The sequence below is a fragment of the Electrophorus electricus genome, chromosome 11, assembly GCF_013358815.1.
Source record: "Electrophorus electricus isolate fEleEle1 chromosome 11, fEleEle1.pri, whole genome shotgun sequence".
NCBI lineage: Eukaryota > Metazoa > Chordata > Actinopteri > Gymnotiformes > Gymnotidae > Electrophorus > Electrophorus electricus.
The window spans coordinates 124,895-196,983 of record NC_049545.1 but is presented as its reverse complement, the minus strand read 5'-3'; the positions used below and the strand labels follow the sequence as shown (position 1 = coordinate 196,983).

General features: G+C 39.9%; 1 protein-coding gene across 1 annotated transcript; it reads right to left on the bottom strand.

Annotated features, from left to right (window-relative positions):
• Positions 1-27,766: 27,766 nt before the first annotated feature.
• Positions 27,767-46,433, bottom strand: LOC113585941 (rab11 family-interacting protein 2). The gene is made up of 6 exons (XM_027023752.2): positions 46,263-46,433; positions 45,243-45,938; positions 42,169-42,575; positions 41,347-41,698; positions 37,646-37,742; positions 27,767-32,953 (listed from the first exon to the last, which is right to left on the bottom strand). The coding sequence occupies exons 2-6, from the start codon at positions 45,593-45,595 to the stop codon at positions 32,726-32,728; spliced, it is 1,437 nt and encodes a 478-aa protein (XP_026879553.2). The 5' UTR covers positions 45,596-45,938; positions 46,263-46,433; the 3' UTR covers positions 27,767-32,725.
• Between the last annotated feature and the right edge of the window lie 25,656 nt (positions 46,434-72,089).

Sequence of the window (72,089 nt, the reverse complement as noted above, 5' to 3'; positions counted from 1 at the left end):
TTTCAGGAATCTCATTCCAGAGCCCATCTAACCTGCTTTAATTAAGAAGAGACCTTTAAATTAATTCCCTTTAATTGCCAGGCATATTGCCTGTGTCTGTGAGACGTAAAGTTGGGCTATTACAATGTTCCATTAAAATAATGTTGGGCTGCAGCAGTGTTGGGTTATTACAGTGATGGGCTATTACACTGTTGGGTTATTAAATTGTTGGGCTATTACAATGTTGGGTTAATAAAGTGTTGGGCTATTGCAATATTGGTCTATTACAGTGTTGGGTTATTACAATGATGGGTTATTAAACTGTTGAGCTTCAGTGTTAGATTATTAAAGTGTTATGCTTTTACAGTATTGGGTTATTGGAGTGTTTGGTTATTACAGTGTTGGGCTTTTAGAGTTTGGGTTACTACAATGTTGGGTTGTTAAAATGTTGGACTATTACAGTATTGGGTTATTAGAGTGGCTGTTGCGGTGTTGAGTTACTACAGTGTTGGATTATTAAAATGTCGGGCAATTACAGTGTTCGACTAATAGTGTTGGGTTAGTACAATGTTGGTTTATTACAGTTTTGGGCTATTATAGTGTTGGGTTATTACAATGTTGGGTTATTAAGTCTTGGGCTTTTACAGTGTTGGGTTATTATTGTGTTGGTTTATTACAATGTTGAGTTATTACAGTGTTTGACTATTGCAGTGTTGGGTGATTATAGTGTTGGGCTATTAGTGTTGGGTTATTACAATGTTGGGTTGTTAAAATGTTGGGCTATTACAGTATTGGTTTATTAGAGGCTTTGGCTATTGCAGTGTTGGGCTATTACAATGTTGGATTATTAAAGTGCTGGGCTATTACAATATTGGGTTATTACAGTGTTGGTCTATTAGAGTGTTGGGTTATTACAATGTTGGGTTATTTCAGTGTTGGGCTTCTACAATGTTGGGTTATTAAAGTGTTGGCTTATTACAATGTTGGGTTATTACAGTGTTGGGTTATTATAGTGATGGGTTATTACAGTGTTGGGTTATTAAAGTGTTGGGCTTTTACAGTGTTGGGTTATCACAGTTTTGGGATTTCTAGCAGATGATGTGGTGACCATCAGCTGTTGATGGTCACTATATACTTATGGTAAAGTGTTCTGAGCCATAGTTTAATAGATGTCTGGTTATCTGTTCCCCATGGAGACAGAAGCTCTTGTGGGATGCCAGGCTTCAGCTGTAGGGTAGAGGGAGTCAAGAGGTGGAGAAAGGTGGAGTGAAGGGAGGGTTTGGAGTGGAATGGAGGATGGAGTGGAGAGTGGAGTTGGGTAGTGGAATGGAGAGTGCTGTCTCATTTTTTAACTACACTGCTTCATATTTTAGTTCCATGCCACCTCATGTTTTAGCTACACATGGACACAGGATTTATGACAAGGTTACTTAATGCTATCGGCTTTAAAAAAAAAAAAAAAAAAAAAAAAAACTCAGGCAAGCACCACATTGTAAAAGTTCCAGAAGTCATCAAAGTGTTACTGGTACTCCAGGGCAATAATCTTAAGTGCTGCGTGATTTGCACTAATCTCCGTGAAATCGGCCATGTCGCTAAAGTGGAACTTCCGCCGCTGCCCCTGCTCAGCATCACGCTCCATTCGTTCTGACAGCTCCAACGCACAAACACCAAGCCAGTCTGCCACTGCAACATGAGCTCTACAACTTGTCTCTCAGGTGAAAGCCAGTTACGTGCTCTTCTACCTCTGGCACGCACTGAGACAGTGGCAATAGTTTTTAACAAGACAGATAAATCACAAAAGCCTGGAAGATTATCTAACAGAAGTGGACGATTTTCTGCATGGATGAAAGTAGAGTGTCTCTGGGATTTTATATCATTGATGTGGAGCAAAAACACCACATCAATGACATAAAAGGGATTTTACAAGGGTTCACTTATTCTTTATGCCTTTTAAGTCATATTGGGGTTTGTTTTTTTTTTGCTTAAGTGCAAATAAGGATCTGGTACATAGTCTACTTAAGATCTACTGAAGATCTGGTAAAAATGGTCTTCTACTTTAACTCAAAGACATTATGTATTTATTATAATTTTAGTAGAAAACAGAATTTAATTTCATGTTCTTCATACACTGGAGCACTATGTTATACAAGGCCATATAATATAGGAAAATGACAAGTATCTCAGATAAAAAGAAAAAAACATACAGTCAATTTAACAATGTACAGCCATTAGTGGAAAATGAGTAATTTATTTAAAATGAAACTGTCTTAACCTTTTGGTGTTACAAGGTTCATTATTTTTACATAATCGTTTTTTTCCATCTGAAATGAACAGTCCAAAAGCTCATTTTTCTGACAGCCCTAAACCAAGATATCTTGCAGCTTTAAATAAACAGTTTTAGACTTGTACTATTTTGTCATGTGAACAAGTAACAGTTCCACTGGTGACTCTAATTAAGGAGCCTGTAATGTGAATGTGGGTACAAGCCTCTGTTGAAGTGGCCAGTAATCAGAGCCTCGTCCAGTCTTCATAGACTAATTCAGTTATTCAATTGCATAATGGCTCACCGATTAGAAGTACCATCCACTTGCCTATATTTTAGGGGTCATAGGGTAACTAACAGCCACTCCAGCAGACATTTGTTTGCACAGTGGTGCACAGTGGTGTCTGAGGGAGGATGACACCACAGGGAACACGATGCTGTCCAGCTCCCTGTCTCACCCAAATGTATGCAAATTTTTCGCCACGTGTGAGTGTATGAGTCCTAAATAAACATCAGATGCATGGCTGCTATCTAAGCACTGTGTGAGGATCACCTCCTCTGTCATTCATCTCAAGTGCTAGTTGGCTTATATCAGTGGACCAACACAAGTTCGCACTAGTGCATGCATGACACTAAGTGGAAACCTAATACAGACCAGAATGATAAAATAACATATTACACTGGGGTGTGTCTGGACCAGTTATCTTTCACTGTCAATTTGAATGTCTGAATTCCTTTTCCCTTAGCATATTACTGTCTTGGACATAATATTCAACCTAATAACAACACTACAGTGCCTCTTACATGGAAGTGCCCATTACGTATCAGTTCCTTTGAGAGATTTGTGTCCTGCTAAAAATATTTTATCAGTATGTAATAAAAAATATCAGTATGTATTACTGAAAGAAAAATATTTCTAAATGCTTCTGTTTGCCTCATATTTAATGAGCAAACTCACCCTTGAAATCAATTTAAAACTTTGGTGTCAGCTTGAATGCACAAGGCTGGATACATTAATTAAAAGTGGAGCACATTTTTTTTTCCTCTGAGATAAGCAAAATTGTGACAAAATCATGAGGCTTTGTTGAGGAAAACCCAGAAGCAAGGTTTTCATTAGCCTACCTGCACACCTCCACACACCTCCACACACGTTCACGCACCTCCACACACCTCAACACATGTTCATACACTTCCACACACATTCATGCACGTCTACACACGTTAATGCACCTCTACAGACATCCATGCACCTCCACGCACCTCCACACACATTCATACACCTCCACACATGTTCATGCACCTCCACACACTTCCACACACATTCACACACCTCCACACATGTTCATGCACCTCCACACACTTCCACACACATTCACACACCTCCACCCACATTCATGCACCACTACACACCTCCACAGACATCCATGCACCTCCAGACACCTCCACATACCTTCACACACCTCCATGCACTTTCCTGCACCTCCATGCATGTCCACACACCTCCTCACACCTCCACGCTTGTCCACACACATCCATGCACCTCCACGCACCTCCTCACACTTCCACACACCTTCACGCATGTCCACACCTCCTCACCCCTCCACACACCTCCATGCTTGTCCACACATCTCCATGCTCTGCCACACACCTCCATGCACCTTCACACACATTCACAAACCTCCACACACATCCATGCACCTACACACACCTAAACACATGTCCATGCACTTCCACACACATCCATGCACCTCTTCACACCTCCTTGCACCTCCATACTTGTCCACCTTCACGCATGTCCACACACCTCCTCACCCCTCCACGCACCTCCACGCTTGTCCACACATGTCCATGCTCCTCCACACACATCCACACACTTCCACACATGTCCATACTCCTCCATGCACCTATATGCATGGCAAAAGGAATTCAACATTTTCTCCCAAAGGTGAAAAGAAGAAGAAGATCAATCTCACTATTATGTTTATGGAGATTTTCAGAAGTGAATTAAAACATTTTCAAAAATGATCTTTGCCAATATTTGGTTAAGATGGAAAAAACATCAAGAAAATGTGTAAGAATTGAGAAGGATCTATGGAAAGGTGTCCTGTGACAGGGGGCTGGACGACCAGGGCAAACAGCTGCACAGGTGAACAGGGCAAACAAGGTGAACAGGGTGAACAGGGCAAACAAAGAGAATATGCGAACAGGTGAACAGGATGGACAAGGTGCCCAGGGTGAACAAGGTGAACATATGAACAGGGCAAAAAGTGCGAACAGGGTGAAAAGGCAAACAGACAGTACAGGTGAACAGGATGAACAGGGCAAGCAGGGCGGCTTTGTCCTGCAGAGTCTCCACACACATGAGCTGTTGTCTGGATTAGTGCTGTGCAGATTTATTTAATGCACCCTCGCAGAGCATTGTTGGAAATCTATTTTGGGAGGCGCAGGGCTTGCCAGGCTCTAAGCCTGGTAATATATGCCTGCTACAGTTTAAGAGAGCAGGTTCAGGAACCCTCTTTATGTTGGGATCAAATGGATCATACAGAGACATTCAATATGAAAATATCATTGGGGACTGATAGGACACTTGGTGCTTTTACAATGACAATGACTCCCCCTTTCCCCAAATCTCTCTCCCCCTCTTTTTTTCCTCTCTCTCTCTCTCCCCCTCTCTGTCTCCCTCTCTCTCTTTCTCTCCCTCCGCTTCTCTCCCTTAATATGTCCTTTTTTGTCTGGGCTGTTTAAATATTTGATGTCCTGAAAATGTTTGCGATATTCACCCGATAAGATACAGAGCATACATATGCCATGAGCGTTCTGTTTAAGAAGCTTGGCTTAAGGGCCTGCTTGGATAACAAAGGCAGAGAGGTGCAGAATACATCTTCTTTAAAAGCTGCAGATTCCAAATGACCACAAAGACTGAGAAATAATGTGCCACTTTCATAAATACAAAAAAATATTTGGAACTATATATCTAAGTATTTGGTACTCAGTATCTAAGTATTCTTATCTCTTGAGTCATTCAAATCAGGAAATATTTGCATGTAATAAAAAAAAGAACGTTTTTTTTATTTATGATGATATTTAAACCCGTTTTCAGTCTAACATATTTTCTTTATGATGATATTCCAACCCATTTACAGTCTGGGATATGTTTTTTAATTTATGATGATATTCAAACCCATTTACAGTCTGAGATATTTTCTTTTTCATTTATAAGGACAATGTCACTGAGAAATGTTTTCATGAAAGAAAAACAAACAAACAAAAACAACATTGAACAACAGATGTGATGCCGTAAACCCAGAGAGAGAGTGAAAGGCATCCGCACAACCATTTCCCAAAACTACAACTCCCATGATGCCTCAGGCTACGGCTTTGGGCTTATTCTTCACACAGTGTAATGTGGGCACGGTGACAGGCAGGCAGACAATAGAGCAGCAGCAGTGGGTGGAATGTGGGGAGAGGGAGAGACCCGGGCAAAGGCACCAGACACGGGGCTTTGCATGGAAGGCACACTAAAGCCAATGGCTTTATCACAAGTGTGAAAGACAGGGGCTGGACATCAAACATGATTTCCCCTGGCATGACAGGAGTTCAAACACTGGGTGAATGTGGAAGCCTCCCTCACTGCCCATGAAACCGGCAGAGAGAGCTGCTGCACACCATTCAGGAAGAGACACTTCTACACGAAGAGCCTCACTATACAATGAGCTTCATGAAAAGCCTTACTATACTCTTTACACAAGGAGGCTGCTATGCTAGTAATGTACACAATATGTCACTTCATGTTAAAAATGCTCCAGTGACTGATAAATGATAAAGTGCTTTAAACACAAAATATGTGTAGTGAACCTTTAATTTGCGTGGTTGATTTACATGGAATTAAATTAAACGTAACATAGAAAAGACCAAAAACGACAGCTATCACAACTTTAGAATATTAACAAAACTTTATAACATTATCACTTTTACCTTCCATTGTCCTTTTTTGTTTGGTTAGAGCTGGTCTTTGGTTGCCTTAAAAAGCACCTTAAATACATCTACAATGCTGTTATTCTAAAATATAATTTCCACCATCATCAATACCTCATTCTTAAAAAATAAGTGCGGTGAGAATTACTTGACTTTGTTTAGACTTCAAGGAGTGTATAGCACTTGTAAAAATATCTCCACTGAGGCTGGGAAGCACACACAAGTTCAATTATTCAGTGATTATTATTACTACTGTTTGTGATACTAGTCTCTCTGGCCAAGCAGTTATGCTAACCCCAGCCACTGCCCATAAGGCTAACCCCAGCTAAGGCTAATCCTCACCCTCTCCTTAACCCTAACCCCTGCAAACTTTGAATCAAAATCATATTGTGTGGAAAAACGGACAAAATATTGACGTGTTATTCCTTGCTTAATTTGGCAGGATGAAGCATAGACTTAACTCTTCCAGTGTGTTACAGTGTGCTTTCTGTCCAGTAGTGTATCTTCCCCTCCACTTTATCACTTTACTGTTTTTTCCATGTCCTGTGCACATTCTTTTGTCTGTGAGGAGACATTAGGGCTGGTGCAAGTTAGTAGTAAAAATGTTTGTTTGTCCATGAGTTGTATATGTGTGTGCAGCTGTGTCTGCAATGAAAATCTGCTATACGAATAATCCTCCAAGTGTCCCTGGTTAACTCCATTCACTGCCTGCCTCTTAAAAAGCTATGGTGCAAAACCCATTTATTAATAAACAAAGACAGACATGACAGAGTTAGCCATCACTGCTTTATCCTGGAATGCTGATTTTTCAGTCAATTTAATATCCTACCATCTGTCTGTTAGTGCACAGTGACATTCGAGAAGTTTGAACAAACAATACATGCAAACTGGACGAGCCAATAAAGACAACGTGCAAAGGCACAGTTGTAGCAAACACTGTAGAGAAAGGACAAAGATATTTCCTATGCAAAGCCCAGGCACAATGTCGTGTGTGATAGTGGTGGATGTTGTCCAAGTCACACGCAGAGGGGGTTCTGGGTGGGGGAGGGGTTCTAGGAAGGGGAGATGGGGGGGGTTTGTAGCTGAGGTCTGCTTAGCTGTATCTCACACCGAATGGAGCTCCTCGCTTTGATTCAGTCGACCCAGGATCTTGCTGTATCCCGGGCAACACAAAGCAGATCTGGGCTTTGGGGGTAATCTCATTACGAAACTCGAACCGGCAGATGAAAAAGCACGGGGGGTTGGAGGGCGGGGCACACACGGGCCGAGCTGAGCCAGAGGGGGGGCTCAGAGAGGCAGGTGTAATGTTACCAAATTAGCCTCTAAACGGTAAAAAGGAGATTATTGCAAATGGTCCGGCTAGCCGGCACATGCAGCCCCCACCAGCACAGCCCAATTTAGAGGCTGTGAGGCTCCCAGAGGACCCTGGGCCACGGAGATGAACACTACCAACTGCATGGTGAGCATGAACCTCCACTGACTGGGTGGAGCTCAGTGAGAGGGTGAAGTAGACTGCTCCATCACCACTATTGCACAATAACCTTTGTGGATACACTCTGAAGTTCCCTCCACATTAGTCATGATTTTAGCCAACAAAACCTAGCCATTTCCACTGGGAGTGATTGTAGTCAAACTGCAATCACATTTAATGTGATGGTACATTTGCTCATCCACACATAAAGAAAATAAACAGTGTCTTATTTCTTATTCACTTACAAAAAGTTCCAGTTGGTCATAGTTGACTGGTATTCAGTGACTTATTAATCATGTGCATAAAATGTGTCTTGTAATCATAACTGATCAGGTAGATAAAGATTCATGAGTCTGTTAGCTAGTTGTGATTCAGCTATGTATTAAAAGACCCCGCTTTCACCCAAGCCAAGCCAGACTCTCCAAAAGCGGCAACAATAACTATTAGTTATTTCATAACCACACAAAAATGACAGTGACAGAGACAGGTGGAACATAAACACCCATAAACGACAGTGATGGCAATAGGTATTGCAGCTCCTGCTAAGACTCGTGCCCCTGTTCCCCTGCTGAAGGATGGTGTGTGGAGACCTTGATGGAGCCCAAACCCTCCAATCTCAGGCTGGATTAGAGAGGCAGATTGTTGCCATATGGGACGTGGAGCTCCACTCCCCACATCGCCGGCTCGGCTCCCTGCACTTGGCCGGCCCCTCAGCCTCAGAGAGCAGCTTTAAACCTTCCTAAATCCTAAACCTTAAACCCTAAACCCTAAATCAAATTTGTGTCTATGAGAAAGAAGGAGAAGGCACTGCATTATGTCATATGACTCCAGTATGTCACATGACTCCAGCAGATGAGGTAGAAAAGCAATGTGGCAAGTCAGTGGGCAAGTCCTAATTTAACCAAAAACTGCAGACAAAGAGGAAGAGGAAACAACAGAAGTAGAAGAAACTACAAACATAAACTACAGACAGAGAGGTAGAAGGAGACTCTCAGACATGAGGAGGTATCAGCATGCAGGTACATAAGCTACAGACAGAGAGGTAGCAGGAGGCTCTCAGACATGAGGAGGTATCAGCATGCTGGTACATAACGTTATATAACAAATGAGGCAGGCAGCTTTGAACTAGCTGACCACTGCAGCCTGCAGGAGTCACTAAGAGAGAGTGAGTTTCACATGTGGCAGCAATAAGACACCCCCTCCCCCACCTCTGAGACATGTGGGAGACAGAGCATTCCTGCTGCGCTCATTAAAGTCAAAAACGCCCATCCGCAAACAGTCCAGCGCCGCCCCATGGAACACATGTCTTTATTTTCAGAGAGAAAAATCTGCCTTTGCATTTGGAGGTCATGTGAGGAATCGTTTGCTTTATCGGAATAGAGACTTCTTGTCTGTTTAATGCAGTGCCTTCTATAGACTGTTTGTTTTGTTTTGTTTATTTGTTTGTTTGTTTGTGGTTTCATTGCCAGTCTTTCCACTTAGGCCTTTTTTTCAGTGTTGACTTGTATAACACATACATGTTTAGAACTACATTACACTGGTAGCTTCGGTCCCAGATGATCACACTTTATGTGCACGCTTTATAATGTGATAGGAACTATACCCTTCATGTGCAACCCTAACCCTAAACCCTAACCCTAACCCTAACTCTAACCATATTCCCTAACCCTAAACCTAACCCCTAACCCTCAATCCTAACCCTAACCTCTAACCACAACCCGTAACTTCTAACCCTATCTCTAACCATAACCCCTAATCTTAACTTTAACCCTAACCCTAACTCTAAACATAATCCTAACCCTAACCCCTAACCCTAACCCTAACCCCTAACCATAACCTTAACCCTATCCCTAACTCAAAGATTTCACTCTACACTCTTGTCGCATTTCTAAACATCTCAGGACATTAATCTGTTAAGCAACACCTTTAACAACAAATATAAACACAGCTGCAGTGATAGTTTAAAAATCAACAGACACAAGAGGAATTTAATTTCTTACGTGACATTTAATTTAATTTCTTACGTGACATTACTACAGGAAGCCAAGTATTCCAAGGGCCCTGAAGTGTTTTCACTTAAGAGTAAAAATATAAATAAATAAAAATACAATAAAAGCCAAATGCCCATGGGCCAGACCCTTTTTCTGAGTGTAAGGAGACATCTGGCATGATTATTTTCAAGCTCTTCTGCTAATCCTCTGGAAATGTAAACTGGGGAGAGAATGTGCCAAATGGCTTTGGCGCAAGACTGTCTTTTGGACTTGCAGAAGATTTAAATGAGTTTTCATACGGGCGTTTGTGGCATTATTGGAAAATGCAGTGAGACAATTGTAATTAGTTTCCAGGCTGTCACATTTATCATCATTATCCTACTTTTTAGGCATGCCAAATTTACTTCACTGCTTTAATGCTGCAGCCATATGTGTTAGAGCTGCAGAAATCCACTGCTGCCACTCCTGTACATCACTGCTGTCTCTCCTGTACACCTCTACTGCTGCCACTCCTGTACATCACTGCTGTCTCTCCTGTACACCTCTACTGCTGCCACTCCTGCACATCACTGCTGTCTCTCCTGTACACCTCTACTGCTGCCACTCCTGTACATCACTGCTGTCTCTCCTGTACACCTCTACTGCTGCCACTCCTGTACATCACTGCTGTCTCTCCTGTACACCTCTACTGCTGCCACTCCTGTACATCACTGCTGTCTCTCCTGTACACCTCTACTGCTGCCTCTCCTGTACACCACTGCTGCCTCTTCTGTACACCTCTACTGCTGCCTCTCCTGTACACCACTGCTGTCTCTCCTGTACATCACTGCTGCCTCTCCTGTACACCACTGCTGCCTCTCCTGTACACCTCTACTGCTGCCTCTCCTGTACACCACTGCTGTCTCTCCTGTACATCACTGCTGTCTCTCCTGTATACCACTGCTGTCTCTCCTGTACACCACAGCTGTCTCTCCTGTACACCTCTACTGCTGCCACTCCTGTACATCACTGCTGTCTCTCCTGTACACCTCTAATGCTGCCTCTCCTGTACACCATTGCTGTTATGCTCTCCCATGCATTGCCCCTGCTTCATGTGTCCGGCCAGCACTTGGCTGCGAGATGCAGTGGTAGTGATGTGGCGTGATGCTTGTTGCCATGTTGTGTTGGTATGACTGAGCTGTGGCCTTGTCTCCACTAATCCTCTCATTGGTGTCATCAATCAAAATATCCCACACGCTCAACAACATGATCTTATTCAGCAGTGTGGCGCAGAATAGAAGACTGCCCCCTACAGGTCCAGGAGAGCCCTAGTAAATGCTCACCAGACTAAATCCAGCAAACCAGCTAATTTCAGAAAGGATAAGTGTATCTGAATCCTGGCATTTGTGGTCCTGGACCACCAGAATCATCTAATGTGTAAATCAGTCTCATCAAATATAGCCCACTCTCATTCAGAACTGCCGTCCATCTACCAAGCACAATGCCAAAGACATTGTAACTCATATACAGATGTACATTTATGTACTATGTAATCTGCAATCTGTATTACATCTTATTCTACAAACATGTAGTGACGCCTAAAGAGATCATGATGGACTACAACCAAACTAAGAAATTCACTTGCATTGACATATTAAGGATTATGTAATGCATTAAAATGGAGAAGTTAAAATATTTGAGGCACACTGACTGGACTCACTGAAGTGCAATCTGTAATGATCACTGATTCCACTTCTGACTTTAAACCATTTTCCTCACTGACTGAGAGTGATGCATTTGATGGAGGTTATAACGGCAGAGTCACAGTAATAATAAAGCCTGACAGATTGGATTGCTGTTCTCCCTCTCAGTGGTTGTTTCATAAATCTTAAAGAGGCCAATGACCTTAGTCTGGTCACTTCATATATCAACATCAACCAAATCGTAACCATGGCAAAGAGGGTAAGAGAGGCCCTGAGCAGTAGAGAGTAGGGTTAATCTAAGTTTGTAGCTATTTAAAGCTTGCATTAGGTCCACAGACACACAGACAGGCACCTGTTGAACAATTGGTTAGGAAGTCATAAATTGCATATCTCGATAGCACAGAAGAGATACAAACATCTGGAGCTATTCAGATCCACAGCAATTTGCTATGAGGAAGATACTTTTGATGTCAAAGCTCAAATACATGGAACACATTGGTTGCTTGGCTCCTTCTGCTTGTGTTTGAGGTTTGCAGCTCAATTTGGGTTTAAGGAGTCCCACATTGCTCAGATACTTTGGTTTGTGTGCATCATATCACACCCTATACACCACACACTAAGCATCACACTCTACACAACACACACTATACACCACACACTATGCAACACACTCTACACAGCATATCACACACTATTCACCACACCCTACACATCACACGCCATACACTATACACCACACACAACACATCACATACTGCACAACACACATCACACACCACATATAATATTAAATACACTATACACCACACCGGACTGCAAATATAAATAGAACCGGTACATGACCATATCCACTAAGAATCGTTGGCCAGTGTAAATGGAAAATAAATTAGATCGCACTATTTCCTGTTCCTTAATGAAGCAATGCAAATACTGGCTTAAGTGCAGTTGTCTTTCCAAACAGCACAGGCAATATGCTCAGGGCCTAATCTAACTTGGAGCTGACGCATCCATTTACAGATCAATTCTAAGCTTTCAGCACTGTGGCATCTTCACTTGGAAATATCTAACAGTTTAATTATTTAAAATATTACTTTCAAAGCATGACTTCTGACTGGATAATTTTTGCATATTATAATTTTTATTGTTTTGTCTGAAAGTGAAGATTTTCATTAGCTATTTCAGACAGAGAGGATCACTGTGAGTTCTTGGTGTATGTGTGTGTGTTATTCAACCCAGCTGTGCTAAAGCTACTGTTAGTGACAACATACCCATGCCCAGCCTAGTGTGGGCCCTCCTCTCTCACCTTAGTCCTGACATCTAAGGTCTCTCACATATATGGGTGTATATGTTCCTACAGCTATATTAGTAATACAGAGAGAGTGGAGAGGCACAGGGAGAGCTTGTCATATCCCCAGTGCAATCTTAATCATTGCATTTGTGCTATTCTGCACTGAACACAGGCTTCCCATGGAGAGCTTTAGCTGGATTCTACATGTCACATAGACTATTAATATGAAATACAAACCAGTTGAAGTGAACAGTATTCAAACCTGCTGTGCTCTGCTCTGTAGCTGCTCTTTCCTGCTTTTTGCTCCACACAGGATCACAGCAGTGGATGAAACCTAACCCTGCTGTTCTAACAGCAGACCACAATGACTGCCATGACTCTAACCATACACAGGGCTTTAAATGTATGGAAAAATTTGAACGTGTGTAGCTTGTCATGTCATTTAGTAGTGCAGAGGGTTATACCACCCCAGTTCTCCATTCCATCCAGTTGCCCACACACCTCAACCTGGTTTTCTACATTCTGGGAACTGGGAAACAATAAACATATAATTTCAGTTAATATAGTTAAGTTGAGTACATGTTAAGATGAATTAAGTTACTCTTTCAGATTATTCACCATGTATCATCTCATCAGGAGTTGACAGGCAGTGGTAGTTCAGTGGTTAAGGTACTTAACTTGTAATCAGAAGGTTGCTGGTTCAAGCCCCACCACTGCTGAGTTGCTACTATAGGGCCCCTGAGCAAGGCCCTTAACCCTCAAGTTGTACTCACTCATAATTGTAAGTTGCTTTGGATAAAAGCATCAGGAGGAAGAGATGATAATAACACATTATATGCCTTTGGAACTCATGTGTTATTCTTATTTTTGAATTTTTCCCTGGAAATTACAACTGAATTTCTCACTGTAACTACATTCCAGCAGTAGCTGAAAACAGACTTGATTTCCAAGTTTTTGTCCTTGTTGATATAACTGATACTGAACTACAGGGCAGTGAACCCCTCTAAAACCCTCCCCCGGTATAAAGCTCTGAACCCCTCCCCCAGTATAAAACTCTGAACCTCTACCCCAGTATAAAACTCTGAACCCCTCCCCCAGTATAAAGCTCTGAACCCCTCCCCCAGTATAAAACTCTGAATCTCTCCCACAGTATAAAACTCTGAACCCCTCCCCCAGTATAAAGCTCTGAACCCCTCCCCCAGTATAAAACTATGAACCCCTCCCCCAGTATAAAGCAAGCGTTGATATCGCTAGTCTATGAAGAAGATTTGAAGGACACGTTCTGTCAAAGCTGGGCTGCTTGGAGTCGAAGGCCATTGAGCACATTAATGAGAACACACACTGTTCTACGAAGGCACTTTAAATATAATCCTGTTAATTCTTAATACTGCCATTAAAACTGGTGGCAGGGTTTAAATATTTCATGTTAACTATTGCTTGAATACACTGGAGGCCTGGCTATCTTCTCTTTAAATTCATCAGATTAGACTGTATGTGTATATGTCTGTGTGTGTATATGTGTGTGTGTGTCTGTGTGCATGCATGTGTGTGGCTGTGCATGTGAGTGTGCACGTGTGTATGTGTGAGACTAATGTTTAGCTCAAAGAACACGATAAACACATGAAGAACATGACAAACATATGAAAAACATGACAAACATAAAGAACATGACAAACATATGAAGGACATGATAAACATATAAAGTTCAGTCTGTAATTGGATCCTGTTGTTTGGAGTCTGTACTTCAGCACACTGAGTTTGCTGTTCATTTGAGGGTCATTTTGCTTAAACTGTCTTACGTGTATTTCGAGTTTACATTTTTATTTGCAGCTTATTTCCATCCACAGTGATCAGAATTTTGTCACAAGTGTGACAAAGATTGTAAAAACCTGTATTTACAGTGATTCTTTGAACACAAATTTTAATCTAAATTTATATACATGTATTTTTTTTCTGTGTTTGAATTAATTTCTGTGTAATGTGGGAATGTAGTGTAAGAAAGTTTGTCTGTGATTAATGTATTTTTTAAGTTCATGTATATACATATTTTTTCATGCATATGTATACATGTGTGTATTCCATCCATACATATATACATATATATGTATCACCATTCATCCCTGTATTCTACCGTATTCTAGTTCATTAGTATGTTTGATTCTAACCTACTGTACTGTACTAGGATGTATTCTATGAGTAAATGACAAAGCACTTTTGTAAGTTGCTCTGGATAAGAGCATTTGCTAAATGCCGTAAATGTAAAATGTAAATGTAAATGTAAATGTATGGCAGTGAAGGTATTTCCAACTGTGTTTACTCTTCTTATATGTAAACACAAAGAAAACATATGATGTAGGCTTTAATCTCGCCATGTGTATGCTTGGGTGATTGTATTGGGGCTTCAAATAAATAAATGCATGCAGGCAGCAGCAAAGAACATTAACTTCCTCCTGCTATACTTATTCTGTGACCCAGTTTAAATTCATAGCTGAAGAGTGAACAGGTCATGAGCTGAGTGGACAGTAATAGAGGTATGTGTATGTGTGTGTGTGTGTAGTGTATGTTTGTGTTTGTATGTGTGTAGGTGTGTGCGCGCGCGCGCGTGTGTGTGTGTGTGTGTGTGTGTGTGTGTGTGTGTGTGTGTGTGTGTGTGTGTGTGTGTGTGTGGAGACAGAATGGAATTTAATAGCATGCGTTGTATCACATCTGTGAACCAAACTGAAGGCGACACCACACTGGTGTTCAGTACAAAACCACAGTAATATTCAGTACAAAACCACACTGATGTTCAGTACAAAGCCACACTGGTGATAAAATAATAACTGATTACTATATAATTTAGATTTCAGTGTGTGTATTGTTTAACTTTGCTATAGCTAGGACTATAACTTCAGTACAATCAACAACTTTGTTACTTATTTATTATGTTAACTGGAAATCCAATGACTGCATTTGGAGGATCATACATATTTGTTTACTAAATGCAATAAATAACAATTCCATAAATATTCAGTATTTTTAATCTGGTTTAATATATCCTCCAGTTTTATGCAAATTATGAGTCATTAGCATAATCACATTTGACTACATCCTTATGAACCAAGTAAAAGATTACTGAGCAATTTTAAATATATGTGTATTAAAAAAATATATTCAGATGTTAATATCAGTAAATGTGGTGTGCACTGTGAAGGAATTAGTACACATCCTGTGCATTTTGGCTCCAATAGTGAAGAATTAAGAGATAAATGAGAGAAATCCTGTGGCAGAACCTTCATAAGGAAAGTGTCTACCCATTTGGCTAAGTGTGTCATAACTTACACATCCAGTTGTTAAGTGGATGAAACAGCTGTGTCTGTGGGTTAGGGCTTGTTTACCTTTTTTGCCTTTTTGACTATGTTTTGATGAATAGAAAGAAGGAAACAGATAAAGACATAACTCCTCTTAAGAGGACAGAGGATCTGTACAAGCTTCAAGCATGTTTCAAGATGGACAAACTGCTAAAGAAAGGACTATTATGGACTATTATATGCCCTCAAGAGACAGTATCTGTCCATCTTCCTACCTGCCTAAAACTGGTCAGGGGTTCAGTGTGTGCATGTCTGAGGTCCCTGGTGCACAAACACATAGCAACATTCTCTGGTCTACATAGTCCACCATTTCATATGACTGGATAATTTACCTCTCTCTCTCTCTCTCTCTCTCTCTCTCTCTCTCTCTCTCTCTCTCTCTCTCTCTCTCTTGCTCTCTCTTCTAGCTCTCTCTCTTTTAGCCTAGTTTCATTATGACTGGATAACTTACCTCTTTCTCTCTCTCTCTCTCTCTCTCTCTCTCTCACTCTCTCTCTATGTATCTCTATCTCTCTTGCTCTCTCTTTTAGCTCTCGTTCTTCTAGCCTAGTTTCATTTTGACTGGATAACTTCTCTCTCTCTCTCTCTCTCTCTCTCTCTCTCGCTCTCTCTCTCTCTCATTCACTCTCATAACAAACCCTGGAGTTTTATCTCTGGACGTAACACAACATTAACTACCAAAGAGCTGGAAACAGACAGGCCGCCCCCAAAAGCCTGGATGCCTTCCCTCGCAAATAAGATCATTAACCCAGTGGTAATCCCATTAAACAGATCATTTTGCAAATATCTAAATCCAATTAATAATATGTTTTCAGAGGGGGAGAGGAGAAGCCAGAGCTCCACAGAGGGGTGACACGCATTGAGTCACAGGGCTTTGTAGCCTGCCTGTGCCTCAACGCCCTGCGCTGCATTAAGAGGAGGGAGACGCGCAAGCCTGCGGCGTCACGGCGGGAAAACAGGATGATGAAAGCTACACTCATTATAAGAAAATAAGACATTCAGAGACTTTGCACAAGCTTTATAATTAATGCGTCAGACTCTGAAAAAAAGCCTTTTCCTCAACATTCACGGTGTGGGAGAGAAAAGAGACGCTTCTGAAATCTATCAACCCTTGAATGTGGGACTCAAGAAAGACTTTTGTTAAGTGAATTAACTTGTAATGAAATAAATGGTGGTGGGTAAGTGATACAGCAAAATTCTTATTGTGTTTAATCACAATTAAGAGATGATTTTGCAGCATATGTTACACATGTTAGTTTCAAATATTATCTTAAAATAATTTGAATACAAAGAGCACTAAAGTGCCAGAGTTAAACCACCTTCAGCCATGTAGTCTTATAGTAGTGTTACAGTAGTGTTACAGTGTTACAGTAGTGCTATAGCAGTGTTACAGTAGTGTTACAGTAGTGCTATAGTAATGCTATAGTAGTGCTATAGTAGTGTTCATCCTGATCTGTTGGCCATAAAGCTGTTTAGATTTATATTACCCATAAGAAGCTGACTCCAAATATACCTGCAGAAATGTGTGTGCGTGTGTGCATGTTTGTATGAGTATGCATGCATTTTTGTGTGTTTGTGTTCGCGTGTGTTTGGAAGAGACTCTGGATTGGTAAATGCAGTCTATGCAGGGTTAGGGTTAGCCCTAACACTACTCCATGCAGAGTTAGAGTTATCCCAAACACTAGTCCATGCAAAGTTAGGGTTAGCCCTAACACTAGTCCAAGCAGAGTTGGGGTTAGCCCAAACACTAGTCCATGCAGAGTTAGGGTTAGCCCAAACACTAGTCCATGCAGAGTTAGGGTTAGCCCAAACACTAGTCCATGCAGAGTTAGGGTTAGCCCTAACACTAGTCCATGCAGAGTTAGGGTTAGCCCAAACACTAGTGCATGCAGAGTTAGGGTTAGCCCAAACACTAGTGCATGCAGAGTTAGGGTTAGCCCAAACACTAGTCCATGCAGAGTTAGGGTTAGCCCTAACACTAGTCCATGCAGAGTTAGGGTTAGCCCAAACACTAGTCCATGCAGAGTTAGGGTTAGCCTTAACACTAGTCCATGCAGAGTTAGGGTTAGCCCTAACACTAGTCCATGCAGAGTTAGGGTTAGCCCTAACACTAGTCCATGCAGAGTTAGGGTTAGCCCAAACACTAGTCCATGCAGAGTTAGGGTTAGCCCTAACACTAGTCCATGCAGAGTTAGGGTTAGCTCTAATCCCATGTGGTTCTTGCCTGGTGACCCTTTACTGTGCTAACGAGAACATAATTAGAGGCAGCACAAGGTCATTATCCTTCTCTTTAAAAAGGAAGTGTATCGAGGGGATGGAAAGATTGGGAGATGAGTGATTCTGCTCTCAAAACACAAGAAAATAATGGATGAATGCTTGATGGATATGTGGAAGAAGACAGAGAGAAGGAGAGACAGAGACAGACAGAGAGATACAGACAATGTGTGTTTATGTGAGAGAGAGAGAGAGAGACAAAGAAAGGACAGTAAGAGATTAGAGAGAGAAAGAGAGAGATAGAGAGAGAGAGAGATAGAGAGAGAGAGAGAGATCTATGCTGAGGTCAAACCCTGGAGGTGAGCATGTGCTGTTGGACATGGCAATGAGGCTGCACTGAGATCATTGTGCTAATGAAACAGAAAGACATCCTCTCCTGCAGCCAGTCACCAATCACTGCCAGCTAAAACAGCAGCCTATTCATACCTCCTGGCAGCCAGTGTATATGTGTGTGTGTGTGTGTGTGTGTGTATGTCTGCAGAATAGTGTTTATTTGGGGAGAGTGTGTGTCTGAGCTTTCCATGTGTTAGTGTGTGTGTTATCGAAGTTTGTATGTGCGATCTGTTTCTATTGGGAGTTTATATGTGCGTGCGCGCGCGCGCGTGTGTGTGTGTGTGTGTGTGTTTGTGTGTGTGTGTGTGTGCGTGCTTGTGTGGGTGTGTGTGTGTGCCATGCCTTAGTTTGATTAATGAAGAGAACAATGGTGCTCTTGTGATCCTCTCACTCTGTTCTGCTCTTTGTTCCTGACACACTCTCCTGAACCCTTCTATCTCTCTCTGTCTCCTGATCCCATCTCTCCCTTGGCCTCTGTCACTTCCTATCTGCATTCGCCCGGGTCTCCCTCCACCCCTGAGGAGCATCTGCATGACCACGGTCACTATGGTCGCAGGTCCCGATAAGCACAGGATAGTCATGCAGACTTACTTCCCTAATGGAGAATCCTCTAATCACTGCACAACAGCACTTACACCATCTTGAATTGTGCACTGTGGTCTTGTGTGGGGAAAACATATATGCTACTTACATAATCTGTATGCAAAACTAATATGGCTTTGATAAGTAGAATAACAGGCTGTTTATGGAAGTTGCATGAAGCCAGTTAACATCATAATATCTGAAAATCATGTGATCTTCCTGTGAAAATGTCTGGGAGGATTGCATTACTGCATAATACAATTTTTGTAATTTTCTAATATTTGTTGGTATGGTCTTTCTCTTCATTTTCCATGCAGGTGTATCCCTCTTTTCATACTGTTCGCTGTGCATGAGTGACAGGAAACAATTACCTTTGCGAGATGAAGACATCAGTGTCTCCATTCTCACGCACTGACAACACAATAATACTAGGCGCGTCAGAACTGACGCGTGATTATTAGTTACTCCTGATTTCCCACAGCTCTAACAGAGTCGTTCTTTGAATCTCTCTCGCCTCGCGCTGCTGTCCTGTATAAAAAATGCGAGGTTCAAATCGAACCACCTGTGCATAGTTGGCAGGGCTGACCCTGGGCCTCATTACACTTGCAAATCGAGGACATTTTGGAAAATATCCTGAGAAAAAAGAAAAGGAGTGTGTGTGAAGGTCAGTGAGATTTCAGCCCAACCTCACCCAGCCTGAGCGTGTCTGATGGCTCATCATCCAGCTGTGTGACACACGTAAAAACACTGGAGATTTCAAAAGCAGCGCGAGAGATCGTAGTGAGAACACACAAAAAAGGAAGGGTGGGTGGGGGGTGTTTGAACGACGTTACCGAGCTGTTTTGAGAAGTGTTCCGCGATTATCTGCCGTGTTCTTGTGTTTATATAATAAACCTTGGCATGTTTGCAGGCAGGGCGCTGAGGAGGGGCTCGTGAAAGCTCGAGCTGTCGGCCGTGTCTGGGAACTGAACTGCCATCCTTTAAGCCGCGAGCCATGGATCATTTACAGAGTTTGGTATAAAAGTAAAAACAGGGAAAGAAACAAGCTACTGTGAAGCTGAGTTAGCGCGTGTTAAAATTACCTGACCAAATGGAAGAAGGTAAATCAGGTGTTCCCTTATCGGTTTAGGTCACTAAAAGCTCGTGCACGCTGCAGTAATCCTCGGGCGCCAAGATTAATTCCAAACGAATAAAATCTGAGTTTACCATTATGCTTTAGTTGGCCTTATGATCTGTGGAAGTACTAATAGATGGGAAGGTTTTGAGCAGTTTGTGTTACAGAGGTAAATCCTTTAGGACTGAAATACATAGTACCAAGAGAGAGAGAAAGAGAGAAAGAGAGAGAGAGAGAGAGAGAGAGAGAGAGGGAGAGAGAGAGAGAGATTTAAGGGAAGGGGGCTGCATATGAATAAAAAAAGGCATCCACTAATTATTCATTTTTGTTTTTTAATGCCATTGTAATCCTCACTGGAAGCCATTTTATAGTGGGTTAAATGATTGTTTATCTCAGATTAATTTGATTAAAGAGCCTTTAAATCCTGTCTTGTGTGGCGTTCCCATGGAGTTTCTCTTTGTGCACCAGAGAAAGCAGCAGCACTCCCTTCCAGCTGCTCATATTCTCCAGATTACCAAACTGTAATTAACTGGTCATTTGGTTAATTGTTCTACTCTTTAATGACAGGCTGCTAAGAACTGTGTGTCTCCCTTCTGTGACCTCCCTTTTCATGAGAGGCATGCAAAGGTGCTTTTTAAAATTTCTTCAATTAAAGGACATACTTATTAAATTAATATATTTAGCAGTAGCTAATACAGTACATACCAAAGGAATGGTGAAATTAAATCATGTCATAAAATCATAACACCCAAGGCAGACAGAAAAGAAATATACACCGGTGAGCAAGACCAAATTACTTGCTAGCAGCTAGGAGGATTAGGGCTAGGGGTTAGGGGCTATGGTTAAGGGGCTAGGGTTAGGGGCTACCTTTGGATTTAAATTGTTGAAGTTTCTTAATACTATTTGCAGGCAAAGAAATTAGGGTTTTATAAAGGTGCAATATATGTTGAGGGGTGATGGATGCCATTTTTGGGATATGATCAAACACAATAAAGACAGGTACTACATGGTAAGTAAATGGTAATTTAACTATTTTAATTTCTGCAAACAGAAAGCTTTTGAATGTTTATTAAGAGTATTTTAACATAATTAAAATCCTAAAATTGTGTATGTAATTTAATGAAGAGCATTAGGGTTGAAATTTGATTGGAATAATCATTATGTCCACAAGAACGGCTCTGGAAACTCAGTAGGCCAGTCCTGCACAACTCAGCTGTTCACTCACATCCTAGGAAATCTTTCCTATATATTTTTAAATAATCATAAAATAGATAAAGTTTTTAATGTTTCAAAGTGCACTGAGAAGCATTTTCCATTTGTAAAGATCCTTTATAAATATTTATAAATCCAGGATAATGCAAATCATACAAATGTAAAAAAAAGAAAAAAAAGCTGCGTATATTGCCATTTAGATTTACAAGTAAAGCATATATATGTCTATACAGGGTTACAGTGCTGATATTATCATTTCTGACTCAATCAGTGGACTTTGAATTCACATCCATCTACTTTTTATTGAAACAGGCAGTGCCTTCCTTCAGGCTTCTAAATACTGAGATAGCTTCCCCACTGGCTGACAGTACAGACCCAACCATCCTCTAACCCTCTCTGAGCTCATCTCATCTGGTCTGAGTTGCCTGAATATGTACACAATGAGGACTGAAGTGTGAAGAAAGCAGTGGGGCAGAAGCCAGCCAAACACACGAAAACACACATGCACACACACATACTTCTCAAGCTCTTTCTAAGGCAAAAAAAATCTAACAAACAAACAACCCACCCCACCCAGTGTCATTGTGTGGAGTGTGTGGAGTCTTCATATTTCTGCACAGTTCATCAGCACTCAGCGCTCTAACTCTGCAGCCAAGCACTAGTAAAACCCAGCAACCCTTGGCAAAACCCTGCACCTCCTGGTATAACCCTGTATCTCCTGGTATAACCCTGCACCTCCTGGTACACTACCTGGCCAAAAAAAGGTCACACACTCTAATATTTAATTGGACCACCTTTAGCTTTGATTACAGCACACATTCACTGTGGCATCATTTCCACAAGCTTCTGCAATGTCACAACATTTATTTCTGTCCAGAATTGCATTATTTTTTCCCCAAGATCTTGTATTGATAATGGGAGATTTAGACCACTGCGCAAAGTCTTCTCTAGCACATCCCAAAGATTCTCAATGGGGTTCAGATCTGGACTCTGTGGTGGCCAATCCATGTGTGAAAATGATGTCTCATGCTCCCTGAACCACTCATTCACAGTTTGAGCCTGATGAATCCTGGCATTGTCATCTTGGAATATGCCTGTGCCATCAGGGAAGAAAAAATCCATTGATGGAATAACCTGGTCATTCAGTATATTCAGGTAGTCAGCTGACCTCATTCTTTGGGCACATAACATTGCTGAACCTGACCAACTACAGCAACCCCAGATCATAGCACTGCCTCCACAGGCTTGTACGGTAGGCACTAGGCATGATGGGTGCATCACTTCAGCCGCCTCTCTTCTTACCCTGATGCGCCCATCACTCTGGAACAGGGTAAATCTGGACTCATCAGAGCACATGACCTTCTTCCATTGCTCCAAAGTCCAATCTTTATGCTCTCTAGCAAACTGAAGCCGTTTTTACTGGTTAGCCTCACTGACAAGTGGTTTTCTTAAGGCTACACAGCTATTTAGTCCCAATCCCTTGAGTTCCCTTCGCATTGTGCGTGTGGAAATGCTCTTACTTTCACTATTAAACATATCCCTGAGTTCTACTGTTGTTTTTCTATGATTTGACTTCACCACACGTTTAAGTGATCGCCGATCATGATCATTCAAGATTTTTTTCCGACCACATTCCTTCCTCGAAGATGATTGTTTCCCCACTGTCCTTCCATTTTTTAATAATTCGTTGGGACAGTTCTTAACCCGATTTTAGTAGTTTCAGCAGTCTCCTTAGATGTTTTCTCTGCTTGATTCATGCCAATAATTTGACCCTTCTGAAACAGATTAACATCTTTTCCATGACCACAGGATGTGTCTTTTGACATGGTTGTTTAACAAATGAGAAGCTACTCATTGCATCAGTTAGGGTTAAATAACTTGTTGCCAGCTGAAACATAACCACCCATGCAGTAATTATCCAATGGGAGGCTCTTACCTATTTGCTTAGATAAATCCAGGTGGTGACCTTTTTTTTGGCCAGCAGTGTATAACCCTGTACCTCCTGGCATAACCCTGTACCTTCTCTTGGCCTGGTGGTGCTAATTGCCCTCCACCTCTCCCTTTTTCCAGTAAACACACCACTAACAATCACCACAGACCTGCAACAATGTTCTAAAAGTCTTGAATTATGCATGGACATCATTCATAATACAATACTGATCTCCTGCAGTGAAATTAGCATGGCATTATCATGCCTTAATCTGAGGGACATCAATTATTTACAGATATACTGTGCACCTTTTCAAGATGATTCATACAATAATTCAGCATGATAGCTATATAACGTATATAGTTTTTATGAAGAAATATTTTATGAAAAATATCAGAAATCTACTAAAATTAAAAAGAGTTAAAGATGCAACAGTTATATAAAAGTAGTTCACCCTACCTTTAAGTCTAAACTTTTCTCTAGATCACCTTCTTATTAGAGAAGATTCCTGACCAGTGAAAACATCCAGACTGAAGATTCCTGATTGCTGAATACAGTCAGTCTGAAGTTTGTTACTGATTACACTGCCATAGTGAGTGTAATCAATTTTTCCAATCATTTTTTTTTTTCTCAGTTCAACAATTTCAATCATGGCTGTCAGGGCATCACAGTGATTTTAAAATAAACCAATTACAGCCTCATTAGGTTCTGTGAAAGGAAAATGAAAATTCAAGATTTTGTTTTGGCAAATATGTATATGCTTTAATATCTAAAAAAAAAGAAAACACTTCATGTCTTTGCATTGCCCTGCTTCTCTTAATACCTACATCCATGCACCTTAGCTCCACTCTTAATGCCTACATCCATGCACCTCAGCTCCACTCTTAATGCCTACATCCATGCATCTCAGCTCTACTCTTAATGTCTACATCCATGCACCTCAGCTCCACTCTTAATGCCTACATCCATGCATCTCAGCTCTACTCTTAATGTCTACATCCATGCACCTCAGCTCCACTCTTAATGCCTACATCCATGCATCTCAGCTCTACTCTTAATGTCTACATCCATGCACCTCAGCTCTACTCTTAATGTCTACATCCATGCACCTCAGCTCCACTCTTAATGCCTACATCCATACACTTCAGGTCTACTCTTAATGCTTACATCCATATCATCTTTAAAATTGAATGATCACATAAGGAAGAATAAGAGTACTGAAATACAAGTTTCTTTTTTTGTAACAATAGATGATTCTGTCTAAGAGACGGAGGGAGAAATAGAAAGAGAGAAAGAGAGTGACAGAGGAGACAGAGAAAGAGGGAGGGAAGAAGGGTGGGGTATGCTGTTATGCTCCAAGAGGAAAAGAAAAAAGATGACATGCTGTATCTTGTCTCACATTTCCACTGGATTATAATTTATTAGTGATTATTTATGTCTCTGGAAGTTGTCATCTCCAGAGATTGTGTATGTGGAGACCTGTTAAGACATGGTGGGAATCAACTCCCTGCTTCCAGCCAGATCACTGCGACTTTAGGCCACGTTTGCATGTAAACACCATTACATTTGTCAGCTTGTGATTTCTGTGATACATCTCTGCCCTGCTAAAAGAGCTCCACGGTGAGTACTCACAGTTGCACCAGCAAACAAATGTACTACTGAGGTGGGGGTACAGACTGGGTATATCGCTCAGGTCTACTGCTGAGGTGCACTACTCAGGTGAACAGTTCAAATGTATTGTTCAGGTGCACTGCTCAGGTGTAGTGTTCAGATGTATTGCTGGATAATTTCCTGGTGAAGTAAAACACCAGGTAGAGTGGTGTAGCTTGGACGAGAAGGCTGACTGACACCATCACTCCATGTTCAGAGGCACATGTGAGAGGTGCACTGGCCCTTGGGTTGGGCTGTACTGGCATTAATGAGAGAACGAGAGTTCCTGCTGAACACTTCCTGATGCTGTGTGGTATAATGAGTGGTGTTGTGATCACACATTCAGTCCCAGAGTTTGTATTATTTTGTATTGTATTATTTTTCAACTTTGTACCAATTGCCTACTTATGCAACCAAATGCAATGCTACAAATGTATTTTATTAATTTAACATTGTTTAATAAACATAGAATGACTTCAATTAATTCACCGGGCACTTCATCACCTCTCATGTACTCAGTAGATCATCAACAGATTAAAATGGTGTTTGGATTATTGATAAGGTAAGGGCTATACTAACTTATTTATCTTTGTTTGCAGTAAACTATGTCCTCCATCACAAAACCAAGGATGAGATAAAATCCTGCACAGAACCAAACAAACGCTTTTTAAAATGACTTCAGTGTTCCTGCTCTAGTCCCCAGGTGACTCATGAGCATCACTAACCCCATGACCCTGTGTGCACTCTCCTGTTGCCCCCCTGTAGCGTCTCTTAAACCAGCACCTCAGGGTGTCACCTGTGCTTGTTCACCTGATCCATGGCGCGTGGCAGCGATCAAGCTTACAATGGTACACATAACAGGGCCTGATGTTGGTCTTTTCTCCACTGAGAAGCTCATTCGATACCCAGTTTTACACTATAAACCAAGTGTTCGCTCAGATTATCTTACTGTCTGCCTCAGGCATTTGCGATGCAGGCAGGGAGGGTTAACCCCCATCTGGTACAGGCTCAGTCATGTTCAGTCTGGTGTCAGAAGGGTGTGTGGGTGTTTTTGAGCGTGGACACACCTGTGTATTTGTACTCTAAAGTGGATCATCCATCTGTTGAATTTCACTTGTCATGCATTTTACCCACCAGGCGTTTCCTTTGAATGGACGTGTGCTGGGTGTCATCACTGTTGCGTGGTGACGCTCATATATATTTAAATGGGACCACAGGTGATCTGTCCGGGGCCATCTTCAGACACATGCCTGAACCTGTGGCAGGTTCATGCTGTCTGCAGCCAACGCTGACCATACTGGGATTTACCATCGCAACTGGGCTAGGTTTAGGGTTTCACTGAACAACATACAACCTAGCAGCTCTTGTATCCAAGTCTGTCAAAACTGATGAGCAACCCGCCCAACCTCTATGGGCACAGCATGAGGGGAAACATTTTCTTATAACAAATGTATAAATGTCATTGTAAGTGTAAAGCCAGGAAGCTCAGCCATAGCTAACACAAAAAAGTGCAACTCCTTGGATATTCATAAGAGAAATGCACCATTGGATTGGCACTGACACTTTTACCAGATCTCAAAATCACAAAGGGAGGAAATTGAACCTTCAAGACAGCTTGCTCCTCTAGTCCATCTTCTTTCAACAAGTAATTAATGTACAACTACATGAAAATGCACCTTAGTAAACATTACGCTGTCCACCATCCCTGTTTCACACCATGTAAACTTTAAACATCCAGTGGCTCATTCATTTAATCAGCTGCGAATGGGTGTCTTTATTGACAATTTGGATTTATCTTCTCAAGATTCAAATGGGAAAGAAAGCAGTCCCTATCAATGGATCTATGGAACAATCCCTACACTTTATGGACTCATTAACTATGCAAAGAAATAGATCTCACTTATAAAGCAGTACTTGGCAAATATCTCACATAAGACCAATTGAACAGTTACATTAGCACTAGCATGTTTTCTAGATGTACTCTATACCAAATTATTCCTTTTCATAAGGTCATATTACCTATTTTTGTTAATAACAAACTTGACATTAATGACATTATTTTAATGTTGGCAAGTAGATTTCAAAAAGAGAGATGAAGGGCCATATATATATGAGGCCAAATGACTTCTACATCCTCCCATCAGAAATCTGCAGAAGTCATATTCCCATCACCTGCCTGCAGCACCACGGAGCGCTGAAATCTGCCTTGGTACATTCCACTCCAAACTGACTGAGCAGGTTATTCCGTATTCTCCATGGTTTCTGCACTTACTCACACTGACCTCCTTCACATGAACATGAGGGATGGAGTTTAACAAGGCACCTTGTTGCTAAGGTGCTGGTAGTTTTGTGAGAGAATTCATGGGAAGTTCTTTCTATCAATCATCACTCTTAAAGAAACAGCACATTAGAAGGTTTTGGTTGGTACATGAGCCTGAAACCCTCTCTAAAACTCTTAGCTCAGAAAAACTGCACATGGGCTGTACTGTACATGGGCACCAAAATAAAGCTTTCTCTGTTAAAGCAAGTCAAATGATTATCTGATTATCTGTAAAAACAGGAATGGATATGACAGAGATGCTCTTATACAACAGTGCTAAACTAGCAAAGCAGTTCAAATACATAATTTAATAAACCTTAACTCATAGGTGAAATATACCAACAACATCATCTTAAGAAATGTAGAATATTTATTCAGTACAGAAATGGGACCTTAAGAAGTAATGGGTGTTTATTGAAGAGGGCAGTACAGGTGAGTGTCTTCCATTGTAGAGGTAAGGGGTGACATCACTCCCTCCTCACACACCCTTACTGTCCATGCCAGGTAACAGAGTGCATTTGGGGTCCATCATAAATAAATACAAATACACTATAAAACAGACCTGTGCTGTATACACAGTGTGTGTTGTCCAGTTGTTTAATAACTACAGAAACATGTATCAGCAAGTGTAGTAAAATCTACCACTTGCCAACAACTTGAACTCAACCACTATTACCACTCCAGTCTTACATATTCCACTGTCTTATATGTCTTATATGTCTGTCAAATGTTTAAAAGGGACCTTTAAATTTAAGGGAAGGAAGTCAGCATACTCCCGACCCCCCAAAATACTCCTGTTATGACTAAATGATGATTATCAGCACTACCAAAAGTTATATTCAAATTAATAGTACACTGACAATTAGCATAAACAAACAACAACAAATAAAACAATAATAAGGCGTAATTACAGCAACCTTTAGAAGACATCAGCCAACAGCCCGAAAAAAGAACCACTCAATAACAACTTGTAAGTTTTCATAACGCAATGTAACAGTATGTTGCAACTTTTAGTTTCAGTAGATCAGTAGCCAGTTCAGTTTCAGCTAAGCCAGTTCAATTCCCATTGAACCAGTTCAGTTTCAGCTAAGCCCGTTCCCATTGAACCAGTTCAGTTTTAGTTGAGACAGTTCAATTCCCACTGAACCAGCTCAGTTTTCACTGAGCCAGTTCAGTTCCCAATGATGTCATTCTTTTCTTTAATAGACAAGAAAAAAAAATTAAAAATCAACATTCAGTATAATGATCTGTGAGAAAGATACAGTAACGAGCAAGGTGCTGCATTAGTGATTACACAGCCTGGAAACCACAGGCATAGTAAATAAAATATCCATAAAAACAATTAAAAACACACATGCACACACACACACAAACAGAGAGAGAAAGAGACAGAGAGAGAGAGAGAGAGAGACAGAGAAAGAAAGAGACATTTAAAGGTTGTAAGCACGAGTTCATGGTAAAAGGAAAAGAACATTACCCATAATTAAAGGAGCTTTTCAACAGACAAGTGATGAATTATCTGGCAGATAATTCCTAAACTAAAAAACAGACCAGATAAAAAAAGCAAACATTTGTTCACTTATCTCTTCAATTATATTTCAATATTTCAGTAGATGGCTCTAAGAACAGCACTCAACAAAACACAAATTTACATGTGATTAAAATCATAGCATTAAAATACTGATTTTGTTCTTAGAGATTTTGGTTGCATATTATTTCAAATATTTTCATTTCTAAATATTGTGTAAAACTGACATTGATAACAGTGTGAACATAAATCCATTCACACTATGCAAAACACTGGATTCCATGAATGCGAATATGATAATGTGAATATGAGAAAATCCCTCCATCTCCTCGAGCACTTTTCCTTGAGAAGTTACAAACTGAGGAACCTCATATAATGAGACAGAGCATTTCTGATGAGGGCCAGTGTTTGTGGCATATACTGTAAATACACCTCTACTCCAGTCCAAACCCTGTACACTGCATACATATATATTCTCATATTGATCTAGTTTTTCCCTCCTATAATGTAACATTCCAAATGGATGAACGGTTACTAATACAGTTAATTAGTAACTGTAGTCACACTAAAGTCACAGATGGGATCACTTACAGTTACATTTTCTCTCAAATACTTTTTTCATGCAAGGACTTGAAGAATATGCACCTTTCTGACATCGTGTTTAAGAATAAGTCCACATTCATGTAAGTAGCAAGTGTATTTATTGGTGAGTTTGCTTTCATCACCACACAAGCCCTGGTAGAACTAGTAGAACTGCTATCAAATTACTTTTACTGTCTCAAATCAATCCATCAATCCATCCATCCAATTTATTCAACCAGGTAGTCCCACTGAAATCACCTGTCCTTTTTCCCTGGCTAGGTAGGCCATTCCACCATATCTCTTATCATATATTTTATTTCATTATTTTTTGTGTGTGTGCAGATAACAGGAGTTTTGTAATTGAGGGCAATTCCTTCAGGAAAATAACTTAAAAATATTTTTTGTGCCCAAAACTACTGAAATACATTTGCTGATTTATATTTGAATTTACTGTGGAAGTTGGATGTCAGTTATACTATATGGTGACTGCCACACCAGCCAGTTCATAATGCAGAAGTTTACAGATGAAAAAGCTGCATTCACAAAGATATCTGTAAACATTATGCTAAACCTTACACTTGTCACATAGCAAGAACTAGAAATGTTTACTAGAATATGTGAAAAACTAATTTTCAAATGTTTTGAATATTCAACCAGCTGTAATGCTTAAACAGCCAGGTTGTAAAATCACCACAGAACAGAGTCGGGGGGTGGGTAGATCTGACTCCATACTGAACAGGCTAAATTACTAATGAGAGTTGTGCTATAATACCTGGTGTTACAGCATGTTAAACAAAATGTTTACTAAGAAGAACTTATGAGAGCTCTACCTCAATGTATTTCTGAGTTTAAATAGAGGTTGATTTCAATTGGTTACCTTTTTATGCTTAGGTAGGCCTGCCTACAGTGTGTTTGGACTGGGTTAGGCCTTGTTAACACAGGCTTAGGTTAGGCCCAACTTACCCTGGATTACTTATGAATTCATTGTAATACTGCAAGAAACAGCTCTATTCCTGACAGTAGTGAAGCTCTCATCACGGGGAGAGATCATATAAGGGGGGACACTTTTAAAAGTGGAAACTTCTGCTCTAACCAACCAACACACAAGAGAACAGAATACCACCGCAGACTACCATGCCATTAATGTCGGTTGCTCAGGGGCCCAGCAGTGACAACCCAGAAGAGGCTGGGCTTGAACCAGGAACCTCCTGATCACAAGCCAAGCACCACAACCTCCGAGCCACCACTGCCCACCTCTGCTCTCTGATAGCATACAGGCTGACTTAATTTAGACAGATGGCTTTGTTCACAAAGCCTACATGCACACTCATCCTGTACTTTTCAATGCAAAAACTGTAATGACACTCAATGACTGAGGCTTACTTATAAAAACCTTACATATTAGACTGTTGGCAATTTAGGTGGGAATGTATCTATCTAGCTGAAGTCCAGCTTTCTGTAGTACCCTAATCCTTTCTGTAGTTCACCCACAGGCAGTTAGCCAACTATTTTATGTGTTCCTCAAACCACCATCTCAGCAGTGAGCTACGAGCACAGGTTCTGGAGTTGGTCCCTTAAGTCCTACCCCATGCAGCTGCTAAGTATTAAAGTAGTGCTTGGTGTTTGTTTGCTGAGTTAAAATAAAATGAACTTCAACATTCATTTGGCAGATCAAGAAACGCTGAGTTGGCTCAAATACAATGTAACACCAAACTCTGAAGATAACTTTTTTTATCTCGTAGCAGTGCACTATAAAACAATCTGTAAACAATTTCCCCCCAACTTAAAAGTACTGTCCTAGCCTACAGTTCACTTCATTGTGTACTGTAATGAATTTAAACCTTATTAACAGGCTGATGAAATGTACCCTTCTCGTCCCAAATCATCATCAGCTGTAATTAGTATATTTGTAGCAACAAGTTATAAATAAATTAACTATATTTTCACATTACTGAGTATAGGCTTTGCTGAGAAACATCAAGAATGATTGAGAAACTGAGCACGTCACTGCTGCATGTCATGTATCTCTTTGTTTTAACATGGTCACTGTAAGTATGCCTAGAATTAAATACTTAGTAGTGTGACTGTATATCAGTCCAGTATTTTATGAATAACAATTCAAAACACAAGTACCAGTTAGCTAGTATTCATTCCTGACCTAGACTCCAACCAAACCAAATTACAGTACCAGCTCAAATGATCATCACTAGAAATTAGTGACAGTAGTGATAAGATGACATTCTGTAACTTGTGACACATTGACAGCAGTGATGTAATATTCAGTTACCAAGGAAATGGACGTCACTATGGCAGACAGGTTGGAATTCCACTGTCAAACACAGTGTAGACACTCCAGCAGAGGGTCAGAGTAGTAACCCTGTTATCAAACATATGATGGCCAATAGAGTGGCAGTAAACTGCACCAACTCTCTTTCTATTATGACAAAATCTAAAGCTTTGATCGAAGACTTGCAGCACGCATGGCTATGAATCTCCAGTCTTGTGAAGACAAGCTCCACCTGCAGAGGGACTTCTAAACTGTAAAGGTTCCAAATATTTGCTCTTCCTGCGTTCTGCACATTGCTGAGTTTAGAACACACAACAGTATATAATCAGCTCAATTCCAGTGAGGACACAGTTAGTTCTTGGCATGATTATGACATTGGCCTCCTTTGTACAAATTATGTTTTTCTATAGGTTACTACAAATAAATTTTAAATGTGTGAGAGTCCAAGGTGGTCACAAGCATCAGTGTACAGAACTCAGTCTATAACAGATTGATACAGTCTGTGACAAATAACCTCCATCTATAATAGATAACCACACTAGGGTTAAGCTTAACCCATACTTTTATGCAATCTGCATTAGGCAGCTTTCATTTACAGTGTAACTGGCTCTATTTAGACAGATCTGTGTGGTCCTTCATCTTACAAACTGTAACCGATTTTAAAAGGTCTGACAATCTTAAGTTATCAAAGGTTACTTGTAACCTAGTAAGAATTACAAGACTGCTTGTAATCAGTATTTTTCTTCCACTTTCATCTCCACTTCTTGCAGATCAACTGTGACGGTGGTCGTACCATTACGTAGTTCATCTCTACTTCTTGGAGATCTTCCTGAAACTGGCTGTACCAGTATGAAGTTCATCTCCTCTTCTTGCAGATTTTTGTGACTGTGGTGATATCAGTATGAAGCTCATCTCTACTTCTTAAAGATCTTGCCAGCCTTCCTCTTGGGCTCATATGGTGTCCTCAGGATGCTGGGTGTTTCTTCCATCACTCTCACCAGCAGGTTGTCAATGTAGTCCTCCAGCTCGCGGATGTGGGCATCCTTCTTTCGCACCATTTCTTTCTGCTTCATCAGCTCCTGCACGACCTCCTCAAATGACAGACTCAAGTATGCTGCCCTGGTGGCCTGGAGGTCCTGGGCCTACAAAGAATACAGTAACTGCAGATGAACTCATCATATACATCATATACCTATTGTCTAAAGTGTAATACTACAGTACAGTAATGCAAAGACAACATTAATACTAAATAAAGTTATAAATACAGTTACATTTATATGAACAATACATTTATATGAACATTCATATTCAGGTACCAAGAAGAGTTAAGACCAAAACAAATTTTTTTTGGCCTATGAAACATTTCCCACTATCAGATCATTTAAGTCAGGCAGAAAGGAACAACTAAGAATTAAGATCCTGAACAGGTTCCTCTCTATACCACCAGGACAACAAAGTGATTAATGGTTAGAGATTAATGGACAACAAAGAGATGAACAGGTTTGAGCTATGAGCTTAAATTCTACATCAAGGTCAGTTTAAATTGCAAATAAATAAATTTGAGTAGCACAGTGTTTCAACTCTTAACATCAACAACCTTTACCATCTGTACTGTCGTGCTTATTACTAATTATTGCAATCTAATTAACATCTTCCTTGCACTGGATATATATTACCACACCATTAAAAAAAAAAATTCAACCATTTTATGGTATAATAACTCCAAGTGCTTTATTTGCTTAAGTAAAAATTGTTTGACTCAAACAGATATTTTGATTCTGACAAAACTTCTGACCAAGACGTTATACTGTCGTGAAATGTTAGAAATACTACGTGATCCTAGTTGGTAGAGATGTACCCACAAAATATGTTATGATCCTTAAATATTTACATGAATGTTAAAATATTACCTAACTAACACACTCTATCTTGTAACAAAATAGACCTCAAGAAACAATAACCAAATAACTACAGTGTTATGAATAAGACGTCCATTGAAATTTGACAAAAGAACCCAGAGTGGGGAGCTGAGCTCTGTCTGAAATGGATCACTGCAGAGTCCATGGTCTAACCCTGTAAATGTGCCTGTGTCCAGTACTTATCCTCATTGAAGACCTCAACTCGCTAGGCTAATAATACAACATTACATTACATTATGTTACGTTACATTACGTTACATTATCTCCTTCAGATAATGGTCATGAAGATGAAGCTACTGGCATTCCATTTCCCTGAAGAAAGAACATGTTTTTTTTACCCTCATAAAACTGCCACACCTAAAAAAGCTAAACTACAGAACATGTCGCTTGTAGGTTGACTGATTTTATTAGAACATTCCATACTAAGAAGAGTCTTCAAAAGAGGTGATGCATATAATAAAATAATTCTTCAGGTGAAATATCAGCCCAGTTGTTCAGTCTATACACATCAGCCAGTTCATGAAGGTGACTCTATCCTGAATCTTACATGCTCTACACAACTCATTAAGGTGACTATCCTGAATCTTATATACACTGCACAGCTCAAAGTGACTCATATCACTGCAAAGCATTCATATTGAAATTATTCCAGGCGAGTTCTCATAGCAAGGTTTAAAATAACCTAATTTATTTTGAGATATTTGGAATTTATTTTTAAAAGGACTTAGTAACCATACCAAGTAATCATACCAAGATCCATAAGTACAATCAAAATACCGCTGAACCAAAGATCCCACGTTGGTTTTTTAAAAAACAAAACCTGTCATAACCCTATCTGTCTGACCTCCTGACATGTAACTGTCCAACAGACATCCTGCATAAACAGCTGAATGCTTAAGTTCCAGTTCAATATTGTCAACAACCACAATAAAACAATATTTAAAAAATATTTCCCTTGTACCAAACAACATGGATTCTGTTTTCCCCAAATGAAATGACAACCTGTTCTCAGATATCCACCTATTTTCAAAAGTTCTTCATTCAATGTACATGCTACCTTGCTCTTGTCTTTATGGTTAAAAAAAAATAATAATAAAAAAAAATAATAAAAAATTGAAATATTGAATCAATCTGCCTGCATATGTTCACATGAGCATACACATTTTAAATCATTGATGTATAACTATATAATCATTAAACTTGGCGTCCTCGTGTTCTTTCCATCCCATCAGATATGAAACAACTCATTTGACAGCAATATCATTAAACCCTACAAAATATGGTGATCAAGAGTATCAAAGCCATTACCACACAAATTCCCTTTATCCATCGCACTGCTAACAAAATCAATTAAATAAACTTTAATTCAAGCCTAATCTGCCCATATATAAATACATCCCCCCCCCCCCCCCCGCCATTATGATCTTGGTCTCTGCGCACAATATCATTTTTAACCTCTTTTATTGTTTGAATAGTCCAGTCATGTTTCTGCGATAGAGAGAAGTCATCCTGTTTGGTAGGATAAAGTAGAGATTGGGTCTCTCATAGGTCTTATTCAGAAGACTAAACAACGGAGTAAGAGTCTGGTTCAATGAGCCTTCCTTTGTCCATCCTAGAAATACCAAAAAAAAGGGCTTATCTACATGGACATCATTTCTGACGCTCACCTCCACTAGCCAAGAAAAACCTCTTACCACAAATGAAACTCATTGCCAAGTAATGAAGGCATTTCACAGGGTGGATGTGGAGTGATGGTGGAGGGTTAGAGGGTGGCAGAGGTACTGGTGTGGGAGCAGGGAATGACCATGACCCAGCAACCTGCTGACCAGCAGATTCTGGAGAAGTAGTGAGATAAGGCTTGTGCTCGGCATTCTCCAGTTGTCTCATTACCGAAGCTAATGAGCCTTTGCACTGAAATCTAAAACTTGAGTCCTTTGAAATGTCTTGGACGTCTTCCTCCTCCTTACGCCTTAATTAGGACCCACAATGGCAGCGCATAGACATGTTGCTAACAGGCTTCAGCACTGCGTGAGGAAAGCCATGTTCAGCACAGTGTTAACTATTTAAACATTTCAGTCTCTCTTCTTGCAAGGTAAATGCTACTCCACATCAGACATAATGACAAGAACCATTATTACAATTATTACACAGCCAGAAGTGACACTTCACCCTGGTTTAACGCCGGCCGTGGTTTGACCTGTCAGACCAGCAACAAATTGCACAATACTATAATCACAATTCCAATTATTAAGTGGGTAGGACAAGCCTGCTCACTCGCTTAAAAAAAGGAACATGTTAATAACATCACACCATTTCAAATTACATGTAGATCAACGACGATGACCAGCTATTTCATCTGTTAATTAGCTAAATGGTACTTGAAGCAGAATGTCGCCGGTAACACCATGGCAGAGATCAGCTCCATCTACTTCTATGTCAAACTGCTATGCAGTAAATGATTCATTAAAAGTTTTGGCAAGTTTCAACTTTTCAATCTAAATATAAAAGGGGAAAAACACCATTCAGCAGCAACAGTGGACTACAGTGTACACACTACACATCACCTGTACACTACACAGTACAATGTACACTACACACTACAGAACACATGTACACTACAATGTACACACTACAGAACACATGTACACTACACACTACAGTGTACACACTACACAACACATGTACACTACGCAGTACAATGTACACACTATGCAACACATGTACTCTACACACTACAGAACGCATGTACACTAGTGTACACACTACAGAACACATGTAAAACTACACACTACAGAACACATGTACACTACACACTACAGTGTACACACTATACAACACATGTACATTACACAATACAGAACACATGTACACTACACATTACAGTGTATATACTATAGAACAAGTGTATACTACAGCACACAAATGTCAACGTTAGGGTTAGGGTAGATGTGAATATCAAGGTTAGGGTTAGGGTTAATGTAAATATCAAAGTTATGTCAGATGTAAATGTCAACGCTAGGGTAGATTTAAATGTTAAGGTTAGGGTTAGGGTGAATCTAAATGTCAAGGTTAGGGTTAGGGTAAACGTAAATGCTAAGATTAGATTAGATGTAAATGTCAAGTTTAGGGTAGATGTAAGTGTCAAGGTTACGTTTAGGGAAGATGTAAATGTCAAGGTTAGAGTAGATGTAAATGTCAAGTTTAGGGTAGATGTAAATGTCAAGGTTACCTTTAGGGAAGATGTAAATGTCAAGGTTAGTGTACATGTAAATGTTTTGGTTACGGTTAGTGTAGATGTAAAAATCAAGGTTAGGGTTAGGGTAAATGTCAATGTCAAGGTTAGCATTAGGGTAGACGTAAATGTCAAGGTTAGGGTACATGTAAATGTTAAGGTTAGGGTTAGGGTAAATGTAAATGTCAAGTGCTTTAGTAATGTTTTTGGCCGTGTGTGCTTCTGCATGTAGATGCTACTGAAAAGCAGCAGAGAGAAGTTGGCATTCTCATCCACCATTCAATGTTGTAGTTCACTGATAATGTGAAATTTTCCTGCACAGCTGAATTGAAAGAAACAGGAAGATGTTCTAGCTTGTGTGTGTCATTTGCACTCAGTACAGAGTAACTGACTCAATCAGACACCAGCGATCTTAAAGGTAGCTTAGCATAGCATGTTGCTAACTCATTGAAGGATTAAGGTTTTGGGTGGAAATTGACTGACTGGTGCAATTTCATTCCGCATTATGTTCATCTTTGCATATTACATTCATCTTTGCACAAGTCACCGCGTATTCTCTATGACTGCATTCACTGAACCGTAACATGCATACGATGGTTTGGGACGAATGCACGTACCATTACACCCTTACTATCGAATGTATACATATTTTATATATGTCCGACGCATGACCATGAACTTACATTCTCCCTGGCAGTTTTCTTGCCCTGTGTCCTCTCAGGAGAGGTCTTGTTCTTGTGGCTTAAGTCTTCATTGCTGATGGGCTTTTTTATGCCATCACTGCAAAACAGGAAAGAGAAAACAATCATCCTGCTACATGGAACATGGAACTCAACCCTCTGGTATATAGACTTTTACCCTCTGGGGCATGGGCCTTGACCCTGTGGTACATGGACTATAACCCTCTAGCACATGATGCATGGACCTTAAACCGCTGGTACATGGTACCTTAATCCTTTGGGGCATGGGCCTTGACCATATTGTGTATGGTGCATGGACTTTAACCTGCTGGTGCATGCATTAATGATCTAATGAGGAGCACAAAGAAACACATATGTACATACAATCATACATGCACATATGTATATACAATCATATGTCTGGTACATGATGCATGGATCTTAACCTGTTGGTACATGGGCCTTAAGCCTGTCGTACATGATGCATGGACATTAAACTGCTGGTACATAGTCCTTAACCTTCTGGAACATGGACCTTAACCATCTGGGGCCTTGACCATCTGGTACATGGCCCTTGACCTGCTGGTACATGGGCCTTCACATGCTGGTACATGGAATTTAACCCTCTGGTACAAGATGCATGGACCTTAACCTGGTGGTACATGGACCTTGACCCATTGGTACATGGGCCTTGACCTTAACCCTCTGAGGCATGGACCTTAACTCTCTTGTGTATGGTGCATGGACCTTAACCTGCTGGTGCATGTATTCATGATCTAATGAGGAGCACAAAGACAAACACATATGTACATACAATCATATATATACGTAAAATCACTTTAAATAGTGTTCACATAAAAGCACAGACACTGACACATAAAATGAACATCAATATCAGCATAACCTTTATAATCTATCTGTACTGAACATAGGCAGTATAGTCATAGGAACAGGAAAAGGAGGGCGACAGTTACTGCATCACCTCCCACACTCTGTCAGAAAACAGGGGTCTGGGGTTCCATTTACCAGCAATCACTGTGTCATTGTGGTAATTCACCACAACGAGGCCAGCACAGCAAATTTGAAACAGCAGGAAAAAAAAAACACTGGTGTTTTCTTGCGGCCTCTTTTAAAAAAACAAAGCAAACCCAACAGCTTATTTTGCTCAAGTAAATTACTGTTAATAAATGTATTTTTACAAGCCATAATATTTGTAATTTTAAGACTACCAATCTAGAAGAATATATACAGAAAATAAGGTCAATCATGACATCTCTAACTATTAAATAATTTCAGACATTTAGTTAAACTGGCATAGTTCTCCTGTGCAGTGGCCACCTGGTTGACCTGTGATAACCAGGTAACTCACTTCCTGAGCCAGATAACCGGGTAACCCTTTCTCTGCTCTTCCTCCCTAGCAGGCATTTTCTGGAGGCTTGGAAGTTAGCTCAGCTGACTTGGATAAGGCCTAATGACATTGATAATATCTTCCTAATGACACACCTTCTCTTCTGATTAAGAAGGAAGTTTAGGGCAGTCTCCATCATCTCACGCTAAAAGAAGGGACATGGGCTGAATTTCAAGCAGATCAAGGTGAGCTCTGAGCTGACACAAAGGATTAAGGGTCCTGCTCAGGGGTCTAACAGTGGCAACTGGGCAGTGGTGGGGCTTGAAGTGGCAACCTTCTGATTACTAGTCAAGTACCTTAACCACTAAGCTACCATTGTCCCACTTCTCTAGTCTTATGTGCTCTTATTATTTAAATATTCATATAGGCTTCTTTACATGTTCTTGGTTACTATAGGACACAAGAGTTGAACTAATCCAAACTGCTCATTAGCATGCGTGGAGAGACTCACTGCTGTATAGGATGTGCGTTTGTGACCCTTCTGGTGATATACTGAAGGGTTCTATCTATTAGTCTATTAGCAAAATAACAGGAAATCTGACCAAGAAATTCATGATTTCCATTACAGGAGCATGCCTATGTCAGCCTGGTCCTTCAGCATACTGAAAAAGGGGCTACAGTATTATTAGTAAAATGTGACTATGTACATGCTAACTCCAAGCAATGCCTAAAAGCGAGATAGACATTTTGGATTACACACAGTGATACTTGAAAGTTTGTGAACCCTTTAGAAGTTTCTATATTTCTGCATAAATTAACCTAAAACTTCATAACATTGTCACCAAGTCCTAAAGTTAGATAAAGAGAACCAAAACAAACAAATGAGACAAAAATATTAGTCATTTATTTATTGAGGAAAATGCTCCAATATTACATATCTGTGAATGGCAAAGCTATGTGAACCCTTATGATTAGCAGATAATTTGAAGATGAAATTTGAGTCAGGTGTTGCCAATCAGCGGGATGATAATCAGGTGTGATTGGACACCTTGTTTTATTTAAAGAAGAGGGATCTAGATAAGCCTGAACAAAGAAGATTTCAGAGGACCTTAGAAGAAGAGTTGATGATGCTCATCAGGCTGGAAAAGGTTACAAAATCATCTCTAAAAGGTTTGGACTCCAGCAATCCACAGCCAGATTTTGTATAAATAGAGGAACTTCAGGATCATTATCCTTCTCCCCAGGCATGGTCGACCAACAAAGGTAACACCAAGAGCAAGGCCTGTAATAGTCTGCGAGGTCATAAAAGAACCACTTCTAATCAACTAAAGGCATTTCTCACATTGTTCATGAGTCCACCATCAGGAGAACACTGAACAACAATGGTGTGCATGGCAGGGTTGAAAGGGGGAAGCCACTGCTCTCCAAAATGAACACTGCTGCCTGTCTGCAGTTTGCTAAAGATCACATGGATAAGCCAAAATGCTTTGGAACAATGTATTGTGGACAGATGAGACAAAAATAGATGTTTTGGTTTAAATGGGGAGCATTATGTGTGGAGAAAGGAAAACTCCTGCATTCCAGCATAAACTCTAATCATCTATTAATCATCCCTTCTGTGAAACAAGGGGGAGGTTGTATCATGGTTTGAGCCTGTTTTGCTGCATCTGGGACAGGCGGCTTACCATCGTTGATGGAACAATGAATTCTGAATTATACCATCAGATTCTAAAGGAAAATGTCAGGTCATCTGTCCATGAGCTGAATCTCAAGAGAACATGGGTTATGTAGCAAGCTAACGACCCTAAGCACAAAAGTTGTTCCAGCAAAGAAGAGTTAAAGAATAAAGTTAAGGTTTTGGAATGGCCAAGTCAAAGTCGTGATCTTAATCCAAAAGATATGTTGTGGAAAGACCCAAAACAAGAAGTTCATGGGAGGAAACCCACCAACATAACTGAGTTGAAGCTGTTTTGTATGGATGAATGGGCTAAAATTCCTCCAAGCCGACGTACAGGACTAGTCAACAATTACCAGAAATGTTTAGTTGCAGTTACTGCTGCAAAAGGGGGACACACTACATACTGAAAGCAAAGGTTCACATACTTTTGCTGCACACAAGCATGTAATATTTGATTATCTAAGTAAAAGTTTGTGTGATTTTAAGTTTGTGAGTGTGGAGAATGGGGGGTGCAGAAGGGGCACCCACTTTATGCACTCCACATAATGACAACAACAAAACAGACAAACAAAAACATCCTCCAAACTACATGACATCAGAACACAGCATGATGAGTAGACTAAAGATCAAAGTAAATACAGATCCTGGGATACCAGGATCTGTATTCTTGTGCCTTACCTGGGCATGTACTGTGGGAGGAAGGGGTTGGTGTCACCACCCAACTCAGGGTCAAAAGGGTTGGGTGAGCGGAGGTCACCCGAGCTGCCTGCATGGCCCCCGCTGCCCACCTTGCGGCCCTCCTTCTTCCCTGTAACACGCTCCAGGAGGCTGAACTTCTCCCTCCTGTCCCTGCACTCAGCCCGCTCCCATGCCACACCCTGCTCTCCTTCGAAGGGGTTGCGATTGCGGGGCAGTGTGGCGTATTTCTGTGGCATGTGTTCTCCCATGTCAGGGAAGGGGTCTCCAGCACCGGTGTCAACCTGGTGTCCGGGCACCTCACTCTGTGAGCGCCTGTGGGGTGATGCACCACCTGGGGAAATGACAGTCAGCTGATCACCCTAACATTAAAGCACAGCCAGTTCCCTAATAAACCTAACAAACAGTGGTATGCAACAGTTAATCAATGCATTCATCTCAGTATCTTGTACTTTTTACGTTTTCATTTTGGCTCATAAACAGAATGATTTGCTCAAGAAAATATAAGTTTAAAATAACATTTTGGTGTAGAAATCAAGATTGTTTTGGTGAGAATATTCTTCTCAACACTGCATTCAGATGTTTATGGTTAAATGGAACAAACTGTGCAGTTATATTTGTTTCTGCATGTATAAATAGATGAACTAGACTGCCAGAGTAATACTGCTTATGACTAGTTATGTGTTTTAGAAAAGGGGAAGTCGGCACAAGTGAGACAGACTTGCACTGATATTATCTTTCACACCAATGTGCCAGAGCCATCATGCAGTCCATCAAAACCTCTACAGTGTGTACCAGCCTCACCACTCTCTGCTATGGAGCCCGTGGAGTCCACCTTGGGTCTAAAGTGGCTGCCGGTCAGGTCAGACATGGAGTGTGCAACAGAGAGCTTCTGGGTCCCAGCCAGGAGTGAGCGTTTGGGTCCAGGCCGCAGTGGTCCAGCCTGGGTTTGCTCAGCAGCGCCACTCTGGGGGATGGGGTCGCACTGCGCCGAGCGCGGAAGGATAGCGGAGGAGGTGTCTGAGAAAGTGCCGTCGTGTTTGCGACCCTTCATCCTGTCCTTGAGCTTGGAAAAGGGTGAGCGAGGCTTCTCCCTCATGGAGAGGTCGAACATGCTGGCTGTCAGGTTGTTCCGCATGAACTGGATGCTCACCTGGATCTTTCCCCGTTCTTTCTTCTTCTTGCCAGCACGGGAGTCCAGGGCATACCAGCTGCCAGAGACCAGTCGTGCATGCAGGAGAGAACAAGATACATGCAGATACTAGACAGTACAGTTTAAAACACTTTCTACAATTCATAAGGGAAAAGCACTAACTGAAAATAAAGGTAACAAAATGGACAAATAACTTTTTATTATTTCATTCTATTGAGCACGTGTTCAAAAGTATATGATAAAGGGATAGGAAGGGATTAGTGAAATAGAACATATTGGTGAGGGACAGTGGTTTACTACATGTGAGACAAAGAGCAGCTTCATGCAGCTCTGATGTACCAAACTGGAAACAGTCCATCACCTTTGTGAAGAAAGCACAGTAGTTTAAGGTCCTTTCCATATTTATAATTAATTAAAAAGAAAAAAACAGGGGGACAAATGTTGGCGGCTGCAAACCTCAATTTCACACAAATTCACAGAGGCTGTTCCTTGTGGAAGCCCTTCCTCTCCCTGAGAGTGGATATTATAGCAGGGGTACCTCTACTTCCCTGGTAAGTGTGCTGGTCTGGGACACATAAAGTATGTGGTGTATCGCACCCTGTCCAGGATCTTCTACCCCTCCTGTTTACTTAACCTCTAGCGCTTTCTCGTCTGCAAGTAAGACGACTAAAGCCATAACTCTGTGAAAAGGAGGTGACATTTGCACAAATCTGCCCTTTGTTCATTCACTGCTTATAGCGGCATTTGAAGATTATAAAAGGACGAATATTTCTGTGTAGCAGCATAAATTGTGAGAGGGCTGTTTAAGGCACTTGGACAGGCTCTTTCTAATTCAGATTCAGTGAAACACATAAAACACAGCAATGGTGAGAAACCTTCCTGTTTGAAGCCAAAGCTCTGTCAAACCTTAAATAAAGTCAAGAGATATTTCTTCTTCACTGTATGCTGCTCCAGAGGATGCATGACTGCAGCTCAGGTACTAAGATTTTACCAAATGTAAAAGGGCAGATACAATGGTTAAACATTTCTGCTATACTTGTTTCTAAACTAAGAACCTTGTTTTTTTTAAATGTACTGTTTCAAGTACTGTTCACAGGCGTTCCTCCATTGCCATACTACTTAATTAGGCTGCCCATATAGAGTAACCCTAACCCTAACCCAGGTGTCAGGTAGCCCATATAGAGTAACCATACCCTAACACTAACCAAGGTGTCTGGTAGCCCATATAGTGGAACCCTAACCCTAACCCAGGTATCAGGTAGCCCATACAGAGGAACCCTAACCCTAACCCAGGTGTCAGGTAGCCCATAAAGACAAAATGCTAACCCTAACCTAGAGCTGGGTGATATGGCAAAACAGAAGCCTACCTGAATTAAGCAACAGAACTGGACATCTGTAATAGCGTTTAAGCACAATAAACAGCGTTAGAGTAAGCATATGGACCCAGCCTATGGGTCCAGCCTATGGATCATCAAAATTAGATAATAAGAAGTGTTCAATGAGTCTTACACAATAGAGACTATCTATCTGAATCAATTGTTCAGTTAGTTTTATAATAACCACACAGCACCTACCAAAAAACTAGAAAAGGCTCATAAAATATCAGAACCCTTACTTGTTTAAAATATGGGAGTGACTTTACAAGCACACTGAATATAACTACCCAAAGGGACAGAGTTAATAAAATATAAGGTATTTCCCCTATACACTATATCAATGACCTGATTGACATCTTAAGTACATCAACACATTGCCTTACATTTGCTCAGATAAAATAATTTGTCAAAGTGCAGGCAATATTTTAAACAAAAAGCTTAAAGTGAAAAGGCACCTGCTCATGGCCAAATTAATGCTGAGGGTTGACCACAGAAGTGTTATAGCACACAAACTACAGTAGCTCTACATTTCCTCTGCCATTTAAACAGGAAGAAATTGCAGTGCAGCTGTGTCCATGCCTAAGTGAGCACGTCTCTAACCGGTACTGTGGGCTATGTAACACTGGCCCACTGGGAACACACCTGTTTTGACACTGAGGCTGGATAAACCAGAAAGGCAATGTCACGTTTATAATTGTCCTCACCAAACTTGTTCATGGACTTATGGGCTTTACCACACACATCTTTTCCACACAATGCTGCTTGTAATGTTTGTAGCAAGGCCCTTTTTTCCTTAATAGTTTTTATTTTCCATGATATTGGTTATGTGTCTTTCAGTCCTGTTTTCACACCATTCCTAATTACACATTGTAATAGAGTGATGGCTTTGCCATTTAATGGTTAAAACTTAAGATGATATTTAGATGCCCCTCCTACATAAGTTAAATTCTACAAGCTGAAATTTTATTCCAATTATTGGCCCACATTCAACCTAAACCCTCTGGAAATCTCCTGAACTGCTTTAAAGAACAGAGGGCACTCTGTGTAACAAAGGGTAACACTACGATCAGCAGGATAGATCGATAAGCAGACAAAAATGATAGACTAATAAGTTTATAATAACTAATCATTACTGTGAGTATAATCATTAAATGCAATTCAGAGAATGCTAGTTTTAGAAATGGTCATATTGCACAGGGTGGGAGCTACAGTGATTTGAGAAAATACCAATGTCAGCACTAATGACTCAGACCAAAACTGACTGTTCATTATGTATGCAACTAGCCCCTACCCTTTAGTACCAGAACAATGCTGCATCCATAATTATATTTTGTTATAAGGTCACTTACTTTACTTTTCGCCGCTCCTTGTTGTCAAATATCTCATTAAGGTTGATGTTCTTCTGGCCAAGGAATTTATCCATCCCAACCAGAGATCTGTGCATCACTACAAGACATAATTCATAAATCTCTGGGTTTCCCTCCATTAGCAATCCTGGCAGTTCGAATGAAGCTTCCTCTCTCCACACTGGACTCAGGGTCTTCTCTGCCACTGAGGTAGAGTACTTCTCTTTACCCAGCTGGATAATAGTGTAGGCATCATTAGTGCCATTCTTGCCTTTGGGCTGCAGGCTTGTTGCTTGGAGAACTGTTACCTGAACGTGAGTGGGGAACCACTTCTGCGACTGTTCAGCTAATGACATTGTGATATTTTATGGACAATGGCGTATGTAGCCTGTGTATGACAAATGTGTTTGATAAGATCACTTAAGATTCATTGTTTCATTTGTTTTAAGAGGCTTGCACAATAGCAGTGTCATTACTGGTGCAACAACGGTAGGTTGATACCAACGGAAATTACTTCCGAACAGTTTATCTATCTAGTTTAATCATACCAATATAGTTGTCTAGTTTCATCAGACCAGTATAGCTGTAGAGTTTAATCAGACCAGTATGGTTATCTAGTTTAATCTCTCCTTCAGCAATTCAGTCAAAGCGTATACGTCGACAGGCCACATCGTCAACATCTTTCTCAAGTCAAGTAACCTGAAAAAAACCGAAAGGACAGAAAGCCAAGCTCAAACACTGATTTTAATCACTCGTTTCCGTAACTAGCTGTTTAAATGAACCGAAGCAAATGCCATCACCGAATAACTGTAGCTATAAAACAACAAAAAATAAGTACCAAGTTTAGCTCACGACAAATAGCATCAATGACTTAATGTGCAACCGTTTAGTACTACTGAAAGGGAACATTGTCTAGTATTAATTAATATTACGATCAAACTTACATAAGATGTTTAGCTTAGCTATAGCAACATATTTTCCTCCCTGTCAAAGCATGAAGACAGTGCTATAGGATTAATTTACCTTAAAATCATAATTCACGGGCAAATGCAGCGAAAGGACTGAATAGTGAATGTTCTACTACATTCATGTCGTGGTCTCTTTAGTTTGTTCTTTTTGATGGCAAGGAAAACATTAACTAATTTATCTTACAATTCAGATGAAACAAAACAGTGATGATCCAAATCAGTTCTCCTCGACTTCCTAGTTCCTCATTTCCGCTGATGTAGTCACCGGTCAGAGTTCAAACTCCTCCTCTGTTGCTATGGAAACACAGGGAGGGGAGGGGGGAGGGACGAGTCTGTGGTGTGTTTTCCCGCGAATTTGAAATCACGCTGGGGAAAGCTTGTGAAGATGAGCATAACCTTTTCGGTATTCGGTTGTTCGGCCTTACCTATAGCTTCTGTTTGAATTAATGACCTCAGTGAGAGTCTGTTTACCCAGCTAGGTGATTCCATATGAATGTAGTAGTTTGCCTTTTACAGAGTACCAAACATATCTGAATACATGTACTTCACTTGGCTGTGACTATATAACATAAAAGGGAGAGGAAGAAGAACAGACATTTTGAAGGTCTTTACTATGGAGAGCATGACACAGCTGAGAGCACTTTTACTGAGTTAACTAAATCTTAGTCAGTCTCACCAATATGCTTTCTGAGTGGCGACACTGAAATGCAGATAAGTGGTTCATTTGAATAAGCAGAGATGCACGACACCTACTTGACATTTACATGTTAACCAAACACATGTGCTTGCCCATCTTTAACATGTACATGTTAACCAAACATGTGTTTGCCTATCTTTCTTTCATTTTTTCTTTTAATCAGCCTCCCATGATTGAAGATTGTGAGGACATACCAGAGTCAGAGGCCTGAGGTTGGCCTATTTTTCATGCATAGATTATAACTCATATCTGAAATGTATCTCCAAAAGAAAATGGGTTAGGCTTAGTGAAATATTAGGTCATATAAAATGTGTTTCAGACAGTTTAAAGTGAGGAGGAACCTTTCTCCATGCCATTTTAAGTAAGACTTAATCTCAAACACCAGAAAACAGCTGGGGAACCTCTGTTATAAAAAGAAAAGGAAACAAAAAAACATGGTCATCTTTTGAGAACATGTGGATTTGAATAATGCATGAAAGTGGATATAAAAGGAAAGCAGTCACATAGAGCAGTCACACAGAGCAGTTATAGAACAGTAATAGAGCAGTCTTAAAGCAGCCACACAGTGCTGCCTTAGAGCAGTCAAAGAGCAGTCACACAAAGCAGTTATAGAACAGTCATAGAGCAGTCTTAATGCAGCCACACAATGCTGTCATAGAGCAGTCACATAGAGCAGTAATAGAGCAGTCACAGAGCAGTCATAGAACAGTAATAGAACGGTCTTAAAGCTGCCACACAGTGCTGCCTTAGAGCAGTCATAGAGCAGTCACACAGAGCACTTATAGAATAGAAATAGAGTAGTCTTAAAAGCAGCCACACAGTGCTGTCTTAGAGCAGTCATAGAGCAGTCACACAGAGCAGCCACATATCTCACTCCTATGTAGTACTGTTATGGACAACATATTTTTCCCTCTCTTTAGTCCACAATTTATTTAACTGTTTTTGCATAGTTCTTTAAGGAATCCCACAAAGTAGTGTCACTGCCATAAGATTACTTTGCCAGGGGTCATGACACCAATCCTTAATTTGACAATTTTTCAAACACTTTCATGTATTCCTTTCCAAAACTGTAATATGCCTGTCTGCCTCTGGAGTGGGATAAGAACATAAAAGGCTCTGCATTCCGGCCTCACCTGCTTCCTTTCATTGTTTCCATCTGACAGAATATATAAAAAGAAAAAAAAAATTGAGTCATAAATTAGCCTGGAGTAATGGCCATAGTCCTCTCTCCAGAGGAATGATGGTGAAATCTATAAACTGTCCAATATTCAACAGGAACCTGAACTGTGTAGCAGCACGGTCCACATGTTGGCTCACATTAAGCAACATCCTCATGGGCTGCTGCCCTGTCGAGGGCTCAAGCCGCGGTCACACAGCTGTTTCTGATTCAGACCTCTTTCTTCAACACTACATAGGTTGTATTACATTTATTAAACACTTTTACGCATCTCTGGCTGCAAGATTGTCCATCTGTTAGCATGGAACAATATATGTGTTCCAAGTGGGGAGCTGGAGGGAGAGAGGCAGCAGGAGAGGATACCCTTGTATCGTAATGCTGCAGAGCTCTGTAGAGTATTACTACTACTATTACCACTCCTACTACTGCTCTATTACTACTGCTACTATTACTACTACTAGTAGTACTATTACTACTACTACTATTACTACTATTTTATTATTATTATTATTATTATTATTATTATTATTATTATAAAAAACTGGTGAAAAGTCACTTTTTTCAGGCCACACCATCTCTGTATTAAAGTAGGGCACTGTTTGGATTTAGTGCTGGTCTGAAGACCCATCTACTTGGAATATTTAGAATGACCAATGATCCTGCACCTATTGGATAACTGAAACTCTAGCACATATAGTTTGATATTGTTTGTATTGTATTTATCGTTATCTGAGTTTTGCACTTCTAGGGATCAGTATTGATCCTCGTGTTTCATACAGTATTCAAGTTGAATGGTAAATACTAAATGAAAGACTAAGTAAATGAATGAGGTTCACCACAACATTTACACATAGATTTCATGCTGAGGTTCTACTGCTAGCAAGCTGGTCAGTCCTAATGTTCTGTCTTTAGAAATCCATATAGCTTTACAGGTGTTGTACAATCTCAGACTAATTTTCACTAACATGTTCTCTCCTCCGAGGCAGGGAGCAGTTGGGGTCAGCACATGCTGAGCAGTTGAGATGCTGAAGGATTGACAATGTTGTGATGAACTCTTTCTTTAGGAAGGAGGGGTAGGTGTCCGTACTACAAAAGTTTAAAGGGTTAGGGTTTAAAGGGACTCTCCACCAGGCCAGAAGTGAGAGAAAAATGGAAAAGACCCACATGTGTGTGCCCTATGGTTCCTCTCTGGCTCTTTTTCTTCTGCTCTGTGTTTCTCTCTCTCTCTCTCTCTCTCTCTCTCTCTCTCTCTCTCTCTCTCTCTCTCGCTCTCTCTCTCTCTCTCTCTCACACACACACATTCACTCTCTCACTCACATTCTCTCTCTCCCTCTCTCTCCCTCTTTCTCTCACTCTCTCTCGCTCTCTCGCTCTCTCTCACATTCACTCTCTTACTCACATTCTCTCTCTCTCCCACTCTGTCTTGCTCCTCCTTCTCTCTCTGTCTTGTTCTTTCAATTTGATTCATTTTAATATGCTTTATTGGCAGGACAAATAATGATACATTTGTATTGCCAAAGCTTGGATTACAGAGTTTGAGAATAATAAAGAATAATAAAACAAGAAATTTAACATTGAACTCTTTGGTGCATTAAGGATCTTTCTCTTTGTGTCTCTCTTCCTCTTCTCCCCCATCTCTCCCTCCCTCTCTCTCTCTGTCTCTCTCTCTCTCATTCTCTCACTCTCTCTCTCACTCTCTCACTCACATTTGCTGTCTATAAAAGGTCTGTGTATGTATGTAGTGCTGTAGTTCAGATACATACTAATATGTCCAGAAGAAAACTGCTTGGAATACATGAAGGAAAGGAGAGAGGTCTGTGAGTGTCTTGTGATCACAAGAGATAAGAATCATTGGGTGGAGGGTGGGGGGGGGGGGGGTTGTAGGTGGGGCATCGCTGGGTGTGATGGCAAGACAAGCAGTAGGAAGCCCCTAACAGTTCAGTGGCAACTTGGATGACATCAGAGAGAAAGCAAAATAGAGCCATCTGACTTCATATATATATATATACACACACACACACACACACACACACACACACACACACACACACACGGGCTAAATCTGTGTATGTATATATATTATCTGTCTTATTTACTGATATGTTTTTTGGGGCACATTTAACAAATAAACAATTAGAGATATATCAGTTTATCACATTTGACTTGATTAACTTAAATGACAATAACACTGATATATCACCATATCGCACTTGGTGGCATTTGTATGACAAACAGATGCTACTACTGGCACCCCTTTCACTGTAAACCAATAACACATTTCACTATAAACCAGTCCCATGGATCTACCCAGTATTTTGCTCTCAGCATTTTTAGAGTTAAAACATGATAGAACCATGCCCTAAAAGTGTCCTGGCAGCAGATGGCATATAGTGAGAGCAGCCAATAACATCCCACCAGTCTCCTCTCACCCCCAACCCACCCAGACAAGCCTTACTTTACAAGAAAGCAGAATTTACAGGCAATAAAACTGCTGGAATTTTACAATGTATAATTTGTGTTTTAGAATTGCAGTAAGATCCTCTGTCTTTAATATGCTCTGTTTTTATAGACTTCTCCCCTCTAGCATCTGTGCATACCAGTCAGGTCCACCTTATCTTTTGCAGGTTGTCTCTCATTTGTCTTCTTCACAGATATAAAACCTGTCATTTCCTACATATACACATACATATATAGAAATGGCACAGCTATTGCAGTCTCATGTTGCATATTCACACACATACACTCAGGAACATACACATATATGCATATACACATACACACAAACACATTCACACATACATACAAATACTTTAATACAAGAAAACAAGAAAAACATTAAAACAACTTCATCCATTATTTATATTTCTTTTGTGTATGTAGTATTTTCATTAAATGGTATGTCAAAATATGGATGTTTAAAAAACAATCACACATACACCAACCTCAATTTAAGTGCTGTTTTATTGCTTTATTTTGTCCTTGTTCATTTAGGATTTTTGAATGATGCAGACCTGCCTATAGCCTGGAGCTGGGACCATGCATCCACAATTCTAGTTTTCTATGTAGAAGTGAAAGAGGTGCTACATTTGCATATCCAGAAAAGATTTAAGCTGCATTACATGTTGGGAAAGTGTTAGAAGAAAAGTGGCTATACATCTAAAGTGATGATGTGTTTTAAAATGTGTGAGAAACAGCCTTAGACCAGCACTGAAATGCACACCAAGGGATCATTAAGTCTGCTTGGCTTCAAAGTGTAAAAGCAGTCATGAGAAAGCCTATTACTGGAGTCAGGGAAGCCAGACTAGGCTAAAGGGCGTGCCGTTTCTGTGTCTCCTCTCACTGATAAACCTGTTTTCATTTACGATGCTTGAAAATACTTCATATTGAGCAGCACATTAGAATAAATTAAATAAACACATCACATAAATATAAACAGGAATTAATCACATAAACAAAGAATTGACACCCATGTTCAAGGCCTCAGAGAATATCTGAAGAGTCTAACATAAGATGGCACTTTTCATTTTCATTACATTAATCAAAATTCTAAGGCTGCTCATTATTAAGTGTGGGTTTTGTAGCCTACAGCATTGATATAGAGAACACACAATATTACAGCCAATATGATTTAAATATGATTTTAAAGCATTTTATGGGGACATGTTTGACTGTAATGCTTCTTTTCATTTATATGAAGCTACAATAATACACTATATTAGCAGTTTTTACAACATTTCTTGCTTCTTAACCAAGATGACCCTGCCAGGACAATCCCTGGCAATCAGTTCTGTAGTGTTTGCACTGGTATTGCAGATGATCTGAATGTAAATCCCTCTGTGCAAGAACAAATTCTCCTTACATTAGCCACATTTTCGACTGTTCTGGCTCATATTGCAACAGCTACATAATTTGAGTCCTTAGGTAATTGTTTTACTGTGAGTGAGTTCAGGGAACAGCGGACTCTCTCCCTGCTGTTTCAAGTTGTCTGCATTTTTGTTTTTGCAGGTGTCACAGTGATGCAGGGAAGGTTATGACTTCGTCATAACAGTATCTCTAGCTGTTATTGTAAGTGCTGTGATTCTCTTTTGGTCTCTTCTCACTAGCAGCATTTAGCTAAGCTGATACCCTTTGTGCACTGTGGATGGCAAAGATCAGGACCTAGAGAACTCTGCCTCCCTCACAATGAGGCATTTGGCTGATAACGGTCAGGTTGACCTGCCATTCTTATCACTGACACTACGCTGGTATTACAGCAAGCTGTGGAACAGCAGGACGGTTACATACTGGGAGTGTGTTTCTCTCTTACCTCTGTGTTATGCCTGTTTATCATCATGATGAGAAATGACAGTCAGTTATGATTTTATGTTGTGCTGTGCTTTAAACATGTATGCTTCCAGTATCTTTAAATTAATAAATTGAATTTAATACTAATTAAATTAAATTAATAGTAATTTATTTTAAAATAAAATACAATCTCATCCAGACATACCTGTATATTAATTTTAAACAAAAATAAATCAATAAAAACTATGACTAAGTTACATTCACCCAACTAGAATGCATTTTGTTTAACTGCTGAACAGAGAAAAATTAATACAATCAGAAGCTGCTAATTTCATACTTGTTTGCTGTGTTTACATTCCTCAAATAAGCAATTTACCAGCTCACATTCAGATTGCACCTGTCAGTCACTCCAGATAATCATCAGTAATCAAGAGGATTCAGTCAGCTTGCAGTGTTGTGAGTTTTCATCAAAGTTGAATAGTAATGACTGCAGTGATATTAATCAACTTAAAGAGTTATAGAATGTAGAATATAGTTTCTGTTGATACACAATTATTAATTTTACATAATTCAACCCAATAAATCAGTGTTCAGAATAAGAAATTGAAAGAAAAAACAATACTTTTATGATTTCAGAAACACCACAGATCACCAACATTATTATTCCTGGAATGATTTTGTGCAAATGTTTCTGACCTTCTCAAAGTGGCAAAGGGGAGAGCAGTGTTACTTCATGAGAAGAGCAAACTCCACACCATGCAGAATAACTCCACACCATGCAGAATAACCCACATCATGCAGAATATCCCACATCATGCAGAATAACCCACACTATGCAAAATGTCATACCTGAGCCTTAGGCCAGTTCTCTGCAACACTATCCAGCACAAACACACACACACACACACACACACACACACACACACACACACACACACACACACACACACACACACACACACACACACACACACACACACAACCATCCCCCTATAAAACTGATGATGTCATATCAGAAACTATACACTCATATTCAGAAGAACATCTGTAGTGAACTGTTTAAATGGATGATAACAGTTCAGCTTCAAACATACTGACTTACGCTTTCTATTAGTCCACATCAAAGGGTGAACACTTATCCAGCAAAGTAAATGTGAAATGAATTAATTTAAATAATTGTTTTGGAAAATGTAAGAATTATTTATTTTATTCTTTAGTAAATTTACAATAAAATGTTTTAAAATAGCCCCTTTCCTCCTTTTTCTAGCAACATTAAAACAAGTTTAAAAAGAAGTTTGTCTGACACATTATTACAGTTCACTATTCAAAACACATTGTATTTAACTCCATTATTTAAAACAAAAACAAAGTGTCATTCCTAATACCTTCAAAATGCACCTACTGCCCATAAGTGATTCTGATTATCAGCAGTAGCAGTGTTGCAGTAAACGTGTTATCCATGCAGGTGTCCCAGGGGTCCAAACATGTGAGGGTCAGAGGGTTGGAGCTTGGCTGTACTGTCACAATTTGTCTTCATCGCCATCTGTATGGGATGTGTAAGGGACTGTATGGGGAAAAGTCTTCATTCATATTAGAGCATCAGAACACAGATGCTCTTTCCAGATGTTCCTGCACATGCCTGGTGAGTGTTTGTTCTGAAACTTCTATATTATACACTCGCTGTGGAGACAGTGGGAGCTGCAGCCTGCTGGGCGATGGGGCAGCACTGTGTATAATTACATGGTTTCAGCCTACTTAAAATCATCTGTTATATCCACACAAAGGGCATCATTCATCTTAGAGGATGAAAACCAGTAAGGAAACAATGCCAAATTGTTCAGGTTTTGTGATATTTGATATTGTATGACTAAAGGTTACTCAGATGGCATTATGATACTCAGACATGTTTGATTGACACCTTGAGGTTTGTGACCTTTTGTGACCTTTTGTAGTGTCAGAGCTTCTTGGGGAGTGAAGAAACTTCTATTAATATTAACTAAACACTGCTATTACTATTAACTAACCACTACTACTAAAATAAATAGATTAATTAAATTTTAAAGAGCAATATTTGTAAAGCATCCTTGGCGCTACATAAGGTGCTATATAAATGCAACTAATAATAATAATAATAATAATAATAATAATAATAATAATAATATTATTATTATTATTATTAGTATTAACCAACCACTACTATTAACATCAACTAAGCACAACTATTAATATTAACTAAACACTGCTATTAAGATGAACTAAACACTACTATGAATATTTAAGTATAGAATTGCAACTAAACACTACAGCAGTCTATGAATGTTTTATTTATATAACCCACACATGCGCATGCACATACACTCCCCTGTCTGTTTATACACCGTCCACTCTGGGGAATTTATATCTGCATTATTTGTGCTTAAACATTTTTTTAAAAATTCAGACACACAAATTTGTACAAAAATTTTTCCAATTTGTCTTGTGAGTGTACATGAATGTGGGTGAATCCGAGAGCAGTACAGTGGGTGGTTATTAAAGTCATGTGTTAATTCATCTAAATTACATTCAAGCATATAAAGGTCCCTGTCAAACCAATCTGATTGTGGGTACTATAGACCTCTGTGGTATTTGTCAGAAGACATTAAATATTTTCCTATTCTACTAACCCACTGAGTTATTCAACATACTTGGATTAGAATGATTCTGACAGTGAAAATAGTACCTAACCACTTGCGTTGAAAAAGAAAAAAATTATATACCTCAGATTACACACTTGACTGGGTGGAAGACAATTAATGCTCACACCACTGCAAAGAGGAAAAAGTTGTTTTGAAACTGTACATGACTGTGAGACTGTGGCTATCTGGCAGAGAATAGGAGATGGCTTGGATTAGCAACTCAAAATGCTGTTTATGACTAATTGTGTTTAGTGAAAATAAAGTAGCACTTCTGTTCCTGGGATGATTAGCCTTCTAATGTGCTGGGTTAACTGAGGGAGCTGAGCTCACTCCTTTGCTCCTTTTTAAGTGAGCCCTCTAACTTTCCCAAGGGGAAGTGAGGCTGTGTGTGTGTGTGTGTGTGTGTGTGTGTGTGTGTGTGTGTGTGTGTGTGTGTGTGTGTGTGTGTGTGTGTGTGTGTGTGTGTGTGTGTGTGAATAGAAGAGTTGTATTACTGTGAAATTCTTTGAATTGGCCATGTACACTTTAAATGTACATTACTCCTAGTTATGTTTTGTATAATTATGTGTTTGTTATATAGTTTTTTGTTACATTTTTTATGTTTATGTTAAATGTAGTTAAATGTATGCCTTATATATATGTCTAAATTTACTTGTAAAACAAATTATAATAGTGAAAGTTGATAACCTATATATGATTCAGGTTTCAAAATAAAATAAAATAAAATAATTAAACATTTTAATTCATTTTAAATGCACCCTCAACAAATAGCTTTCATTTAGAACTTCAGTGTTTCACCCAACGCATATGTGATAATTTCTTAAAGACATCATAGTTGCTTCATGAAGCTGGTTAAGACATGCAAAACTGTCATCAAAGTAAAGGGTGGCTACTTAGATATTTGTTTAAACAATAACAATATTTGTTTAACAGAGCATAATCATATATGTGTTATTTAATTGTTTTTATACCTTTACTCTTTTTGTAAATTGTAGAAAATAGTAAAAATGTAAATTTGGGCATATATAAATAAAATATCCAGGGAGCACCTAAATGTAGTGTTGTGTGATGTAGTAAAAGATGAAGAGGTAGTCAAAATTGCAGTGAAGTGCACAAGTTTTCTATAGAAAGAGGATGTTTTTAAAAGAGGTCTTTGGTCAACTATGCAAGCAAACTGCTTCTGAAGTTATGATAGAAAAAATAGATCATAAATGTTGTGATCATAAATCACAACATTCATTCCATTTGGTTCTAAAGTTCTGAGAGTGTAGATCATATATATAGTGTAGATCATATATATAGTTCTTGTGAAACAGCTTTTCATTGCTAAAGTTCTCTAGTTGGTTAATAGCCGGTTGTTTGAGCTGGCTGCAGGGCACGGGGCAGTTGAGGTACTTCACCTTTCACAGAGACCCAGGAACCCTCTCTCTCCAAGTTCCCATTTCACAACCATAGCATAGGCCTGGCCCAAGACACACTGTCTCTCTCTTCCTTTCTCTCTCTCCCTCTCTATCGCTTTCTCTCTCTCTCTGTCTGCCCCACACTATCTCACTTCTGTTCTCCCTGTGCCAGGCCATGGGGTAATTGGAATCAGTTATTCAAAACATCTCTAAATGTGATTTAAATGGCAAGGATTTATTAACATAGAAGGAAACCATTAAACACGTGGGCTCCAATGGGGAGGAGGGAATTCCATTTTAGAAGAAGAGTTTGGGGGGGTTGAAGCAGAGCGAGTGAGCGTGCGAGTGAGAGAACGAGCGAATGAGAGAATGAGAGGGTAGAAGTGAAGGCAATTACTGGTTGTAAAGGCCATGGATTGAGCTCCTGCCGTCAGTGCGAAATCAAATCTGTCAGCAATTAGGAGGATCTGAGGGGGGCAGACAGGCCTTACCACTGGACAATGGGGTTCTGGGGAAGTGCAGAGGAGGAAGAGGGGCCGTGGCAATTATGACAGCCGACAGAGTAGCTTTATTTATCTAAACAGCAGGTCACTCTCGCATTCTCCTTCTTTTGTCACTTGTTGCATGAGTGAAAGAGCCACCACTTCAACCGGATGGTGTTCGTCCCACCTGCATTGTCCACACAGCCTCCACACAGCCTGCGCTTGAAGTGGACTTTGCTTTTTGCAGATAAACCAAGTGGCTTGATCTCAGGTGCCTCCCATGTGGGGAACCCTGAAGAGCCATGCTTTATATCTGAAGCTATTTACTAAAACAGTGGGGGCACTTCCCCAACATGGACTCAGTATCAAAGAGCACTGGCTGTTTGAATGGGTCAAAAGCTCCTTGTTGAGAACAGAGGATGAGGAAAAGGATTAGAGTTTGCTAGTCCTCAGCTTAAGATAAATGCCACTGTGAAGGTTTACTCTATGACATGATGTCATGATGCATCTTTGTACAACCTGCTTGAGTAGCTGTATTCTTGTTTTTGAGACTGACCATATATTGAGGAACAGGGTTTGCAGGCAGTCTCTCTTCCATTATCCTCAGTGTGCTACTGAATAAAGCTCTCAATAAGTGTGTAACTTGAAGTCTCACTATGATCTTTACTTAGCTCTCTAACTATGGAATTTATTAACATCTATAAAGAAACATATTTCTCACATTGATTCCACATGTTGAAAGCATAAAATGTTTGCATAAAATGATGAACAAATTATCTTAGCTGTTTAATTAACTTTCTACATTATCACTTTTCAAATGCTTGAAAATCAATTTCTTTTATCAATAAACAAGTGTTAGGTTTGTTAAGTTGTTTAGATGGTTTAGCATTTGTGTGTGTGTGTGTGTGTGTGTGTGTGTGTGAGAGAGAGAGAGAGAGAGAGAGAGAGAGAGAGAGAGAGAGAGTGTCTGTATATGTACCATATCCAGATAAAAATGCTTTCAAAATAATTTTGCAAGTATGACATTTGTTGTTCAGACATCATATTAATTAAAGTGATACTCATAAAGAATAGTGTTAGTTGTTTTTTTTTTAAAATTCAGTTATTGATATTGCTTAACAAAATGAGACCTTCCGATGTTGAAACAACCAAGAGGAAATAAAATATACATTTCAATGCCTCATATTCAAGTAAAGACTGGGGAGGAGGGGTTAACAAAAAATCTAATCTAATCTAATATAATATAATATACATACGTATATGTGCAGTGATATCTGTATGGGCTTATTTAGTTGATGGTATTGGCAGTTATGTGTAATATGTATAATAGTCTAAAAATATTTTTAATGAAAAGCCACATTTGACCCCACTGTGTTTCAGAATATGAAACGATTTATTTTTGATATTGTGTAAGAATTGTGCAGTTGTAGGTGTTTGTATGTTTGTTTTGTTTTAAGATGACATTTTGTTCATAGTTTGTTTGTTCAATACCTTTCATAAACAGACTCCTGTGTGGTGACTCTGTGGTGAGTCATGTGTGGCTTCTTAAAATACATGAATGTCCAACAAAGACTCCTCAAATAAAGTCCAGATGTTTGAAAATGAAATCCAATAAATTATTTGAGGTTGATTATCAGGCTGCATCTCAAAGCTGAAATATGTACCAGGACATCACTCATACTGCTAAACAGATATTTTACATTACAACAGTCCTGCATAGTTCCTAAGATGTGCCAGTTATAATGTGGTTTTGCGGAGTGGAACCAGAGCAAAGACACTAATGAAGGAAAGGAATCGGGGCTCAGTGCATTAAGTGGCTAGGAAGACATAGGCACATTTCTCACACATACCAGCATGTGCGTTTTGGCCAATATGGTCTGCCTGGGCTAGAAGAGCACAGTGAAAGCCTGCTCAACTGTACCCAGATCAGTGGAGCTGGCCCCTGCTCATCACCTTGCAAGTTTAAGAACACAGAATGAAGTGATTTAGAACAGTTACACTGGGCATATTTTGGTCATTATGATCTGAAGGTATTTTTCCCATCTCATATTCCAGAAATTGCCAAAAGATTATAGACAGCATGTGCAAAATATTGGGAAGCGTATTGAGGGAACAGTGGTATATGTGCAATCATACTCAATCATACTCAATCATACTCAATTTCAAATAAGGAAACATACTGAGGGAACTAGGGTTAGGGTTAGTTGGGGTTAAACCTAACCCTAGTGGTGTATGTGAAATCATAATGAGGAAATTGTTCTCAGTGAGTGGCTTATAGAGCAGCCCTCATTTCTGGGTTTCGCTTACAGAATATTTATAATGAGGCTCTCAGTGTAAGTTCTGTCACAGTACTTTCACAGCTTAAACTTATTTCATTAGAATGAGTTTGAGCGACAAGATGGAGGTGCCACCACATTGTTATATTTTTGGTGCACTACACTGGCCCTGGACTGCACTGGACTGCGGTAGAGTGGACTGGATTGCACTGGACTGCTGTAGACTACAGTGGACTACACTGGACTACAGTGGACTGCAATTCAATGGACTACACTGGACTGCAGTGAATTGCACTGGACTACATTGGACTGCACTAGACTTCAGTGGAGTGGACTGCTCTTTAATCAAAGCAGGAGATGGAGACATAGATAGCAAAAAGGGTGGTAGTAAACTAGTGCAGGGTATGAAAAAATGTTCTTTGCTTTCACAGCTGTTGTGTCACAGTGTTTTCACAGCTTAAACTGATTTTATCAGTTTAAGATATGAAACTGATTTCATTTTAAGTGTTATATTTTTACTGCTCAGCACTGGCCCTGGACTGCACTGGAGTGCAGTGGAGTGGACTGGACTGGACTGGACTGGACTGGACTGGACTGCAGTGAACTACAGAGGACTGCAGTGGAGTAGACTGCTCTCTAATTAGAGCAGGAGATGGAGAGATGATGAAGGACCTCTATTCAAAATGTCCCTTCCTATATTTTGTGTACAGACCCTGATGCTTGATGGCATGTCAGTGATTACTTTGCAGAGATAAATAATTTCTAAAATGTACAAAAGATACAAAAAAGGGAAAGTAGAAATGGTGTGTAGAAGTGAGAAGTACAAGACAGAGACAGCAAAGGAATAAGGGTGAGAAATACAGAGAGTGAAAAAGAGAGTGAGTGAGAGAGACAGAGGGAGAGAAAGAGTGAGAGAGAATAGTGGAGTGGAGAAGGAGGGAGAGAGGAAATTGTGGAGAGGGAGGGAGTAGTGGATGGAAGGAGGGAACAAGGGAACAAGGGAGAGATGGAGGGAGTAGTGGAGGTTGGCACAGGTGGCGGGGCCCTGGGTTCCTCTCCTCTTTCACAGGTGCTTATTAGCACATAGGAATGGCCATATGCCCCAGCATGCAGTACAGCCTTGGGGCACAAAATCAGCCTTCCCCCATAATCACCACCAAGCCCAGCAGACAGCCACCCCCATTTCTCTCTCTCTCATTCTTTCTCTCCTGCTTGGTGTTATTGTCTCAGCATTTCATAAATGTTATCTATTTTATCCCCTTAACAGGTCTAGATTTTTATTACCACTTTCTTACACTTAAATATATAAAAGATACTAATGTACAAGTTTAAAATGGATGCTCTCCAAAGTAAAATAGAAAGAAAAAGAGACAGAGAGAGGGAGAGATAGAGAGAAAGAGGCTGAGAAAGAGAGTGAATCAGAGAGAGGGAGAGAAAGAGAGAAGGTATTACACTTCCACTTTTTGAAACGATTAAGGCTCTCAGGTGTTTTCACTGTAAAAGTGCATGTAACAGATATCAAGCAGCTATCTCAACTTAACTCAGAGCATTTTGCACCTGAACAGCAATAGAAGAAGCCATAGTAATTTTAACAGACCCCCCCCACACACACACACACACACATATTAAGTCTTGTGAATGATGGTGCTGTGAACGTGTGTGTGTAAATGATAGAAGAGGAGTGGGGGGTGGCAGAGGGGCTTTAGGGAATCAGCCGGTGGTGTTTGAAGTGGGCATATGTTCACTACATTTGCATTTAATGCCCTTCAGATTATGTGTGTTAACTGGTGCTAAACAACTCACTCCGTTAGGGCTAATTTGATGAGGTCATGCTATGACCTCCTGACCTCCACAGTCCACCTCCGCTCCATGTCCTGTAAGTGAAAGCAGATGTCCAAGGACAATGGCAAGGTCCTCACACGCACACACACACACACACAGACAAATATACACACGCACTCATACACGCTCACACACACACTCACATGCACACACACACACATATGCACACATTCATACACATACACACACAAACACATACTCAGGCATGCATGCACACACACGTGCACATACACACATGTACACACACACATACACACACAAACACATATTTACACATATGCTCATGCATGCGTGCACACACACACACACACACACATTCACACATGCATACATATCCATTCACACACTCCAAGATCACACATGTGTGCACACAAACACATAGACACGCATATATGCACACACACCTGCACACATGCTCACACATGTGCACACACACACACACATACACACATACACACACACATTCACACATGCATACATACCCATGCACACACTCCAAGCTCACGCATGTGTGCACAAAAACACATAGACACACATATATGCACACACACCTGCACACATGCTCACACATGTGCACACACACACACACACACACACACACACACACACACACACACACACACACATATATATATACCCACACACACACACACACACACACACACACACACACACACACACACACACACATATATATATATATATATATATATATATATATATATATATATGCTCACACATACACACACATACACACACACTCATGCATGCACACACACTCATGCAAGCACACACATGCATACAATGCATACACACTTGCACGCACACACATGCACACCCACGTGCATTCACATAAGCACATACTCCACATTCAAACAAGCATGCACACTCTTTCTCTCTCTTACACACACACACACACACACACACACACACGCCCACATACGCACACACATAATACCTCCACCCCACCCCCCACCCACACACAATGTCTTTGCAGAATTCCAATTTGCACTTGTCGATACCTACCATATCATATGAGTCTGCTGAGCTCCAGTGAATATTGTTGGCACCACTACACACACACACACACACACACACACACAAACACATCACATGAAAGAGTCCTCTCATGGTATTTGAGTGAAAGACTTGTGTAGTAAGCAGCAGTCACCGAGCCTCTCCATTGGTCTGGGCCAGGCTGAAGAGCTGCTCAGAAAGTCTGGTTTAGCTAACCTCCAAGGCCATGGGAAGCCCCAGGAGAGCCTCTCTCCTGTCAAAGGGGGGAAAAGCTGTTGGGCTTTAAAGACGTCTCTCGGCCTTTTGATCAGTTCACAGGTTACAGTCGGAAACCGGGTCCTTTTTTGATGCAAATAGGCAGTCATCAAAAGCAGTGGCGAAAAACGTCTCTTTCTGCGAGACGGTAATGGGGCCTCGTTCCCGTCCTGGGAAATGGTCTGGAAGAGGAGCGAGTAGATCGGCACTCAGGCGCTGAAAAGCTGCCGGTGTCCAGGTGTGGAGAGCTCACACAGGCTAAAGGCGTTTCTCTGGATCACTAGCCAGGAACTAAAAGGGCCCCAATTAAATGATTAGAGTGCAGATTAGAGTGCAGATTCTCATGTATGGGGACAACACTGGTCTAATGTGTTTCCTTAAACACACATTTTTGAATCAGTAAGACAAATTAGAAATTAAGTATTAGATTAGCATGTGTGACATTACATTGGTGATTAAAGAGTCTAATGAGAGCAATATACATAAGGTTTAGTCTCCATGCCAACTAGACATTTATATTAGCTGGTAAAACAGGGAACAAAAAAGATATTTTCCTTATACTACTGGAGCTCTCTACAAATGATGAATTGCAATGTATTGATGTAGTATTTAATGTGTTGCAAATGAAAATTGCAAAATACAAATCCTTCAAAAATCAATCAGAGAGTATAACTGCAGTGAGGTGCAGTGCCGTTGTTTTGTTTTCTGCATCGGATGTTTCAGCCTCTGATTTCTGTGCTGTTGTTCTATTGTTAAATAGCTATGTGAGGACAGAGTGGAGTTAAACCATACTAACCCATTCTGGGGAAGTAGTGAGTGAATGTCAGCTTGCTGGCTGTCTAATTACTAGTCCGTTAGAGTGTGTGCTGATAGTGATTAGAGAGCGGCGGGGGAGGGGTGTGCCTAAACTCCAGTCAAGGTCATGTTCTCCAACAATGGCACTACTCTCTCTCAGCCAGGATTCCATTCACACACGCCCACTCTGAGGAAGAGTATGGAAGGGGGGGTCCTCTTCCTCACCCCTAAGCATTAGTGTCCACGAGCGACCGGATAATCTACCAATTAGCACCAATTGTGGCACAGGGTTTTAATTTGGGGTTCCATATTTTTTTTCTAGGACCATTTAATTTAGTCTCTTTCTCTGGCACAATCACAATTGTCAACAGCCTCTCTGGCTGTTTTCACTTAAAATAAAAGAGTTGGAGGCTTAATTTGTCATTATGTGGTGCGGAAATATGCACTGCTAGCATAACAACTGTCGGTCAGAGACAGCAAAACAGGAGAATGATTGTAAAAGGTATGAAGGACTTGTCTGGACAGGCTACAGCCATGTGAATGTGGCACATATGTTAGACCCTCATTTGCACTGGAAGACCTAGTAATGTAATCTATAAATCGGTATGTTGTCCTGTCACCCAGCCCCTCACAGACCACTGTCTGACTGAGTGAGGATTAACACATAACACAGTATTTGCCTAAAAATAGGATAAGAGCCACCTTGAACCTTTCCACATATTGTTCAAGAACTCACAGACATAGCACACTAGTTTTAGCAAAGGCTGACCCGCTGCAGTACAGACAAGAAGAGGTACTCTGCTCTCTGTTTTATATTATTGTTATTGACTTCTGTTCCGTGTCAGACCTTTAATTCCACATTAAATGAGTTATCATCTGAAACCCTTTTTCAAACACGGTACTGTCTCCTTTTCTCAAACCTCAGCCTTTGGAAATCACACACTCAATGATGTAAACAGGTGGCACATAAACACCCCAAAAGACCCCAGAGAATGGTGTTCATCTCCAAATGCCTGTTCAAAATCAGGCATTTTCCTGAAGCTTATTGTGCAAGTTGTAGGAGAGAGTTCTTAGCTAACATCTCTACAATTACAGGCACTCAGCTCATAAGAATAAGTGACTGGGTGGGATTTTCACAGAGGAAACCAGACCTGCTGAAAGTGTTGCCTCCTCATTTCAGTTCAGAGTACAAAGCAAAAATATTATCAGGGTACCAATGTCTTTCTTATAGGTCTTAGCTATCACATGCTATGTGTATTGCATGACATTGTGTCTGTATTTTAATTTATAAAGATAACATAATTGATTATACTATGGAATAAAAACAAAATAAATTGAATGAAAATTGAGTTTAAAAAATATACATTAAATATTTTGTTGAGTATTTTCACTTTAACTACAACTTCATAAGAAGTGAAGAAGTGAAGCTACTGTTTGAGCAGTGGAACAATGTCAATATCATATTGGTAAAGTAAATCAGCTCCCATTATAAGAACAGATTCCATTTGTCCTACTGGACTGCACAGGCTGTGAAGTTCTGAGACCTTTTCAGCCTCTTCCTCACTCTTCTTCACTCTTCTTCAGTCTTTCTCACTCTCTCTGTCTTAGCTCTGTTCCAGACTGCTTGTTGACACATTTCTAATTCTAATTAGAATTAAAATTAACTCAATTGTAATTTTTCATTTTGCTCATAAATCCCAAAAGCATAATTTTCCATACATAACTTTATTTTAAAATGGAAAAGCAAGTATCATGAGAATTCCTCAAGAATGAATAATACTTTGCTTTTCAGGAACCAAGCCAAGCACTATAGTGGAAATAATAAATTAATTGAATCAACACATTATACACATTATAGTTCCCTAATTTACATACCCTCCTACCTGGACATGCCTAATAATCAAGTTTCTCTTTCTGCCGAAGTACACCTACCCCTGATATCATGATGTTACTGAGCCTCAACCTGTCTCAGCTGCCATGGCTACTCCCACCACCCCCTGACATCCCCTGCTGTAGCCCACCACACCTCCACCCAGCCAACTACTTCTCCGTTGCCCTTAATGGACATTCTCTTGCGGAATGGGTTTTGGACACATGCACACATTGGGACAAGACTAGGAAAATTAGAAACATTAACTTCGTTTTTTTAAATTATTTTTAAAAAATGTATTTAGCTCTTAAAATTGTTATCATTTTGGTGACCGTTGTTGCCCAGAGCAGGATGGGGCCCCCTTTGAGTCTTGGTTCCTCTCAAGGTTTCTTCCTTATGGTCTAGGGAGTTTTTCCTTGCCACTGTTGCCCTAGGCTTGCTCACTATAGGCTTGGACTTGGACATTTGTAAAGCTGCTTTGGGACAACATCTTTTTTTGAAAAGCACTATATAAATACATTTTGATTGATTGATTGATTGGCACACACACACACACACACACACACACACACACACACACACACACACACACACACACACTCCACTCATGTGCCTGGTATGGGAGGAACAGAACTCAAATATTCCTGGGAGACTACTTTACCCATCACATCTCTCTGCAGGTGCATATGGGATGGTTGGCATTTGAGGGATCATTCCCACCTCAGTAAAAACATAATGAGCTAGGGTCTGTCTTGCCCTCAATCTTCTGAATTTTGTCTGCGCTTTGCAAACAGCACTCTGATCTCTGTCTTATAAACAAACTACTTGAAACAGGGATCATCACCAGTTCTCCATTTTAATAACATGTCAGAAAAGGTGCTGTTGCTTCAGTAGTGATCTACCCACCAGATCAGGCATAAGCAGATGAAGTTTGTGAATTTGAGCTGGGTTGTTTATGTACTGAAATTTAGTCCTAAAATTTAAGAAAAATTTATTCTCATATTTGAAAAGACAAAGTGAATATCTGTATGCATGAAACCTCTGATGAGAGCTCTCTCTCATTTTCCTCTGGTGAGAGCTCTCTTTTTTCTATACTTCCTTTATTTTGTTTGAATAAACAATGCCAACCTGGTGTCCACCTGCTTTTGGCCACTTGAGAAATGGACTTTTCCTGAAAAGTTCATTGACCTATGACCTTTGGTGTGCAGGAAAGGGCACAGAATGACGACGCCCTCCTGTGTGGCCAGCCACCATTTAACCTCTTAATCGTTACAAGGCAGCTTCTGGCACCCTAATACTTAGTTCCCGGAAATCGTTCTTAAACAATCAAATAAACGCACATTCACCATTGCACATTCACCATGCCTTTGGGCCTCAAGGAGTGTATGATTGTAGCCTGGTACTCCGCTGGAGCCTAGTGTAGCTCAGATACAGAGCAGAAATTAACCAAATATGGAAACAGTATGTGATAAGATTGGACATAGATACTACCTGATGTACAAATACATATACATGATCCTAACCCTAACCCTAACCTTCACTCTAATACTAATCCTAACAATACCCTAACTCTAACACTAACCCTAACTCTAACTCTAATTCTAACCTTAACCCTAACTCTAACCCTAACCCTAACCCTAACTCTAATTTTACTTTGAAGCAGTGCTTTAGAATAAGTGCTGAGTGCTATGTGCCTCAGCTGGTGCAGTGTTGTTCTCTGTACTCTCCAGTCCTGCCTGCCTGAAGGCTGGAGAGGGTCAGAATACAACTGGGACTGCACGTCAGTAGCCCAGTCTCTCTCCTGCTCTACAACTAAACACAATTTATTTGCACATGACATTGAACCTCACCGGCTTGTTGATGTTAACTGTGTTTATCACTTTGATATTTTGAACAGGTGAAATGAGCCCAACAAGTAAAACTGTAAAAAAAGAAATATATTTTTAGTATATTTATATAATTTTAGTATATCACTCTTTAAATGACATATAAACACAGTAGTAGATTATTAATTCTGTAAATGATGCGTATGTTTTCCACGTCTTTCCTGTCCATCTCAAAATGCTCAGACATCTTCCAACACATGAACAACATTTCTTACTTGTTTTGCTCATTTAGTTTATCTTTTATTTGGTATGAAGCAATTTAAGAATTTCTATACAACAAACCCTTTGAATCACACACATACTGTTTTCAACACCTTTTATGCAATATAATATTATCTCTCTCAGTAGGAACAACAGTGATGTGCTAGAACTTAACTGGATTTAATATTAATTCTTTTCTTGTCTGAGTCATTGTTCACTGTAGCAGCTCCAGGAATTTTAAGTGGTGGATCAAGATTTCAAAATGTTGCATCTGTCCTAATATTATTGCACTGCAAAGATTTCCCCTCAAGAATTTCTTACTCTTTTTTTTAAATGTATCTTCTTTTATGGCTTGACATACAATGAGGTTTCCTGCAATATCTTATTGGACCAACAAAATGTTATTATAAAAATTCTGAACATGAATACATTGCAGTAATGGATTTCTTCAAATACAGGCCACATGAGCAGTTGTCTTAAAATCTTTTATCTCAGTGTTATCTGTTTAGATCTACAGTGGAATCTACACTTGTATCAGGATGTCGCCATGAGATTTAACAGAAGTTTTTTCTTAACATGTTATTTTGGTAAGGCTTGTATCAGATTTTGTCAGGTCTGTCCAGCAGCAGTAAATCTTTACTGTGTAATTTATACGGTGTGGTAAAGTGCTGTATGTATCATGTGGTACAGTGCTGTATGTGCAGTGTGGTACAGTGCTGTATGTGTGGTGTGGTGTGGTACAGTGCCGTATGTGTAGTGTGGTCCAGTGCTGTATGTGCAGTGTGGTACAGTGCTATATGTGCGGTGTGGTCCAGTGCTGTATGTACAGTGTGGCCCAGTGCTGTATGTGCAGTGTGGTCCAGTGCTGTATGTGCAGTGTGGTACGGTGCTGTATGTGCAGTGTGGTACGGTGCTGTATGTGCAGTGTGGTACAGTGTGGTACGGTGCTGTATGTGCAGTGTGGTCCAGTGCACCATTTGTACCCCTGCGCGTCTTGCCTCAGTCTGCTCCTTTGCCTTCTGTAGTGGCCCTGATGGAGTGAACCATTCCCAGTCACTTTGCAGCATCACAAAGATGAGCAGATTGGCCAGGAGCGCTCACTTATCCCTACCAACAGAACTAGCCACTAACCACTAACCACCAGCCTGACAGATGCAGGGGCCACCTGTGGGCCAGCATTAAAGAGAAGGTCAAATTATATTTAAAATTCCTTTGCTTTGTTTCATTATTTCTCTCTCTCTCTCTCTCTCTCTCTCTCTCTCTCTCTCTCTCTCTCTCTCTCTCTCTCTCTCTCTCTCTCTCTCTCTCTCTCTCTCTCTCTCTCTCTCTCTCTCTCTCTCTCTCTCTCTCTCTCTTACACACACACACACACACACATATTTCAGACCTTAAATCCAGGTGTTATTTTTCAAGAGTGGGTCTCTGAAGGCTTAGCCATTGATGATGCAATGAAACAACAGTCAGATTCTGAGTGAGCCTGTAGAGGAAACACACTGGGGTGGGGTGGAAGTTCTAAAGAGTGCCCAAGGCCAGTCAGTGTGGGAACTGATATGGCAGCTGGAATAAAAAGGAAGTGGAGAGTGTATCAAAGACAACAGACTATGCAGTCTGCTTCTTTTAGCTCCTGCTATCACGTGTCTGTTCTCCCCAGTGTGTGTTGGGCTGGTAATGTATATAATACATAATTAGACATTTAGAAGCCTGTAGGACCACTGCAGCTCTCCACTACCTAACTTGAGTTTAAGTTTAAAAATAAATTTAAAATGTAAAAATTAATTTAATTTAATTTAAAAATAAATCAATGAAAAATAAAATTATATATTTGAAAGTGCACTGAGTAGAATATATTATAATCTTTAGGCATAGTAGCAATGCAATTTACAGAATTTACAGAACAGATATTATTCTTTGTCTTTTTTCATTTTATCCAATGAGCTATTTTAAACTGTTTCCTAAATTAAGGCATATCATTGATATGATATTTTAAATTTCATTTTGCAAAATGTGATGGCATGATGTTATGAAAATATGTGCATGTTCACATAAATGAACTTTAAAACATCTGTAAAGTCATGAAAATATAAGAAAAACCAATGTTACAGAGACCTGTTAATCTTTTCTAATGTTGTGCTAATTTAATATGTTAATTTAATTATATTTAGATTTATTACATTTACTTTTTGCATTTTATACACATACTGAGTTCCTTCTTATACCTACTTATATAAACTGTTTTCTTATTGACCTTTATATTATATGTTATCATTATTAAGTGTAAAACATTTTTAAAAGTTCATAATGTGATTTTTATTATCTAGTTCATAAATAGGTTTTTAGCAACTCAAGCAATGCTGACCAGCAGAGGCTGTCTGTGCTGTTTGCCACTTTCTTCTTTTAGTTTTTTATTGTAAAATAACAGTATACTGATATGCAACTGTTTCCTCATTACATATATCCAAATGTAGAAAAGGTTTCTTAATTTAGAGCATAGAAGAAATCTAATCTTTTATTTGTTAAATAGTTTTTTGTTAAGTTTTTAATATCAAGATTCTTTTGACAACTGTAAAAACCATATGTTAAAATATTCCTTGTCACAGATTTCACGATATAGAGCTTTATCTTGAATCACAAAATTCAAATTCACCAGTTTTCCTTTGCAACATATGTAAAAAAAAACAGTTAAACATATTAAACTAAACAGAAGTAACATTTTTGTGTAATATTTTAAAAACTGAAATTATATCGCGTTTTATTACGCACAATTAACCACTTATAAACATACATGAGCGAGCATAAAAAATACACAAGCTAGCATCAGTTTTATTTTAGTGACTTTGGGATTACTTAAATAATTTTAGGAGCAGACGAACAATACAATCCTCATTGGTGTGATTGTTTTAAAGAATTAAACCCTGGAACAGAGTTTCACACCGTGAGTTCTGGATGCCTTGCTCAGTGTCAGGGCTGGTGAAATATGTGCAGGGTGGGGTGGGATCCAGGCCAGCAGTACCACCATCTGAGGGCAGCTGTGCCCCTTTCTTCAGGTGTCGACCAGATAAACCCTGATGACGAGACGAAGGTGGGGGGGTCAGGCCAGAGACCCCCCATCCCCTTAACTTCCTGCCTGAAATGCCAGAGACAGTGAGCTGCAGCTCTGCTGGGAAGATGACTGCCATTACAGCAGTGTGGTATTTACCCATCATAAGCCTGTCTATTACATGGACATCCTGAGCAGAACTATGCTGGGTCCTCATCACTGGCTGCTGTCCTCTCTGTTTACCCTGCACTCGAGCATGCTGATTGGATGATTCTGGGGGAGATATGACATTCCAGTAGTATGGGATGATGGGTTAGGTCGCAACTGTGAGCTCGTCAGCAGACATTCATTATTTGGGGGGGCAGTGGAAAGGTCAAGTGAGTGATGGGGGTGGCAGAGGTGGATTTAAAGAAGGGGAGGTTGGAGAGGTCATGATTGTACAGGGATTATGCTCTCCCATATATATCTCACACTTACAATAAATCCACACCATCTCATCTAAAAACAGATTGTTTAAACTGAGGAAAGTGAACGTGGCAAATGTTTGATTATGTCTGTTATGCAGTGTAACAAAGGTGGGGCTGATCACCCTGAGAATGGCAGATAAACCCCTCCCACCAGAGCCAACCAAAATCCCCCACAAAAATCTCCTATCTTCTCTCCACACCACACTCCACAAAAGACAACAAAATAACTCACCACTTACGATGAAATGGGCTGGGATTGCTCTGTAGTTTATGTATCTACGTTTGTGTGCTGCGTGTATGTGTAAGAGTGAGGGAGAGCAACATACGGAGGGAGACTAATGTTTATATTCTGTGTTGCCCTGAGGAGACTGAACTCTCAGAGGCTTAGCACCAAAGAGTGACCCTTTCATGAACCCTGAGTAGACAGAAGAGCAGGTGGGAAAACGTTCTCTCCTCTGCTCTCCTCTCCTAACTGGATGCATTACCTCAGGTATATTTTTACCAATAAACTTACTTTCTAACAGCACAGACCCTGGTAAAATTGATGATGGGAGCTCATTTAAAGAAAAGAGGAGCTTTCTTCCCCATTTTACACTATGGTTACTCAACAGTTGGAATTGGAATGTCATATGATACTACAGTGTGGTATGATACATTTTGAAATCAGATATTTTATTGTATTTTATTTTATGCTGAAGGTGATGTTAGCCCTAACCCTAGCCTGTTACAGGGAAAAGATTATGTGTGATCTGTACAAACACTGAACAAGACCAGGGCCAATTTGATAAAGAAAATAAAACAGTGGAAGATACTTACATTTCAAATCAATCCACTTACATTTCAAATCAATCCATTTACTAATGTCTTAACCCCCTCATTCTCCTATCATATCATGGGTCCAACAGATAATAATATTGTAATAACAATTAAGAAATGTGGCTTATTGTGGCTTAATTTACTATAGAATTTAGCTTAAACTAATTTAAATGTGTACACTCAATCCTCAGCTTTATTTACATCATTGTAATTGGGGTTATTTCATTTTAAATTATTTAAGTTTGTAAATTATTTATTTACTTTAGCATTTAAGGAAAATTTTTTTACTTCAGTTTCAGTAATAAATGTTACAGATGGCAGCATTTAACATGTTCTTAAAATTCACATATTCAAATCCAAGTTAACATTGCATACATATTAACATGGTACATAGTCATTTTATTTTAATGCAGGTTAACGTTGCCTCACCAGCTGTTCTTTAATATCAAGGTTATTTCTGTTCATATTTCTAAAGACAATAGTAAAGTCATTTCTATGTTGAACATAATATCAAATTATTTAGTATAAACTAAAAGCAAACAATATACAAAATATGAAGATGATAAACTGGAAATGTCACAATAATACTGAGGTGCATGGTCCTGCACTTATCTTTGCTGCCACAAATGACCCAAACATAATAATTTTGTTCTCATTGTATACGATGTTGGCATTCGAAATATATATCACTGTATCAGACACAAC

What these genes read in the sequence shown, in the direction of transcription:
- LOC113585941 (XM_027023752.2), bottom strand. Translation starts at nt 45,595, where the DNA reads ATGTCATTAGCTGAACAGTCGCAGAAGTGGTTCCCCACTCACGTTCAG. An exon ending in GGGCTCCATAGCAGAGAGTG is followed by an intron (nt 41,699 to 42,168) that starts GTGAGGCTGGTA and finishes TCATTTCCCCAG; the next exon opens with GTGGTGCATCACCCCACAGG. An exon ending in AGAAAACTGCCAGGGAGAAT is followed by an intron (nt 32,954 to 37,645) that starts GTAAGTTCATGG and finishes TATTCTTTGTAG; the next exon opens with GCCCAGGACCTCCAGGCCAC.